Consider the following 70,408-nt stretch of genomic DNA (forward strand, 5'->3'; position numbering starts at 1 on the left):
TGAGCATTCATACTAGCTAGACAGTTTGTTTGAATCTCTGAAGATGGTGAAAGCAAGAAAAAAAGTATGTCATGAATCCTCATGTAGTTTCTGCTTCATGCCTTCATGTGAGCAGAGATCATCTCAGCTTTCTCTCCATTCTCCCCTATAGGTTTCCTGGGAACCCCCTATGTAAATGGGTACCAAAGCAAAGGTCTGAAGGGCCAAAGCTGATGGAGATGTGCTCTGTGAATTGTTCCTTGTAGACAGCTTCCCCCTTTGTTTCTCTTTATGAATGAGCTCAGTTTTTACAACACAGCCTCTTGGTTGCAATTACACGGAAATGTCAGCCTTTTTTATTTTTATTAGGACTGGATAACTGACCTTCAGAAATATTTTTTCAGGTGTCATTTTTACTTGTGGGTTCGCCAGTGGGGAAGGATGGGATGGAAACAGTGGGGGCTTGAATCAGACTGGGAGTAGGAGGCAGGGAAGTGTTCCAGAAATGGCAGAATCACTGGTTTGAGAAGCCTCATCCCAAGCCTGTATTGAGATCCAGAAGAACAACTGGAAATGGTCTGGGTCTGGCCTGTCCCCACCCAGATAGCATGTAAGGACTGGAGTGATGGAGTTTTTACCATAGTTCTGTCTTTGTGTGGCTTCTTCTATCAAAGCTGCATTAGAAAAAAAACCCCTACCTAATAAATATCTTACCTTCTCTTTACCAGAAAAAAAAAAAAAAAAAAAAAAAAAAAAAAAAAAAAAAAAAAAAAAAAAAAATCCCCAAATCTTGGACATCTTCCTGGTACTGCTAGGAGAGATTTGATTAATGCAAGTGTAGCTCTTAAACTGATGAAGTCTGTGGCCTGGGGGCAGCATGAGGTTAGATGAGATGTTCTAGCTGGCCCTCTATGGCCTTAAGGGGCTGTGATCCTCAGCTAAAACAATGTTATCCTGAATAGAATTCAAAGTCTATGAATTGAGAATTCAAGCCTGAGCCTAGTTCGGGGGAAAGGAACAAATTCCTGGTATTTGATGACAGTGCAAGAAGTTTTTAGGAAGTTTCACTGTGTATGCATAGCAAAAGCCAAATAACTGACTGTGTTCATGTCCAAAATATTTATTTTCTTTATGGAGTGATAACAGAACCTGAAGAGTGCAAAATAGCTTCTAAATCTGCCTTCATCTCAGTGCTAGTGCAGGAGGACTGGTAATTTTAAAAGCTTGCTGGAAACCTGAGCTTTGATTGGTGCTGTCAAGGTAGCTGCTGCCTTTCCCATGGTTTCGTAAGGGATATGTCCCCTAAATTTGTGTCTGGGCCTAAGCCTGCACTTAGAACCACTGGTCCACTTGGCTTTCCTCACCATGATGTGGTTCCAGTGACTGTGTGACCATGTGTGTGCTGACCTGCAGGTGCTCTGTCCAAAGAAGCATGTCCAAAGAAGGACAATGAAGCTGGTGAAGAGTCTAGAAAAAAAATCCTGTGAGGAGCAGTTGAGAGAACTGGGGTTGTTTTGTCTGGAGAAAAGGAGGCTCGGGGGGACCTCACTGTTTGCTACAACTACCTGAAAGAAGGCTGCATTCTGCACTCTACCATGTCTCGAGTGAAAGGATGAAAGGAAATGGCCTTATGTTGTGCCAGGAAAGGTTCAGATTAGATATTAGAAAAAAATTCACTGAAAGAGCAGTTAAGCATTGAAATAGGTTGCCTGGGGAGGTGGTGTAGTCAGCATCCCTGGAAGTGTCTGGATGTTGTGCTTGGGGATATGGTTTAGGGGTGATAATGGCAGTGCTGGGTTGATGGCTGGACCAGATGATCTTGAGGGTATCCTCCAGCCTTAATGATTCTGTGATTTGGTGATCCTGTGATATAGGTGGGGATGGCTGTATAAAGTATGACTTGGGGAGCTTGCTGGGGTTCAGACCACTTCCTGGCAGGTTCTCCCTTGAGCTGTGCGGGTGCAGAAAGAATTCATCCAGGTGACCACAAACAAGTGCTTTAGGCGATGGATGTGAGAAACAGTAAATCCTCAATGGCTGCTCACACAATGAAGCCTCTCAGCAGAGAGCTGATCGCACTGGTCTTACACTTTTTGTAGGCTAATAGCACAGTCAATGATTGCCAGGAGCTTCATAGATTTTTAGTAGAATTTGTTGTTTTATAATGATGGAAGAACAAAATACATGAAGATAGCAAGGCATATTGTGATCTTTTTACAAGCACTGAAGTTGTCCTTTATACTGCATTTTCAAATTTCAGGGCCAAAGGATGAGTTATTTTTTTTCTTGCTTGCAAGATGACAAAAAAGCCACTGTGACTTTTTAGAAAATTACTTCTGCATAGTAATGTCTCATTTTTCTTTTGAAGTCTCAGGCAATACCAAGGTGACAGCAGTAGTTCTGCTGACTGGCACAGGCAACATCAAGATCACTTTGCTGAACTGTTTAGAGCTGTTCAGCGACAGATCCATTTCTACCTTGAAGCTGAACCCTTTGTTAGCATTCTAAGATGGGAGTGAGGTTTTGCAAAGGACTCTTTAGTTCTTTAGAAAGTTGTTTAGGTTCTTTCCTGCTGCTCTGAAAGCATATTTTTGTTTTCACCCATGCTTTGTGAAATTCTGCATGCTTTTGCTGCCTAAGTAGAAGGTTATAATTGTGAGTGGTTAGATTTGATTCAAATCTTCTCTATGCTCAGGTGTAATTAACATGCCAACCTGAAGAAGCTGGCAAAGGGCCAGCATGCTCCACAGCACTGCTAACATCTGTCACCCTGGCTTGTCAGGAATCAGAGATGCTTCTGCCTCTGGAAGCAAAAGGGCTTTACTGATGTCAAGACTCTGCATGGTCCAGGAGGCAGAAAAGAATCACCAAGACTGGTCATTACACTCAAAAACATCATTTAGTGGTGTCTGCTTGACTTACTTCCTACTCAGTCTCTGCTGTTCTTCTGCTGTCCTAGTGGGGCAAAGCAGAAAGGGCAGAAATGTTTCTCTTGTGTCTGAACTCGCAGAACATTTAAAATTTGGGTGAGTGCCTTGATGGGATGGGCTCAGGATGATCGCATTCTGCATTACGATTCCAGGCAGGGCAGGGTATGTGCTCACACTGCGTGCTGGAATATGTGCAGTCACTGCTCGGAGGGCTGTAATAATGCAGTACAAATGATTGCCTGGTCCACTCGTGTCTTTTCTCATTTGGTCCCCATCACCACAGTATCTGAGCAACTTATCTGGTGAAGCAGAGGAGTCGGTAACAAAGGCACCCCTGGTTATTAGAGTGGTGCTGACAGGTGCATGCATTAGCATCCTTTTATCCTCACCTGGGGCCCAGACATGCCTGTCTTGAAACTCCAGAGGGAAATATATCCTTTGTCAGGCTTTGCATGTTCCCTACATTGACTGATCCCTGCTTGGGTTCCTTCAGAAAGCAATGATGAATGAGAGGGATGTGCAGGCCCTGGTGCCGCCAAGGCTCCTCCAAGGTACGTAGGACTGCTTCCTAGTTTCACAGAAGACACCTCTGGGACCACAGGCAAGTGTCCTGCTCCTCAGGAAGCTGAATATTGCTCTCTAGTACCCTCTAGGGTTCAGAAGACACAGAACCTGGGAACTAATGGATGTGAGATGGAGTCCATGGGAACAGAACCACAGGTCGGGCAAGAGTGCGAAGGAGACACACTGGTCACCTCACAAGTACTCTAATCCAAAGGGCTCTGTAGCACAGTTTTCCGCAGGGGTGTAACTTGCCATTGTGCTGCAGGCCAGCCCGAGGCCCTCACATCACCTCTGTCCCACCTGCAGGGCTGACCCAAGCAGCAGATGGAAGGGAGTGACTCACCACCCCACAGCCAAGTCACTGAATCAGAGCCTTTAGAGGCCGAGGCGTGGTAAGGATACTTGGGTTAAATCCCGACACTAAAACAATGAGCCTGAGGGGTCTTTATTGTCCGGGACAGTGTAGACAATAATATTTTTGTTACCAGAGCAATTGCTAGTGGGATGTGGAGACAGCAAGCCCTCTACATACCACAAAGCACAAGAAAATATTGCTCAAAAGTTGTGTCATGTTTTGGATTGCTACTCTTGATTTATTGCTTCTCCCTGCCTCTGGGGATGTGGAGCTGAGGCAATCCAGGAGTAAGGATGCTGAGTTTTTGGAGCACAGTCAGGGCTGGACCGTCAGCATTATTTGTAAACACAGCTTAGGTCTCCTCACCAGGAATAAAAGCCACTTATCCTACAAACAAAGCTTGTTCAACTGCAGGCCCCTTACACTGCTGCTTTGCTTTTCCCCTATTTCCTAAGAAAAATATAAGCTTAATCATTTTCATATTTTAATGATAAGGTAGCTATCTTTTTAGTCTCTTTTTCACTTTTCTTGTGTTTGGACTTGAAGCCATGAGCCCAACTCTAGGCTTCTCTACATTAATTTCTTCCTAGAAAAGCAGGCTGGAGGTGTTTCCAGGAAAATTCCGCCCCAGCTCAGGGCAATACAACAGATCTCTTTGAGCTGTCTCCTTTCCTTTACAGAGTCTCCAGGGGAAATATATGCCTCTGGTCTTGGGGGAGGATCTTCTGGGAAAGGGGGTTGAGGGGGGGAAGAATGAGGGAATGGTGAGGAGGAAAGTGGCAGGAGGTTTTGCTGCAGGCCAGTAGGGAGGGAGAGCACTGCGTGGGCTGAGCTCAGCCCCTGCCAGAAGGACACCCTACATGCCACCAGCAGGACCTACTTGGATGCAGCCTTTAAGGGAGTTAGAAAAAATGTCCTTGAAAAAATGGGGTTGCTGGGGCATCCTTTCAGTGAGGCTAAGAGAGGGACATGGCAGGACTTAATAAGCCTGTCCTGGGGAAAGAAAGACAGAGGAGGGTTATAGCTTATCTTAGGGGTATCCCCATGGTTCAGAGTGGCCAAGGGAGACATCCGGCTAGATTTCAGTTGTGTGAGGGTCAGCTTGAAGGAGGTAGTTGCAGTGGGACACGGCAACCTGAAAACTCAGTGAAAGTTGAGGTGCAGTACCTGGTAGAGCCTGCCCTGACATGAGCAGGAGCAGACCGCCGGCTTCCCTGCCATGTCCCTCAGTGAGCAACTTGCCAAGGTGTGAAAGACCCTGCCTTGCCGCAGGAGGCAGAGCTGGGCCTGAGCATCGAAACTGGAGAAATTATCTGTGTAACAGGAGGGAAGCAACATCGAGAAAGAAAGAGCTTGAAACCATGGAAACGGGTCTCCCCCCTCCTTCACTTCACTCCCGTCTGTATTTCCCAGAATAGACACTGAACTCTGGTTTCTTTTGATGAGACAGACTTGGGTCAGTGAAGTTGAGAGTGAAATGGCCATTGCCAGGCTAGGTGAAGCAAAAAACCGAAATGCTCTCTTCCTCACTTCTCCTCCTGAAGTGGCCTCTTCATCTAGAGGCAAATTAACAGTCCCTCTGTCAGGTCACAAAGTCAGAGGCTAGGATTAGTATGAAGGGCTTCTAGGCAAACAGCCTAACTTTCCTCATCTCCTCCTTATCTTGTTTGGTGCCAGTGATTCATTCTCTCAACTGCAGATCTCTTGGCCTTTTGAGCAAAATCCTGACATTTTAGCTTGGCTCTGGAATTTCCCTCAAGATTTTGTTTTTAAGTGCATACAGACCACACTGCCCATATTACAGATCCAGTAGGATTTCAGCAGCCACTCCACCCACTGCTGTTCGCACGCACGAGGAAAAATCTGTGCCCTAAACTTTTAAGTCTGGTAGGGCTGGGGAATGTAAGGATGAATGGTATGAGATGGCTGGAGAGTCTTCCAGAGTAAATTGAGATATGGAGAGTAACTGATGAGGGAAAGGGCAGCTGAAACCAAGGATGAGGGACAGAGTGAAATGGAAGATGAGGAAAGCTGATTATGCATATGTGGAGACAGATTATGCAGCTGGAGATTACTGAGGCTCTTTTTGATTCAGTGTTCAGAACTTGTGTGTTCATCCATAACTACTGCAAAGGATCAGTTACGCTCATGTAATGTTTGAAGAAGAGGGCGGCACTGATGGGCATGTTGCTTGAAACTGTACAAGGGAACGTGGGACTCCTGGGAAGGGCCACCTGGAGAGGTTATGACGACTATGCAGTGACAATACATCGTCCTTTATCTCTGCTTGGCTTACACTAGCCAACAACCCAGCAAAAAATTGTTCCACCACAGCTTCTCTCCCTCACTAAAAAAAATAAACCATCTGTTCAGAACAGCCTCTTTGTCCTGATGCACCAAGATAGGTATGCTACTAACAAGACAGACACATAATCCATAAGAAAAGCTTTGTACTCGTTCACCTCCATCTTCAAATATGAGATGTAGAGAATAGGAATCTCCTTCTGAGATGGTGAAAGGATAAAATCAAAGACCAATGAAACAACCTGAAGATGAAACTGGGAATATAGTGAGAGATGTCTCCACAAGCAAAAAGAGAATATTCCTTCTGGAGATCATTGGATAGACATAGGGGTATATACTCTGGGATGTACCAGGTTGCAGACAAATACCTAGAGGGCATAATTTCTAGCTAAAAGTGGTTCCAAACTGGGTCAAGCAGTTTTCACTGTGAGCGAGGGAGGAGAAGGGACTCTTGCTTGCCTCAAGGACTCTGGCACTCAAGAGAGGTAATGAGAACAAGGAGAGCTCCTGCATACGAAGACAAGCCATACTTCTTAAAACAGCGCTGAACACACTCTGTTCTTGGCAGTGCTTGAGTTTCAGCTGTGTTGAGATCAGGCTCAGCTGCACCCCTTTGCAGTAATTGCTAGCACAGATATGCAGCATACGCAGCGCTGGGACTCCATGAGGAACACGGCCGCTTAGATGGATGCTCAGATTGCAGAACGCCACACTGAGCCCTCCCGTCGCCTCCAGGAAGTTTAGTGTACAAAGCGCTTTCAAAAGCTTTCATCATGATAGACACTACAGGGGGCTGAGGAAGAAGCCTGCGGTCACACTAACCTGTGCAAGCTGGGGATCTGTGGAAAATATTATTTCTGGTGTATGAAAGGAAGCCTTCCTTTTTGCAGTGGTATTTCTGGCATGGCTACAACCCCAGAAGCAGTGGAGAGCTCCTGGCTGGAATGTTGTGGGCATCTTGATACTGAAGAGAGCAATAAAACTGGCTAAAAAGCTGTGTTTTATGTAAGAGCAAGCGCATGCTACAGGTGCCCTGCCAAGTGAAAATAAAACTGGGTTTATGGCCTTGTTTGTTTGTTGACATTGTGTAATCAGGAAAAGAAAGAAAAATGGGAAGAGGGAAAGGTTTGCTGTTTCTCAGAAAGAAACAACAAAGCTTTTGCATTGGCATTTTCCTTGATTTTAATGTATGTTTCAGAATCTACAGATGTCTCCTGTCTAAATTTACAGAGTGGTTGTTAACAAAGATACTATTCTTTTCCTCTTTTTATTAGGTGTCAATATTAAGAAAAAGAAATTAGTCCTTTGACTTAAAAGTCAACATGATTTTCTCTTTCTTAAGATGTAAGAAGTGCCAACAGTTCTCACATCATGTCTTGATTTTCAGGTTATAGGAGTCTGAGTATGAAAACGAAAAGAAATCACTCCTTTTAAAATTCTATATTGTTAAATATCTACCTCTTAAAGTCTATAAATTCAATCAGGTTTTCTTTGGAGGCCAAGTTGAAAACATTCTTAAAATAAGATGCTGTAATTCAGAAATTTAGCAGAAGAATCACATTTAGAGGCAATCAGAGACTTTGAGCAATTGCTTTTCCTTGGTTTTGATTCCCATTATCCTTTTCTTTTTACTTCATATCCTTTCTGCTTTGGTTTTTAATTCCTAGTGGAGGTCAGACATTTGAGGCATCCAATTCTGATTGCTGTGGAAATAGCGATGAGGCAAAAATGACAGCAGTGACATCATGGGAGAAACAGATGGTGAGAGCTGATGAACTTCTAAGAAACAAAGACACTTCTGCCAATAAGTGTTCCTAGAGAACAAGAAAAACAAAACTGAGAAAAACAATCCTCGTTCATAACACAAAGAGAGAGTGAAGGGAAATTACTCCTTAGCAGTAGACTGTGTGAAAGGAAGAAGAGCTAGGACTGTGGATAGATTTTTGAACTCCATTAGGCCTTTGACACAAATTAAATTAAAACAGTGTTGAATACTTGTAGAGCAGAAGATCATTCAGGGTGCAAAATCCCCCTGACACTTCCATATTATTAGGACAGTCATTTGGAGCATGGAGCTCACAAAAACCTTCCTCTTTGCTCAGGCATTTTTGGAAAATGTCCTTTTGGGCAACAAGACTCCCCACAACAAACCAGGCATTGCAGTTATGAAATTACATTGGTGTCTTTAATAGTCTTGTTGAGATGCTGACATTGTGTGAATGTAGGTAAATTTGGAATGGAATATGGATAAAATGACAGTCAGCCCTGCTAATAAAGAAAGGAAAAAACAGGAATATGCACCAGTGCTTGTCTGTTTTCTTGTGTGAAAAACATGAAGAAATGGTTGGTTTGGAGAGGAGGGTGTCAAGGCTTTTGAGCTTCATTCTACCACCTATCATAATATTGGCATTACAATTACTCTGGTCTCTAAATGAGAGTATTTTGTGATGACAAGCTTGATTAAAAGCCTGCTATCTGGGGTTTCTGGTCTGCATCATCAGTGCAGGTAGTAATTGCAATGTCTACTCTTGGGGGAGTCTGAGTGTGGCCTCCTCTCATGAGATGGAAAAAATGAGATCTCACTGGTGACAAGGTGTACACTGTGCTAATGAAGGCAACTGAGTTGATACACCTTTTTGATACAAATTTAGAGACAATGAAGTATTTTGCATCACGCTACTCTGGGGACTTACGAGCTGGCATTATGGAAGACTGCATGTGCTCAGTGATGCCAGACAAGCAGCTCTTCTCTTGAATGAAGTTTGCTGTAAAGTCATTCTTACTCTTGCTGAGACAAGGCAATTTGGTTCCACTGATGGCAGCAGAAATACTTCAACTGAAGTTGCTGGGTTTGAGGCTGAGGCTTAAGGCTGGCTGTCTTCAGGCATGTGAGCAGATACCTCAAAAAAGGACTAAAGGGTCGTGATTCCTTCATAGAAAATACTCTTCCTTCTTTGCTGTTGCTATTTGATCACATCATGGAAAACACATAGATATTACTTCATGCACTACAAAGACCCAAAGCTCAGTGACTATTGAAGTGCCTTTCTATTAGGCACTTTGAGGATCATACACTTTCATCTCCCTTAACTTTTGATGTTTATGTTTGAGCTTCTGCTCCAGGCAATCTTTATAGCCAATGGAGAGAGATAGGCACTTCCAGGACTTGGTTCATCTGAGCGCTTTTCAACATCTACCTTAAAATGAGATTACCCATGTCCCAGAATGCCTGTTTCTCTCTGCTGACTGTTAAAGTATGTCTAGACGTCTAGCGCTGATGTAAATGCCAACATCTGGACAGGTTTATCCCACCAGCAAAATGTCCCTGGTAAAATCCAGAGCAATTACTTTGTTTTCTTGAAAGGACAAACACCCAAATGAGGGGTGAATGCAGAGAAGAGTGAAGTTGAAGAGAAATACAGGGAGAAAATGATAAAGTGATCAAATTTCCATACCACTTCAAGGCCAGTAAGGATCAGAATCGATGCAGAGGCCTGGCTCATCCCCTTATCTATGGATTTGGTGGGAAGAATTTATAGATTTCAGAGGGAGGAGACAGGAGGATCTGAACGTTTTGATACGGTTTGCAGGAATAAGCTAACAAGTACTGGCCCTGTATGTAAATGAAATTATCCTATTAGCCTAAACTCTATGATAGTGCTCGGGCTTTAAAACATGAGCCATTATATGCAAATGATCTAAACATTTTGGGGAAAAAACAAAGAGGAAAAAACCCCCAAAAAATTATAATGGAAAAAAATTTAAAAAAATAAAATGCTTTGGTGTTCAAGAGGGACACAGAGCCACTACGGCTTAGGTCATCCAGTGACAAATGTTCTGGTTTTCCACAACAGGAGCAAAAAAGCAATCCTAGGTGGTGTGTCACCAAAGAAGACTGCTTTTTTTTGTCAGATCCTCCAGAACAAAGGAGCCTGCAAATATCTGTTTTCTCACATACTTGAGAATACTTGAGGATTTTTAAATTTCTTTCTTTTCTACCCCTACTCTTCCATCAAACCAATAGACACTGAATTCTATCTCTTTAAATTTGGTCCCTCAGATACTGCAGCTTTAGAGTTGCTGAACTTGACCAAGACAGCACAACACATTGTTTGGTATTCACTCATATGCATAGATGCATTTTTCTTGTTCTTTTCTTAAAATTTCCTTCTTGAACATTAAACATGCATCTGTTCCTAAATTTTCAGTGTCCTGTTGCTGCTTGTAAAGGCAATTACTATTTTGTATGAACAACGCCCTCTGTGTGACCACAGCATATATTTAGTACTGAGTTTTCTGCTGTAATAGAGTCAGTTAAAATTCATTTATTGCAAGGAGTAAAATACCAGCGTGACTGGTGGAAAATAAACCAGCAACAAATGTCCTACATAGGTGTATTCATATATGACTTGTTATAAAATAGAGCATAAAATATGAGAGGAAGAATGTTGCTATAATTAAAAACAAAGGACTGGAAGCAAGAATATCTGGTTTCTGCTTTTGGCTGTATCACAGACGCTCTGTGTGGCTATGGAAGAATCACTTCTTTCTCCTGTGGGTTTCCCCATCTGGAAAATTGTCTAATGATACCTTCCAGAAAGGTGCTTGAGTAGCATGACTCATTAATATTTGTAAATATCCAGGGATCAAAGGGCCTGTAGATATACAATGTAACATATTATTATGCCGCTGTTCTCTGCCAATTTCCCTTCTCTGTAAGGATGAGCTCTTTGAATTTATTGCTTTCTACCCAGGAAAATGGCCCCACGGGACTCTGTGTTTTTATTGACTCCAGATGAAGTTTTCTCATGTTTACAAATAAAGCGATAACTTACTGACCTCCAATGCCCACCGTGCAAGCCCTCCCTTGGATCTGGTTCCCAATTCTCCCTGGTGCATGGCAATAAGCAAAATGCCACATTTCTGGTGAGCAGAACCAGTTTTGTCTCTCATAGCTGGATGACTCCTGTGGGGATAGCACAGAGGGGAATGCCCTGGGTGGGAGTTTTGAGAGTAAGAAGCACAAGGCAGACACAGGCAGCTCGGCCCTGACATAAGGAGAGGTCATGGGTACAGATATTTTGCAGACCATGATACAATGCTGTTCTAGTAATGATTGGTCCTGTTTTCCCTGTTCTGGGATGCAGAGAGTTTACAGGTCTTCTTAGGAGGAAAATCACTTCTGCAGCTGCTCTGCTGAACCAGAAGAGCCAGAAAGCAGCTCTTGCAAATTATTTTCTCTAACTGAAGAGTGTAGATCACCAAACCAAAAGGGTCTTGGAAATGCTTAAAAATAACACCAGAGTTATAAACTTCCAGCTATTGGAGTGTGAGAAAGAGTTTGATTGTGCTGGAGTCCACTGGTAGATAACATTTCCAGAGAGTGATTCTGCATATTTGCAGTCAAAATGTTTCATCAGCCCTTAAACCACAGAATTTACTTCAAAATTCAGTTATCGTTATTTTGTTCTTCAGGGACATCTAAAAAAGTTTTCACTCTGGTAGAATGAATGGGTAGTTTTTACTTACTGGAATACTTATATCTTTTGGAGGCAGATGGAAAGTGTATTTTGCTTAAAATAAAGTGTGTGAGCATTTCAGATATAACTACATTTCTCCAAATGCACTGTATGACCCACTGGAGAAGAAAAAAGTGTGATGGCCTAAGGCCAACATCGGCTAAATTAGGGACAGAAGTTTTACCCAGGGGAAAACTGCTTTAGTTTTGGACAATTTTTTAAAAAAAAATATTATTCAAAAATGTTAGCTTCATGGGAACAAGAGGTTGCAGGAGAGGCCAGGGCTGGCCACTTTGAGCAGGAAATTATTAACGATTCTTATCTTCTGGAATTTGAGTAGATTTGGTTGGTGATCTTTATAGAACAATATTTATCTTTCCCTGGTGGACTTTCTCTTTGTCTCCACCAGCTATCACAATTATAACCTGGCGTTCTGCATGAGTGGTCTTGCAACTGTGGGCCAAGGAACCTGGGAGCAAAGACAACAGAATTACAGTTATGGTTGGCAAATTGTGAATACTTTTTGTTTAAAGGTTGGATGGCAATTACAGGAGATTGGGGTTTGTGATTACTAATGGACCTTCAGTCCCCTCTCCCATGTGAGTCTTTGCCTGTACAGAGTTGCAAGTAATTGCATGGAGTGAGGCTTTTTTTTTATATGCCGTAACGTGAGTTAAGATTCCAGCATATTTTTTCCCCTCCCCCTATTCTGTGTTTATGAAGAGAGGAGAAATACTTATATTCTTTGGAGATCATCTAATGTTCAAAACCTTCTCATTCAAATTCATGTCTTCCTCAATCTCTCAACTGCCTTGGGGAAAATTTTTCATTTTCTTTTCTTCCTACACCACCTTATCTGTCCTTCCTCACTCATAAACACCCTAGAATCTATATGTTTGTATTACTATTTTTTCTTACACTATCTTGAGCTATTACTGCTGCATATGCAATAGTAAACAATAACACAAACTGATAGCGTCTTTTACTCTTTGTATATAAATGTGCCTAGTCCCAGTTGTTTGGAAAAGTTGTTCTTCACTTCCCTGCGTGAAAACTGGTAGTGTTTTGTGGGTTAACACTGTGAGAAATGTCCTACCAGAGAGGAGTGCTGGATTCCTTACCAGATAGGCCAGAGATACACTGAAAATTTAACCTATTGCTGGTGAGGCTATTCTGTCCCTTTTACAGCATGGTCTGTGCTCCCTTACTGCTTTATTCAGAGTGGTTTGTGGTGATGTGCAGTCCACAGACTATGTCACACACTGGCCTGTTGTGTTGGTAGGTATATCAGGGTCTTTTTGTGCAAAAACCGGAGATGCATTTTTCCTCATGAACCAAATTCTGAAAGGGAGAGCAGGTTGGTGTAAAGGAGGAACTTCAGCAAGAGTAACAGGCTTATTTTGGCAAAAAGATATTGCCAGAGAGATGGAGGTATCCCATGGGTTTCTTGAGCCTCAGCTTTCTTGAACTGGAGTTTAATCCTGTTTTTCATCTTTGGAGTTTAGCAGCCTTGCAACAAAGTCCTCTACACACAAAGAAAATGCTCAGAGTAGCTTCAGTGTGCTCAGGGTCAGGCCTTCTAACAGCCTGATTGGATCTGGGGAGCACAAGAAATATGAGGTGCAAGGCCAGTTGCATTTCATTCTGGAATTTTTCTGTCTTCTTGCAGCTAGAATACATTCCCTGGAAAGCCCAACTAGTATGCCCCTCCATTAGTGCATGTTAATTATTACCAGCTATCTCAGAAACGGAAATCTTCACTCATTTTTCTCCTTAATCCCTATCTTCAGCAGAAAAGTCCTGTCTTCAGAGACTGGCTGTCAGGAGGGGACAGGCCATTCCTTTGAGTCCTCTATCTGGCTTCTTAGGTATGACAACAACAACAATACTAATAAGTTAATTTTTAGTGATCTCTTTCTGCTGGGGTTATGACCATCCTGTCAGAGAGCACAAGTAATGGGATTGCACTTCCAGCTATGAGTCATGCAAGGCATTAATGATATTCCTGTTCACACACCTGCCCAATGGCCTCCTTTGGTGCTGTTGAGTCTTTCCCACGGTGGCATTTGCAGGCAGAGATTTCCTTGGCTCAGGTGCCTGTGTTTTCAGGGGCATTTTTAATTTTTAGCATCAGCTGAAAAGAGGCACTCCTCATTGTTCCCCTCATCCAGGCTGAAACTCATGCCCTGTCGAAACACGTGGGTGAAGGATATTTAATCCCACATACCTCCAAGGCATCGGAGCAGATGCCATTGTGATCCTTTGCAGCATTTTACCCTCAGAATTTGGAGTAGGCAGCGGATGGAGTCAGAGATGGGGCAGGCTGCTGCGAGCGCCCAGCCCGCTGCGACCAGCAGGGGGGAGTGTGGGCAGCACGAAAAGCCAGGCGCTCCGCTCCTCGAGGAAAACCTGGCTAGCCCACCAGAAATGCTGCACGGGTGTGAATGCCGGTGCATGAGACGGGAGTCTGCCCTGGGTCCCTTCCCCGCCCTCCCATAAACCTGGGGTATGACGTGGGCAAGCTGATCGTCACGGAAGTCGCTTTACCTGCTCAAAAGTTGCCTTTAGCCACCCCCAAAATGCCCATGACTCAAGTCTGAAGCAGTTACACAGCTGCTAGCTGTAGCTGAACAGAGAGACACGGACATCTTCTCAGGCGTCTGTGGGGTCTTCTTCCAGGGACATCTCTTGGGATTGAACAGTAGGAGTAAGGTTGGAGGAATGTGGAGACGTGGGGACACCAGGACAGGAATGGAGCGGTGGGGAGCCAGGAGTGGCCTATGAGAGTTTGAACCTTGTGGAAAGCAAGAGGGAAGGCGATGAAGCAGACTGCTGCTTCTGGCTACAGCAATGAAGAAGGAAAAGAAGCTGTCAGGAAGGGAATCGTTACCCGATGCAGAGAAACAGCACTGACTGACCAGCAGGTAGGTGTGAATCCCTATTGCAATCAGAGCAAGCAACAAATACAGCCACAGAATACAACTTCTATAATGGATTCAGAAGTACAGGTCAGAAAGGACCGTGGTGACCATCTCATCTGATTTGTATAACACCTGACAAAGAAACTTCCTGAGTTTGCCCCTGTTTCGATTAAAGAGAAACATGTTCTCTTCTAGAAAGCTTTCCAGTTTTCAAAAAATCCACTGGGGCTTCTTGTAATTTTCCTCAGTTGTATTTTTGCCTCATTTCTAATCTCCAAGATTGCCTTGCATCTTCTCCTCCCATTGGCTCTTTCAATATTTGTAACTGCTAAACCAAGGAGAACCTTGTTGTTGCATTCCTATCTCCAGTGTGAGACTCTTGCACGCCGTTACCGAATCACCCATGACCTTCTCTTTCATCCAAGACCAGGCTACATCATGGCAACCCTTCTCCACAGCATCTTTTTCAGTGCTGCAGTCATCCTCTGGCTCTTCTCAGCACCCTCCCAACTCCTCCCTGCCCATGCAGTGATACCAGCAGCAGTCTTCTTGGTGCTAAAGGCTGGCATAATGCAACCTCTCTTTTCCTGTTTAATAGCTCCTGGTTTGCAGCCCAGGATCTTGTTACCCTTGACACTGTATTTCACTCTGGCAGATAAGTCCATGACCTCCAAGTCCCATCCAGATTTCTGGCTTGCTTGGGTAGAAATCCCCTCCTGGTAGGAGGACTGCTTTCTGCTATACCTGAGTCATATATTTCTGCATTAAAATACATTGTGCTTGCATGAGCCCATGCAATTTGTATTGTTCTGCACCAAAAACATCCTCTTCATCACTTAATAGTTCCATCTTTACACCATCTTCAGACTTCAACTGGAATAATTTTGTACACCTTTCTGAGTTGGATTTGAATGAGCTGAGCCAAAAGCACCACCTATCAGTGACTCTTCACTCTCGGTATCACTTCCCAAGACCTCCTAGTTATCCAGCTTTTAATCCTTTTAATAAGATCCATGCATTTTTTTTTATCATTCTATGGCATGAACTAAAATGGCCTGAAGAAGTAAAATAAATTACATCAAACCTTTTACCTCTGTTAAGCAAACTTGTAATCTCACTGATAAAAGCTGTTATTATACCAAATTGATCCATTTTCTTTGTATTTAGACTCACTGATGCAAATTACACTATCCCCTTGAATTAGTTCTTCCTAATTGAAAAGCTCAGGAATGGAGACTTCACCAGCTCTCTGGGTATCTTGCTGCAGTGCTACCCAACATTCCTGTTTTACTCATGGTAATATTGGTACAGTGCCACCTTATTTCTAGGCGTATGGAACCTGTTCTCTCAAACTTATCAAAGCCCCTCAGAATCTTTTCCTAACAGCTCTTTTTAGCGCTTTACAGGTTGGAGTTTTTGCGTGTGTTCAATCTAAATCACTGCCTTCAGGTTTCTTAGGCTTCTGTTACATTTGTAAAAAACTCCATAGTCCCTTTTGGGAAGAAAATATGTGTCATCACTGTCCAAACTCTACAACAATCCCATTTGTTGGCTACAGCTGTTCCCGGTATCGTTGTAAGATACTTATTTCACCAGTAGTACCAAAAAGTAATTGTCTAGAACTAGTTTTTGATATCCTTTGGTTTTACTCTGCTTAAAAAAGCTGTCTTACTACTCTTAAGTCTCCTGCTCACTGATATTTTTGTGTGCTTTTGCTTCCCGTATCAATTTTATACAGTTGCAATCAATTAAATTACATTAATTATTGCTACTAGTTTCTCTCTTCCCCCCATAACTACTTATACCCAAATCCATACAGAGACCAACATCTACATATTTAAATATTGCTTTATTTTCCCTCCAAGCCACCATTCTTTCTCAATTATGATACTTCAGCACCAATAAAAATACCCAGTTTCCTAACTATTCCATTTTTTCTGTTTGTGTTTCTCTCCCATCTCGTTTAGCTCAAAGCTGAACTGTTTTCTACTTTGAAAGCTGGCCTTTTTAAACCTTCAGGTTTGTATATGAGCAGTTTGGACTTTATTCTGTTTGCCTGTAACAAATCACATTGAGTCATGCTCGTTTCCCTCTTAACTAATCAATAACTAATTTTCAGTTCTGTAGTTACTAGTCTTGCTCCAGTGCAGAATACCAATAGGGAATGAATTTCCTCCAGAGGAAAGTGTTTTGGAAGGTCCATCCTGACCCTTTCTACCCCTCTCTGCCTCCATTCTGCCCACAGAGGTGTGTGCATCTCTTGTGAGGTCACCTTCCATGTTAGCCTAGGCATGACCAGTGCTAGTCAGAGTGAAATATGTACCAGTCTTCTGCGGTGCAGCTGACTGATCTGGTCTTAATCCTGCAGTGCTTTGGAGTTTGACATGCTTTGGTGCCTTCAGGACAGGAGCAGCAGGACAGCAGCAATAAACCACCCTGGATAGTTTTTTCCCATTTGCCAGCAGGTGACTGCCCCTAAAGTGTCTACAGTGGCAGAGCACAGTCCATCTTCTGAAAGAAGGCACAGAGATGCTGTGCTGGCTGGCTCCACCTGTGTGCTTGGGTGCCTCCATCTAACTGTTGTCTGTCAGTGTGCAGGGACATCCATGTGGCCCACATCCTGATTCTTGTCTGGTTTCTGCTACCTGGCCATGTCTGGTGAGGAGATGACTCCAGCACTGGGAGCCTGTCTTTGGGATGACCCCATCAGAAGTCTTTGTCCTCCCAAATGTCCAGATACAGAGGTGGTATGCCAGGACAGCAGTACCAGCATGATTGTCTCAGTCCTCCCCTTGCCAGAATGAGCCCTGGACCTGGGAGAACAGGTAGGTGACTGAGTGGTTGCTCTCTGCAGTACATATGCACATTGTTGGAGAAAAACGCAGCCAGCTCAGGCAACCTCAGCAGCTGCTTAATGAATTTTGACTCGTACTAATTTGCCAGACTTTTGACTGGATGAAATTGGTGCTGGCTGACGCAGTTCTTTCACTTACACTTCTCAGTCTGGAACAAAATGAAAGGCAAGTGCTTTTGATTGAAACCTGGCATGAGCCCCCAGCCACCAGCCTCAGCTCTCTGTCACACAGGATGCTGTCCAGCAGCAAGGCCAGTCTGCACATGGTCTGCACCTGGGTCAAGAATGCATGTTACTAAAGAAGGCAACTCCCTTCATTCTTCAAGGTGGTAGCCCTTGGGCTTCTCAATGTCTCTTATTGCATCAAAGGTGCTGTTACATAGTGAACTGAAAGGTTGTCCTCTTCCCATGGAATCGTCCAGGCACCATCCTTTGGGTGAAGAGCTACAGACCTTCTACCAGCACCTCCTCTACCAAGGTCTGCATCAGCTCATCATGCACTCTGCCCAGCCCAGTCTTGTGTGCTCAGACCTCTCTTCAGCCCCAGAAAGGGCAGGAACAAGGGTACATGCACAGCGGTATGTTCAACAGTGAAAGAAATGAAGTACAGAACAAGTAAGTTATTTCTTTTCTAGAATTCACCTCTTCCCTTCAAGGACTTTAAAGGCACCTTCCTTTCAAACAGAAAAGGCCAGCTAAATCACAGGCACAAATGGTGCTTCAGCAGAGCTTTGCAGCTGGAGCCATTCACCATTGCAGGGTCCCTCTGCTGAGTACCTCAGAAGATCGAAGCAAACTCCCCAAGTGAAATGCAGTGAAATGTGTCAGTGTGCAAAGAGGAGAGTGAGCAGATGTGTCAGAGACAGGACTGCTGGTCTCCAGAGCCAGGCTAGCTAGCTAGGCATGGCGCTTTCTGGAACACACTTATTCTTGCATTGAGTTTCCTGCCTGGCTTCGTTTGCTTAATTATTTGTTTTCACAGATAGCACTGGTTTGTGCAATCATTTTCTTTGAAAATGGAATTCAGCTCGTGTTATTTCACCTAACTGGGCTGATGTTGAGTAAAGCAAAAGTTGTTTTGCTGACAGCCCTGGGCCCCAGCCAGTGACATGTACCTGGGATGTTGCCTCAGAGAACAGTTGTCCCAGTGTCAGGCGTGTCCTGGGGCCCCAGCACAGCACTGTGCATGGCACTGGGAGATGTAAAAATGAAATTCCCCAAAACTAATGGCACACAACTCTAGCTGTAGCATAGAGATATTTTGGATGGGCAGGAGAGGCTTTTTGCCATCCAAGCTTCAGGGTCATGAGCATTAACAGGTAAAGTGACTTAAACATTTATTTAGTTCAGGGTAGAGAGGGCGTTTTGGGGCTTCTGCAACTTTTGAGTGTGTAAATGAGAAAGGAAGATGGAAAGAAATGGCACACTGCTGTTTTTAAAGGGTGAGGGAAACTTTATTCTAGCTGGCCCACTTCTCTTGTATGTATATGCAAGCTGGTTGGCTCTGGACATGGGCTATCCACATATAAATGCATTTCTGTAAGAGCTGTTTTATGAGTCACTTTCAGGGAAAATAAACTGTTAGGTACCTTGTAGCAAGTGGTTTTGGAGCAAGGGCTATGGATTTTCCTTTGCTAGGAAAGTGGCTTGCTCTTTCACGACTGCTGCTACCTCACATTGTAATGACAAGAGAGCACTGCCCTGTGCAGGTTTGGGGCACTGGCCTGATGGTCTTGTGCTGTCCTACAACACAAGTACAGATGGATGCTTGTTGACCCACAACTTAACTCTTGTAAAATGTCCAGGAAGGGGATGGGTAAACCTGCACTGTGTTTTCAGCTACCAGGATAGAGACAATATGTTAGATTCACCGCTGATTTACAAACTCACATCTCTTCCTCTGTCCATTGGCCTTTGAAAGAGTTAATACTGTGTCTTTGGAAATACAGAAAATACTGAAAAGCAACGTCTCTATCAAACTATAGATGTCAAAAGGTAAGCTCTTTGACCTATAGGTTAGTTGCAGAAAAGCACTTCTCTTCAGATGAGCAGAAAATAAGCTGGAAATGATGAAACTGATCATATGTTTGAACTTAATTTTGTTGATGGATGGCATTTGTAAAAGTAGCTGCCTCTATGGTTTTTGTTTCAAATCATCTGGGCTTTTAATATTGACCTTTCTGTGAATTGGTGACATCAGAAAACCTATTACCCAATTCAGAGTTTGCCAATCTTCTTCAAAAGTAGTTCTATTTATGAATATCGTATTTGTAAGAAAGGAGGCCTTTCTGACATCTCAGGCATTCTAAGCCTTGGCTACATTTTGTCCTTCTGGTGTGAGGTTTTCCCAGAAGTGACACTAGTGAACTGTTGTCTCAAGTGGAAGCTGTTTTGGACCAAAGTTCCTTCCTCCAAGATTTAGCCTCAGAACTCAGTTTTAAAATGCTAAGAGGAAAAAAAGAATTTGGGAAATTATAATTAGCAAGGAGGAGGCTGATGAGTTTGGCGAGGAGGCTGATGAGTTTGGCCAAGGATGAGGAAGGTTCTCTCTCAGCTTCTCTTCTCAAGAAATGCAGAACACCCTGCATTTCACTTCCAGAGCTGAGAAGTGCTCCCCCAGGAGACTGAGAGCTGGAGAATTTAGGAACCTTCTAACAGACTATTTGCCCTTATTTTGATCTTTAATTAGTTGGGGTATTACTGAACCTTTTTTGGGGTGCGAGGGTGCGGTTCTGGGCAGACAGCCACCAAGGTGTGTGGGCATCTGTGGAGAAGGAATTTAAGAAAACTCCCCTGCTTTGACCAACCCAATGTGCTTTCATGAAATTTCTCACTGAACTGTATTCAATATGCTGTACTTAAGATCCTCACAAAACTGAAATACAATCTTGTGTAAACTGCAATTGAAAAGAGTTATAAAATTTCCATTTATCCAAAACAATTTGTAGGGTTTGTTATTTTAAAAAAATTGCATGTTTTTGTAATGTAGAGCCAGACACTAATATACCTCTGAGATGGAAGCCTTGCAATTGTATATATGGTTTGTGGTTTGCACATCAGATAATAATCTAGCCTAAGTATGAAAATATTTAACTGGCATCCAGCTGCAGATTTGATTGGAGCATCCTTTGGTTGGGGTTTATAGCCCGCACAATTGAGTGGGCAGGATTTCCTGAACAGATCAGGTCCCAAGCCATTCGTGGAGGTGAAACTGGGCTGATCACAAGTTACTTGTGGGAAAGGGAGTGGGAGGAGGAAATGGTGCAGGGAGGTCTACAGTCACCTGTGGGGAAGTGGTGTTTGGGGACGGGGACATTCCCTTCCTCAGACCCTAATTACTGGGGAAGAGGCTCAGGTATTGCTTTGGTACATATACATTTCACATCCCTCTGGTACCCTGGGATGGGGAACCACAAATGGCAGCCAGTAGCTGCTCCCTGGCTTTTCACCCTAGGGAAGTTATACCTCCCACACCCTCCCCCCCACTCCACCCCACCCCCCATCTTTCATTGTAGAGGGGCTTTTTGGGTCTCACCAAGCAGATGAGAGGAGGTTGGGTCAGCACTTGTTGGCACCAAGCCTGTGTGGCAGGCCTTCTGTGGCACACTTCCTGGAGGGAGGCAGGAGGGGTGTCTCCTCCCTTTAAAGGAGGAGGCTTCTGGGTTTCTGCTGCAGCTTCTTCCTTCTAGGGGAGCACTGGTGAGTGAGTGGCCAGAGGAAAGACACGATCTGTGGCAAGGTGTGCTCGTGATCCTGTCCCCGTGCCCCCAGCATTTAGCCTGACTGTCAGATCCATGGGCTGGAGGGAGTTTTTCCTGGATCAGATAGACACCACTGGTTGGGGTTTGCTACCTTTCTCTTTGGTGCTAGTTGTGGCGCTAATTGTGTGGGGCACTGCTGCAAACCACAGCCTGCCACTGCCAGGACTTTGGAGAGAGTCTCGCCCTCTTCTCTTTCTGTGGTGAGTTATGTTTGTGGTATTTGGCCTTTGCTACAGCTCTGAAGTGTGGTGAGAGGTGCTGGTGGGACTTTGAGGCCCATGGATGCTTTGTGGGTTCCTCTGGACTGAAGTCCTGTTTGCTTGTCTTTGCAGAGGACTGCATATGCAGAGGACTGTCCAGCTTCTGTGTCTCTGTTATTGTACTCATTTGGTGCCTCACTGAGGTCATTCTGATTTGACTGTTGAATAGATTTATTTATTGTTCAAGTCAATATTGCTAAATGCCCCTTGATTTGCAGAGGAGGGATAAGCATACTTCAGTTTAATTTTATTTTTGTTTGGTAGTTACCAAAATGTCGAAATCTGAGATCAAGCCATATCTCCTTCAGCAAGCAACATGTGTCCAGCACCTGGGACAAACATCAAGTGATCAACCTCAGACAATAGAACAGTTTTCCTGAAATTAGCCTTTGGTTCTTAGACCCATAGCCATGAATAACACCCACTCCTTATGCTCAGAAAGTAAAATACAAGCTCCAGGACAAATGATAACAAATGAGCCCAAATGAATTCTCCCCTCTAGGAAATGATTTAATAAGCAAGGCTGCCCCATCAGATACTTCTCCAGGGAATGTGATGTAAGTGTAAGGTGAAGTACTATCACAATAACCGTGTGTGTATATTCCTACCAGATCTATTAGCCAGGGAAACAAAAGTCAGGGTCAAGATGACTGTACCCTTAGGCTGACATTACATATAGTTTTGGCAGGAAGAGCTGTTTTGAGTTTCTTGATCTCTCTGTAGATGTTAAAACAATCCTGCTGACGGTTGAGGACCTGTCCCGTTACCTCCACTCACTTATCACTGCCTCTGCTGCTTGCTGCAAAAGGATGATACAAAGATCCAGTCAGTGACAGGAAAACAGACAAATAGTAAGGAAACAGAAGCAACTCCTCATAATATTATGTGATTATTGACTATGGGAAAGTGTCTGGGGTACAAAATCAATCCAGAAGGACAGAATGAGTGACTGTGCTGCACATTAATGAGCATTTTTCTCTCTTTCCAGAAGGCAAAGATCTTTGGGAAACTCCTGAGTGACAGAGGTAAGTGAAACTGCCAGTGGGTGGTGCATGGGCATCTCTAATGCTTGCAGATCCGAGCAGAGCGCTGCCCTTACCGTCACATGTATTCTATTTACATCACAGCAGAGGGAGCGTCGGCAAGGCATCTCAGAGGAGCAACCTTTTGTTATACCTACAGCTGCTCCCTTCCCTGTTAGTGCAACCGACACAAAAATAATCACAATAATAAGACTCATGCAGTTAATTGATTCACTATTTTGCGACCACTGCAGCCAACTCGGCCATAGCTTGGTTACTGCATCCTGTGTCCTGGTGATTTCTTACAGGGAAAGAAACTCCTGAAGTATCTCAGGATGTTTAGGATCGGTTCACCTGGCTGCTTCTCTCAACAGTTCACTCCATTCTGGTCTTTTGTCCGTATCTGCTAGAAGGCTGTAGCAAGATGTTGATTTTTCTCGTGCTGCCCTCCATGCTCAGCACTGAGGGACTATATTTGAAATCAGCGAGTGAGCTGTGTGTTAAGAAATAGCTCTGGCACTAAAATGCTTAAAATTACTCTTTGTTTCTCTGACTTCTCTCCTAATTTGGATTATCTCCCCAGACTTGCCCACAAGATGGAATACTAAGAAAATATTGTTTTGTTTAATTTGTTTTTTGATGTCCACATTTCTCACATTTCCTGTTAAAATTTCAAAGTGGGTCTGAGTTCCTCCACTAACATTGCTCCGGCTGTTATTTTGGGGATCTGAGAGAGGGGATTAAAAATAAACGAAGTGCGGGTAATGCGTTTCTTGCCACAGGTTCTCTTAGGCAAGTTGGTAAAAAGTTACCGATATTCATCTCTTTTCAGGTTAAATAAAGGGATTAGATGAATGGTATTACTAACACAGGTCAAGGTATTAAAATATGGATGCCTAAATTTAGGCTCCTAATTTTGTATTTTGAGCCCCTAAATAAGGCTTGATCTTATGCCCTTTGAAGTCAATGCCAAAGCTTCCACTGAGTTCAATCTGAAAGATGAAGTCCTAAATTATGCTCAGGTTCTTAAAAGTTCTCAGCGTCTCACAGCTCCAAATAAGTCATCACCCTGCTTCTTTGTAAATCACGCGTCTTCCCTTGAGTTCCTAAACATGGGGCTCGTGCTTTTAGATACTCCATATTTAAAATCCTGCCTGTTGATGCTGTTTTTCTTCCTGTCTCAGGGGCCATGGATATGGGAACGATAACAAGGCCAATAAGGAAGCATAGCTGGGACACAGATTAATTTGCTTTTTTGGTGAGCAGTGCTTAGCACGAACACTGCAGATTCTCTAGCAATGTCAGTATTTATTATAGTGTAAAGTTAACATGGAAGGCACATGAATGTCCTTGCTGGTGCCAGAATTCAGCAAGTACATGACCATTTGCACAAACTTCACATACACTGCTCTCCTGGTAACAGGATGTTGGCAGGTGGGAAGATCACAGGATCCAGATGAAACATAAAACGAGATGAGCAATCCCGTAGTGGTAATTTTAGAAGCTGGGTTCTGTACATTATTTACAGTACATTGTAGCTTTATGGGGATAAGGCTGCCCCTTGCCACTCGTGGATTTAATTTTTTCTGTGAGGTTTCTGTGGGGGACTTTCTTCAGAGCAGCAGCTGCAGAGATTTTGTCCATCCAGAGGAGAGTTAGAATTGGAAGTTATTTGCAGTAGAGCTATCTTCATTCATAGAATGCTCATCTAGCAGGAGGAGAAAAGGCACCTAAGACCTTCCACCAAATAAAAGGATCGAGTGAGTTAATCTGCTTGCTGCTGGTCTGAAGTGCAGAGGCCTGGCATAAAGACAGAGCTGTTCACAGTGAACTGGGACAGAGTCAGAAGCAGTACCTGCCTCCAGGAACTTTAAATTGGCTTTCCCTTCAGTTAATGAAATATCCCCTGTTTTTCCTGGGGGAGCTTGAATTCTCCCTGTCTCTTGGAAGGCATTTTTGGCAACTGCATCCTGAGTATGAGGAACTCCAGTTATTTTGGATGGGTATTTGTTTCTTCAGAAACCCTCTGCAACAATTTGTTTAAAAAATTATAGAAAAAGCGAAGGAAAAGTGATTATTTTGCAATGTTTGCAAAACACCCACCACTCTGCTGTAGAAACATGATCCTTGAGGAGAAAGGCTTTATGTTCTCCTTTAGGCTTTGGTCCGGCCCGAATTCCTGCCCTTGCCCAGACGGAAGGCTGTGGGTACAAGGGGTGTGGGGTGTGACCTGCAGCTGGGGCAGCGGAGGGGCTATATGGGAGCTGCTTCTTGCTCAGGGAGACCTGTCACTCATCTCCCAGCCTTCCTCAGGATCAGTGTGACCTGGGCAACACCCCCACATAGTGCACCAAGGGATGACACAAAATCTTTAAAAATTAAACAAAGGGAAGAACAGGTCTAAAATCTACCGAAAGCAAAGATTTTTTTTTGGAGGGGAGGTGGGGTTGTTTCATGTGTTTCTCTCAGCCAGCAGGTGCCTCTATAGAGCCAATGCTTTGCCTGTATCACTATGAGTCTGTGGCACAGCATTGGAATAATTGCTTTTATATTATTATATAGCCTTTTCTTTCTTCAGTGTCTTTTCCCCCTACCCCTTCCTCCAGCCCACGGTGAGCCCTGGGATTTTCCAGTCTGGATTTCTACTCCATCTGCCACATAAGGTCCTTGGAGGATGGTAGCAGGAGAAAGATTTATGTATGTTGACACACGCATATTGTTACTATGTATGCCGTATGAAGAAATTTTCTGTGTGACAGGAACCAAGTAGCTCAGTTGGGGAATGCTCGCGCGAAACTCAGTGAGACAAAGCTGCCCTCTTTGCCCTTCAAATACCTTCTCAGCAGGGTGGGGTTTTTCTGGCAAAACCTTCACCCCTTCAGTATGACACCCTTCTGAACACCAGGGCACCACTCAGCCAGCACAGGCTCCCTGAGCCATGGGAGAATAGCACTAGGTTAAGAGAAATAAAACCCACCTGAGGATAACGCTCCTTCAGCCCTTTAACACATACGTGCTAAGAAATCACTGTATCTGAAAAGCCAAGTCCTGGGGGGTGGTCAGATGATGGCTGCGATTACAATTTGTCCCCCGCCGCCCCTCTCCCCAAATGGCTCTGCTGGACTTTGGAACAATTCCCACGGGCAAAGTGAATTTTGACCCGAACATGTATCCATCGGCATCGCAGAAAGCGCGACAGGAAGGCAGGGCAGGGAGCTGGATTCGAAATGCACGAGCCGCGGAGCTACTCCGCGACGGGATTGGAGAGCAGGGAGGAAGGCCGGGCCATCACTGAGGAGGTGGGACTTCGCGGAGCGTCTCTCCCCGTGGCCGCTGCGATCAGTTGCAGAGTGCTGACGAGCGGCGGGCGGTGGGGCGGGCGCTGCGCGGAGAGCGGGCGCTGCGCGGAGCCGCCGCTGGAGTGCGCGGAGCGGGGCTGCTGCCGCGCCGGGGGCGAGGAGCGCACGCCGCGCCGGCGGGGGACAGCGCGCCGCGAGAGCAGCCCTCCCCGGGCACCGGGACCTGCTGTTAGCTTGCCGGCTTGCTTTATCCTCTCGTTTAATTTATTTTTTCCCCACCTATACTTTGATCCGCTGGGATTTTTTTTTCCTCCCTTTCCTACAGAGCCTTCCCACGCCCCAGTTCCCTCCCTCTCTATCCAGCTTGGATTTTTTTCTTTTCTTTTTTTTTTTTTTTATTCATATATTACTATTCTGATTTTTTTTTTAAGCGGTGGACAGAGAGAGGGAGAGACAGTAACACAGAGGGCAGGAGGAAAACGCTCTGTTCGTCCTTTCCGCCACCACCACCCCGACTTGCGGAGAGGGGTCGGGCCGAGCGGCGGCGGAATCAGCCCCTTTTCCCGAGGGAGGCGACCCCGGCTCGGGGAGCCGCCGGAGGCAGCCGCCGCGAAGAGGGGGCGCAGGAAAAGAGATGCATTGAAAGTTTCCGCGCAAACTTTGCCGTGAGTGCGCGAAACCGAGCGAGCGCGGCGCGGGTGCCTGCCTGCCCCGACGCGGGGAGAGCGCCGCGGACGGGCGCCGCTGTGGAGCACGGACTGCCCGGCGGCGGGGGCCGGGCGGCGGCAGGGCGGCCGCGGAGCCTACGCTCGGCCCGGCGGAGCGCCCACGGAAAGCAGCAGCGGGGGCCGGCGGAGAGCCGGGTTTATGGAGGGGTGAAACCGGAGACCCCGAAGAGGAACCCCCCTTACCCCGGAACCCTTCGCAGCGCCCGGCCGGCGGCACCCCAGGAGGCGGCGGCGGGCACGGAGGAGGCGCGGGCGAGAGCGCGGCGGGGCGGCGGCGGCGGGGCGGCGGCAGCGAGGCGGAGCACGGCGGGCCCCGCTTCGCGGCGTGCGCCGGCAACCATGAACTTTCTGCTCACTTGGATCCACTGGGGGCTGGCGGCGCTGCTCTATCTGCAGAGCGCGGAGGTAAGCGGCGGGACGGGGGCTTTTGTGCCCCGCGTAGCGGAGGGGGAGGGAAGGCAGACGGCCGAAAATACTTTTCCCCCCCTTTTTTGCTTTTTCGCCTCCCTCTCTTTGCCTCCCACCTGCTCGGTGCGGTGCGGCCGCGCCACTGGCGCCGGGTGCGGGTGGGTGCCCGCAGCACAGACACGTGTGCGGGCGTGCGTGTGGTGCTGCAGCGGGGGACAGCGCTGCCCGGAGCTCCGCGGGGTCCCGGGACAGCGGCAGCGCCGTGCGGAGTGCCCGCGTACATGAGCGCGCCTCGGCGCGGGGCTCCCGGCGCGGCGCGACCGTGGGGTCCCGCCGGGGCCGGGGCGCTGCGGTCGGCGGGGCACGAGTAGGGAGGCAGCGCGCTGCCTTCTTGCATCAGCCTCGGGTCTCCTGACATTGCAAAAGGCTGTTTCGGCGATATTTGCCTTGGGTCCCAGCTCGGGTTCGTGCCGCCGAGTGGAGTTCAAAATGCCTAGCTGGAAAAACAAATAGAGATCAAAGAGGACAAAATGGATCCAGAATTTCTTCTAGATTGGAAAAAAAATTAACCAAAATGCAGATCTCCTGCACCGAGATTACAAAACCAAGGATTTTTCTCTTCCTCTTCAGTCACTTTTACCTCATTGTCATTCTTGAGGAATTACAGATCAACTCTTCCTCCTTTCCTCTTTTTAAAGAAAAAAAGAAGAAAGAAAGGCAGCTTTCTTTGCAAACCTGTCCTATAAATCTGTTTTCTAAAGAGTCAAGAGGGTTGTGTTGCCAAGAGATATTAAGGGGTTTAGACAGAGTGCCCACGTGAAAGTGGCTGTTCGGGAGGCAGGCATGGATTACGTTTTAAAGGTTATAACAGGTTAGTTCTCTCCTGCCATTTCTGCTCGGCACCTCGAAAGAGTGCGGGCCAGATCATCTCCCACAATCGTGAAAATAAACGTCGCTTGCAAACTAATCAGTTATTCACATTGTTTGTTCAGCACCGATGCTGGAAGGCAACTCCCCAATTAGGAGCCATTTCAGCTGTAACTGAAGTCATGCAAGCACTGCACGCTTTGTTTCTAGCCTGTTATATCTCTACTTTATCCAGTGACAGCCGCACATTAGGCTGTGCTTGGCTGTGCTCGATGGGAACTGAGGCGCACTCTCACTTGAGTGTGGCACAGAGCAGCTCCCTGCTGCCTTCCTGCCAGATTTGGCTGGTGGCACAATTCTTTCTGCTCTCCAGGAGTTTTTCCACCATCACCCAAAACAGGGGTTTCTTTGCCTCCCAGCTTCTCACTAAACTTGTACAGTAGCATCTGTTCCCCACCTCTAGGTGAGACAACTCTTTATTGGTGTCCAGTGATAACACCCTTTAACCCTCCCCTTGTTCCTACTCCCCTCCCCTTCCTCTTCCCCAGAAGAGGAAACAGCAGATCAGGTAGAGTCGAGATCTGTCTGTCCTCAGGAGCTGCATAAAAAGCCTCATGCTGCCTTTTCTCCTAGGCTGGAGGATGGTGCAAATGAGAAAATAGTACAACAATGGAAAAAATGGTAGGGAAGAATTACAGGAGTTTGAGGGGAAAGGTTGCAGGGACAGACACGAGAGATGGCTAGAGATTCAGGTACCTGGGTGATGTGGGCCATATAAGTGCTCAGGCAGATCGACAGTGAGATCTGCCCTTCGGTTCTGTCCTTATTTGTCCGTTGGTTGTCCGGGCACTACGGTGATGGGAACGTTAGAAATACCAGCAGATCTCACGTAGGCAGCTTGATGATGACTCTGAGCATGGCAGAAGGCATGACTCTTCACACGGGACTAGGGTTTGTGCTTTGATGATAATATTTATCTGGCTGTCAGGCTGATCTATCTAGCAAGCCAGGCACATTAGAGAGCATTAAATAAAAGCCCTGACAGAGTCTCAGTTGGGGAAGCAGAGTCCAGCATGTGTCAGGCAGCTTCCTGGAAGTGAAGGAGAAGGGATGAAGGAATCACGGTGCTCCTCTGGTGAAGGTTCAGGGGGATGACTCCTTACTGAACTAGCTGTTACGGTTGCTCCTACAGCAAGACTGGGATGGTGGGAAATTGCTTCATGGTTGGGTCTGGGCAGCACTGATGCCACAGGTGTCTGCCTCCACTGGTGGCGATAGCCTTTCCATGCAGGCAAGGGAGAGAAAGGTGCTTTTGCAGTGCCACCCTCCCCAGCTGATTGATTGTGCTGGGCGGTGTGCACAGTCCTCACACACCATGGGATTAGAGAGGTTGCACTGTTGTCCCCTTCCAGTCCTACCTTTCTTAGAGAATGGGGGACAGGTGGTTATTCCCCATCCTCCTTCATCTGCGGGTCTTGCTGGCACACTGGTGACAGGTCACCCCTGATGACGGTCTGGGAGCTCTTCCTTTCCTGCCCTGAACAGCAGCAGGACCTGGATATACCAGCTGTATTGCCATAGGGAACAGGCAGTGATCAGACACTGAGGGAGGGAGAACAAGCCTGTGACTAGACTGTTAATGATCGCACACCCGCCAGGCTGCCTGCCTTTGGTGTGCCTCTGCACCACACCACGATGGGGAGCCACCAGAACCTGCTTCCACAGCCCATAGGCAGCTGGGATGCAGCAGGTCACCTTCCCCAGTTCCTGTGCTCTGAGGACAGGCTGGAAAGAGGAGCACTCCTTTGGGAGCAGGGGAGAGGGATGTCTGAGGGGCTCACTGATTCCTGAGCAACCCCAAATCCATTCTCCCATCTGTTCTGTCAGAGGTGCCTTGGCTGTGCTGGCAGCTTGCAGGATTACTGACCTCTGTCTGCATGTACAATGGAGAAGGAGTGCAATGAGTCCCATTCCCCCCCTCTCCTAAGTAGAAAACGCTGAGAATTTCTAGTGCCTAAGACGAAAAGTGCCTTAACTCCTGTCCCAGAGTCCCTCTCAAAGTGGATGGATTGTTTGTTCCAGTCCTAAACAGTTACAAAGCTCTTTTAATGAGGCTGCACAGATTAGGGGGAGGGGAAGAGAGAGAAAGAGTGCTGGTGGTGGTGGTGAGGGGGGTGATGGTTAGAGAGGAGTGACTTGATTAACCTTTTCTCTCCCTTCAGAGAAAAGCTTGCTTTGGACAGGGACTGGGGGAGAACGGAGACAGGGAAGGTGCAGACACATGGATGGTGTGAAGTGGGTTTATTTGTTTGGGAAGGTTTTACCCCACAGAGGGAGGGATGTGCATTTGCTACAACCTGCAAAGAGCACAGAAAGGAGCTTCCTCTGTCAGCCCTATTCTGGGCTCATTTATCCTACTCTCAAGGCCAAGCCAGGGGTTGCTTCCACGCTACTGTGAAATGTTGAAAATCTGTTGGAAGGAAATTGTGTTATACAGAACTCTTGGGTAATGCCAAAAGCCAGCAGAGGAGAGCATGACCTTCAGGCTCCTACCGAAGGGCACGGTTGGCCTGCTTGTCCTGAGGAATGTTTTTGGTTCCCCATGTCTGATATGTAGCAGACTGTTTTGAAGTGAGGCACAAGCCCCTGCCTCACCTGCTGTTCTAGTGGACGTGCTTTGAGGCCACTAGGCACAGGTGAAAGGCACTGCTGAAAGGGCAGAAAAGTTTCTTGGAATAGTGAGCAGAGAGCGTGTTACTGATAGTTCTGGGAAACCTTTCTAGTTTCTGCTGAGAGCTCCCCTGGGAAAGCTCAGAAGCTCTTTGCCCACTTTGCACCGATCTCATTTCCCATCTTTGGGGTCGGATCACATCCCAGGTCCAGGTGAGCACTGCGAGAGTGTTCTGGCTCCTGCTCCACTACATCAGGGGCAGGGTGAGGTGCTGGCTAGGCGTAGGTGAGTAGCGAAAGCCTGTGGCTTGCTTCTGCTTCTCATCACTTGTGCAGCCTGTGTGCTTGCATGTGAAGAGGCAGTGGGCTTGGCAGCTGGCAGGGCAGTTTTGCATAGAGAATGGGTAAAAATGATCCTCAAGGTGTCTCCAAGCTAATTTTGCTCAGTCTGTCGTGGTCATTTTGTGTGTGAACCAGAAATCCCTCCGTGAAAAGTCTTCGGGGCATTGTGACTTGAATAAACTGACTTGGCTCGTGATCCTCTTCCTGTGCCATAGCAGATTGAGGCTTTTCTGCCCTTGATGCAGTTTTCTTTTTACCCATAGATTGTCAGGCACTGAGTGGCTTTGGAAGGCCACTGCAGCCTCCGCTGCCTCCATTTTGTTTCTGCTGTTGCAGTGACCTTCACACTTCATGAATGAAACTGTTTCTAGGAACCTGCTTTTTCAAGTGTTGTCACAGCACTGAGACTGGGCACACAGCCGCCTCCTCCCCAGAGAAGAAATAGATCCACACATGGGGCAGCTCAGGTCTGGGCTGGTAAGTTATGCCCAAATACAGAAAGACTTTGGTTGAAATGAGAAAGAAGTTCGGTTAGGGGGACCTTAGACAAAGGGAACTATGCACAGACACAAAGGAATGTCTGGGAGAGGGGCTTCTAGCTGGCTCTCTTGCCCCCTCCTTTTAAAAGCTGACACTTTTGGCTGCTTGGATGGTGGTGCTTCCCCAGGGCTGCCTAGAAGACCATAGGTGGCAGATTCCTATTGTGAGCTTGGGGTGGACATGGCCTTAATTCTGTTCTGTCTTCAGCTACAAGATCAGAGGGCCTTTTTCTAAGCCTAAACACAGCATATTGCTGACAAAGCAGTATTTTGTATGGATCACCATGCTCCTTATGGGCCTCTGCTGAAAGGCAGCAGGTTCTGGGGTGGATCACACAGGTGGCAACATACCTCAGAGAAGTGAAGAAAGCTGGGCCTTTTCCATTTTGGTTCAGAACAGAACGGCAGGGGGAAGCCTGACTTGGCTGGAAAGTTACGTCAGAGCTAAAGCCCTCACGAAGAGCAGGAAGAGTGGCGTTCTTGTTTCACCTGGAATTAAAAAGGCTTCCTTAATAAAGTGGTGTAATATTTCTCCATACCATTTTAGGGGTGGGTTACCTGTCACCAGTCCTGCCTGCATCAGTGCTTTGGGAATGTCCCTAGTCCCAAAAGGCAGCAGGAGTGACTGCAGAGCTTGCAGCCTTTTCGTTCTCGGCCCAGGGGAAGCTGTGGAGCGCAGGAATGGGATTCATGCAGGGGCTGCGGACTGGGGACCGTTAGGTGAGGGCGCGCGTTGCCCTCCCTTCCGTCAGGGAGGAAGAGAACCTGGGCGGTTTGGCGGCGTCCGTCGGCAAAGTGGTGCTATCACAGTTAATCGCCCTGACACCCGGCCAGATGCCGACACCTCCGTGGCCACCACTGCTGGGTGACAGGCATCTGTGACATTGAGAGGGCAGCAATGCCCTTCCGTGCCTGGCGGCCCTTCTCCCCCCTCTGCCCTCCCGGGCCAGATTCACCTTTACGGAGAGAAGCGGTGCCCAGGTCCATCGGTCGTGTCGGCAGCAGCAGGCCACCCCGTTAGTGTTCTCCGCCGGGCTCGGATTTGCTCCCGGTGTTTGCCCGCGGTCACTGACAGCAGATCCCCGGGGACGCGTTTCTCCCTTTGGGGCCTCTCTCGGGCCCGCCACACGGCCCTGCCAGCCCCGTCCCCCCCCGCCCGGGGCCGTCCCGCCCGTGCCCCTCTCGGCTCCCCCGGGGGCCGGGGGAACAAAAGGTCCCTCTGTGCCCGCCGGGGCGGCCTGCGGAGCGGCCGGCGACCGGACCGGGACCCCCGGGACCGCGTCATGGTTCCGTGTTGTGACTGATTTTCTGTTGTCTTTGCAGTTGTCGAAGGCTGCGCCTGCCCTGGGGGATGGGGAGCGGAAACCCAATGAAGGTAAGCGCTAGGCGGCTTCCCGGCGGGCGGGGACGGCCGGGTGCTGGGGTGAAGGAGCCCCCGGAGCCGCGGGCGGCCAACACCGCCACCTCCCGGGCAGCGGGGCCGGGGGCTGCCGGCGGGAGGTGCCGCCGCCATCAGCCCCTTCGTGGCGGCCGCAGCGCCCCCGCCCCACGCCGCGGGCCCGGGCCGAGCCGTGAGGCCGGGGGTGGCCGTGGGGCCGGGCTCCGGGGCGGCCGCGGTGCCAGGGCGGGCAGCAGGGCTGGCCCAGCCCGCCCCTGGCTTACCGCAGCTCAGAGGGAAACTGCGTGCGTGCGCCAGTGCACATACGCACGCTCATTTATATATATAAATATATATATATCTCTACACAGGCACGGGCGCACACAAAGAGCTGAATAGCGGCGAGCAGTTTGCTGGGGATTCGCCACAGTGTTGTAGGAAGGGATTTGTCAAATTTTGCTGCTCGCCTCTTTCCCGGCGGTGCTGGTGATGCCCGGCTGGGTGGCCAGGTCTGATCCCTGAACAAAGGCCAGAGAGGCCCCCAGACGGCAGGTCTCTGGGGGAGAGAAGGAGAAAAGGGCAGTCCAGGATTATTTTCTGGGCTTATGCCTCCCAGCAGTCCCAGGTACCCCCCCCCGTCAGGAGATTGCTAAGCACTGTACAGAGTCAGGCTTGAAAAATACACCTTTTTATTCTGGTTTGGGCTAACAGACTTTGCAGATTCAGGGAACAGCACTATGATCTGGTAGGTTCTACTTAATTTGTTCCTGATGGTCCAGTATGGACTGGACCATTGCCTGGTGAGGAAACAAGGTGGTGCCTCTGCAGCTGCTGTGATTTTGTGTCTTTCTGGTTGCCCAAAGGCCAGGCTGTGGCAGTATCCTCTGCCTCGTTGGTTCATGCAAGTAAGTGTAGACCAGAAGGGCATTCAGCCTCTGGGTTAGTCAGAGACGCCTCCTGTGAGCGCCCTGTCTGGTGAAGCCCTGTGCATGTCAGGCGGTTGGCTTCTGTCCGCAGTCCTCAGTTCAGCAGTGGGATAAAAGGGCTGTGGACTTTGGAACCTTCAGGCTGAGGTGATCATCACCTGCTTTAAGACCATCCTGACCGTGGTTTTCCCTTACGTGCGTAGCAGAGCAGATCACTTGTTGCATGGCAGGGTCTGGCTGGCAGACGTCTTGCAGGGTCCCCACGGGCTGTGACCTTCAGCGTTATTCCAGCCGGAGGTCAGCAGAGGGCTCCAGCAGTGTGGGCCCAGATTGTTTTTTTTGTTTGGTTTTTTTTTTATTTCTCTCTTTTCTTTTTTTTTTTTTTTTTTGGTAGCAGTCAGTTTCAATTTCTGTAACTTTATTGGTGTGACAGACTCCATGGGTGTCAGAGGTTTGTAGCAGGCTGTGCTTGGGATAGGTGTCCATTTTGCATGGGCAAAATTTCTGATTTGCTGGCGGGCTGCCGCCTGTTGTGCTTGACCCTTGCTCCTGCTGAAGTCAACAGAAGAAGGTTCAGTGACTCCAGAGGGATCAAGATGGAGCCTGCTGTGAGGCTTATTTTGGTAACCAGTTCTCTGCTGTTGGTAGAAAAGAGCTAGTGTCCTCATCTGTGCCATTTGTTGTGTCCAACAAATCCTTCCTGGGGAGGGAAAGAATCAAACAGAATTAACTTCTGTCACAAGAAGGCTGATGGGATTGCAGGAGAAGCTGGTCTGGCAATATAAGTGGTGAGACTTTGGTGTTACTGTCCTGGTGCTATTTCAGGTTCTGCAATGTAGATATATATGTGAACTAGAAGTCAGGACTCCTGGCATTACCTTCCTGGCTCTACTTTTGTCCCGTGGTTTGACCTTAGAGGTCCTCTCTCTATACCTCAATTTTTCCTGTGTGAAGAGGAGATGATGACAGGCCTCTGTTACCCAAGGGCAGTCCTGTAGTTCCTTCCACTGAAGCTCTTGGGGGCTTGGGGTGAAAGGTGGGTTTGTGTCTTTGGCCATTTTATGCTTTCTGTGAGATGTCAAGCTGTGATGGGTTTTTATTTGGGATGGACTTACTCTGATTGGAGACTGTAATTTTAGCATCAGCCCCTACCCTTTTGTGCTCAAGAGAGGCTTCCACATGTTTTGTGGGACAGGAAGTTGTAGAGGAGTCAGACAAACACTCTTTGTTCCACGGGAAAAGATTTTCTGGTATAAATAAAGGAAACCACCAGCACTTGTGGCTGCACTTTTATTTTTAAAATAACAGTGTGTCTGTATTGCTGCTAAGCCATTGATGGGGAGGGAGACAAAATGATCATAGACTTTCTCCTTTTGTAGTCCAGCATGTTCTCACTTGACTGCTCCAAACTTGAACTTAAACTCTGCCTTGAAGAGTTAATGTGGGTCCTGTCTGCGTTTTAACCTTTCTTCCCCCTCCGTTTACAATTAAGAAGCTCTGACTCAAATCTGGAGGTGTGTTGCAGGGTAGGAGTGTGAGTTAATTGTGGGATTAACTTCTAATTTGGGCTGAAGTCCAAATTGCAGGAAGGGAGCAGACCTGGTGGTGTTAGTCCTTTGGTGACCTTCCTGTGCTTCCCCTGAAAGAGACCTTCTTCCATTCGTGACAGAACCAACGGAAAGGAAGCATAGACAGAATCAGCGCAGCAAAGCGTGGAATCTAACTCCCAGTACATAGGAGTAAGCATAGGTATGATAGAAGGGGCAGGATTTTGCTGTGAGGATGACTGTACCTCAGTCATGCACTCCAGTTTGGTTTAGGTGGTAACTGTGCAAATGAAATGCAGAACGTTGCACAGTCTCCATGTGAATGCTCTGTGTCCAGCAAAATACGGCAATGTGCCTTTTGTGGCAGGATTTTCTGACTGGCAAGTCAGAAGATTCCCTGGTTCCTTTTCAGAGGCTGATTCAGACTTTGGAAAACCATCATGTGTTAAATTAAAGGTAGAAACTCCCAGATTCTTCGTGGGAAGGATTTAGTCCTGTCACATCTCCCAGATCTCAAGTATAGTTGTCAGGGTGCAGCTGTGAAAGTAAAGACCCTGCAAAAGAAGTTGAGTGTGCTGTTCTGGGACCAATCTGTAATTTGGATTCTCTGGTGTAATCCAAATGCTTGGGTACTGCAAACATTTAGGAAAGCATGGCAGATGTCAGTCAGTTTCACTTCACATTTCTACTCTGTTTCGGTTTCTGCCTCGTTTATGCCCCAGACTGGTGTGGTGAGCAGCATTTCATCTGCACAGGTAACTGCTGCTTTCCCTCCCTCTTACCTTCCATCCCTCCCCTTGACGTAGGTCTGTAAGCATTTTTATCCTGAACTATGCCTTTACTGCCAGAGTTCTCAGATCCTGTGTCTGGCACAGTGTGAATAATCAACAGTGCAGTTCAGCGATTATCACTGTGCCTGCAGAATTTCCCACATATTAAATTGTTCAACTTGCTGGAATATAGGCGGCGACTAAGGTCACTCCAAAGGGGAACAGGAAGAAGGAGGTAGTCACAGACAAGATAGGAGAACAGACAGGAGACATACGGCAGTTAGGGGAGGAGGGAAGAGGAAGGGAAGGAACAAGGAACAGAAACATACTGTCTTCTAGACAAGGAATACCAACAAGCAGTCCATGCCTGCCAGGCTGCATTTCCCTTTCACAAGCCGCTTTCTCTTTTAATAGCTGCTCACGCTCTCTGACACTTCAAACTCCTTGGATGGAAGCTCCTCCCCTCTTGTACCCAATCTCAGCACTTCAGTACTATGGCACTGTCAGCCCTGCATGACCTAGAATTAACTTTCAACAATTAACTGCGGGCTGTGAGCTCCAAGCCCTGCAGCTTTTGCATTTTTGTGGCAAAGTAACCTTTATGCCAGTTTGTCACAAGTTCAGGGCACTATAGAAACGCTTACAGGAGACCATTATTTTCCATGATGCAAGCAGTTTGCTCTTATCACTCTGAGTTATCAACCTTGCTGCTGGAGGACTCTGCATACTGTACAGGTGGATCATTATAGTGCATAACAGCATGGGGCAGGTACTATCTCCTTGTGCATACTCCTATCCTCTGCTCCATGTGAGACATCCTCCGTTGCCGGTGTGGTGCTAGTGTGAGGAGGCCTGGAGGGCTCCAGGTACTCACTGTCTGCAGTACTCTACTAGTGCCTGAGGTTTGTGTGTGTGTACTTATCTATACTATCTCTCATCTCTTTAAATCTCTCCAACCCTTGACCAAGCAGCAAAATGAATCTTTGGCAAGAGACTGGGAAACATTGAGAAATGCTTGTGAAATCAGTGCAGATCGCAAGCAGTTAGTGTTTGCTCCATTCGTAGGGAAGGCATGGGATAATGGCAGATCCACCCTGTTCCCCCTCCCACACTGTCTCATTGTGGTTCAGTAGCCAAATATATAGTCTGGTTAATCCGGAGGGTGCTGTGAGCTTACTTTGAATCTTTCAGTGGGTGGCTTGGTTCCTTGGTCTGGGAAAGTGGTCAGTGTGGAGACACCGAGGCTGTGACTTGTAGTGGATGCTGTCATGGTTCTGTGGTGACCTGCTGAGGTGGATGTTCTGCATGGCCAGAAGAGGTAGATGACAGGAAGGGTGAAGATAGCATAGCTCCATGGTTCAGAGCCTCTGCTTGCTCTTAGAAGTGTCTGAGGTCTGTACAAAGGATGCTTCTAGCTTTAAAACTCACTAGCTGTTTTGAAAGGGGGTAAAGGGCAAACCAGTGAAGGGCCTTAATCCAGAGTGCAGATTACCTGCTACAGCTTCAGGGTTTTTTTTGGCTGAGCTGATACTCTTGGTGGCAGCATACCAGGAGTCTGGGGAATAGCAGAGAAGGGATTTGGGGAAGAGTCAGCTGTGGCATGCATCATGGTACCAGGGAGGCAAATAATGAGGCTCTCTTGTCCATCTTGCCTTTGCCCTGAAACAGCCGGAGGAAGAGATGGTGTTTTTCCCTTCCTACTTTGATGTGTGTGTATGTAGAGCACAGACAAAGGACTTAGGCCTGCAAGACTGTTAGTGAAGAGCATAGGGTAGTTGTGTTGCAACTATCTGGCTCACTTTAAGGGGCGAAGCACTAGACATTCTCGAGCTAAGTTTGCATTAACTTATTCCCTCCATTCCTCTTCTAGTTATCAAATTCCTGGAAGTCTACGAGCGCAGCTTCTGCAGGACTATTGAGACCCTGGTGGACATTTTCCAGGAGTACCCTGATGAGGTGGAGTACATATTCAAGCCATCCTGTGTGCCCCTGATGAGATGTGCGGGTTGCTGCGGCGATGAGGGCCTAGAATGTGTCCCTGTGGATGTGTACAACGTCACGATGGAGGTGAGGGTCCAGCTTGCAATCTGCCATCCTTGGTTGGAAGGAAGCAAGTCAGCCATCACAGCCACCCCAAGTCCCAGCTCCCAGCTAATTCAGAGGAAGGGCAACCTACCCCAGGGAACCTCTTTTCTGACTCTGGTGCTCAGTGTTCCACCATGCAGGGTTAAAAGATGAGTTGCCTATGTCTATTTAAGGCTAAGAGGAGAGTCTGTTTTTTGGCTCTTGCCCAAATACAGTAGGTAGGAGCATGCAAAGAAGCGTTTCTGCAAAGGAGCACTTTGTGCTTAGAGAATACAAAGGAGCATTTCTGATGGTATTATGTCCAAGTTCCCAGAGAAGATACTCCTTGGGCCCTTGCTCCACCTTAGCTCTACACACAGCTGTTGTTCTGAAGGTAGCTGAGTAGGGCGAAAGGGGAGAATCTGTCAATACTCTCTCCTGTGAGGTCGGCCTGTACCAACAGAGCAGGGAATTTGGGTCATAGCTACCCTGGCACAGCAGGGGTGAAAGGGGCTCTAAGAAACAAACTGCTTCTGTGTCAGCTGGAAAAGCCTTTCTGCCTCTGGGCATCTTCCTCCTTTGTTTGGAGGCTGCTGAATTCATTTCTTGGAAGAGACACAGGTGGCCATGATAGCAAAGGCTGGGCCTATGGGGAAGATGCAAATTGCTTTAGAGAGCTTTGTTACTGCCCTCATCTGTCAGGCTGGATCCCAGCTTGTGTCCAAAATCATGCTGGTGCCCATTACCCGTACCCATAACTTCCTCACCTACTTCTGTCCCTCAGCCTCTTGCATGGCCACTGTAAATATTGCTGTCACCTTTTAATATCGATGAGAGATGTGCAGTGCTAAGTGATTAAGCAGCAGGTCCTTTTACCTGTTATGTGTTTGAGCTCTGGGCTGTGTTTGAACTCTGTTGGAGAGCCTGCCTGTGCCCTTTCATGGTTCCCCATACTGCTTTTCTTCTTTCAGGCTCCAGCCTGGGTACCAGAAAATACTAGCTTGGTGTAGCTAGGGGTGGTTTTCTTCCTACCATTCCTTGCTGAACTACAGTTCTTGGCGGGTATGCCTGCATGCCTGTAAGGGTTCAGAGGCACTTAAGCAGATCACTAGAGCTAGTGGTCCAGTCATGTTCTGGGTTAAGAGAATGTGACAATATTCCATAGCTTCTAAATAACTTCTCTCGAGGTACCCGAGTTTGGGGCCTGAGTGATGCAGGTGAGCTTTGCAGAGCTCTTATGAACACAGATCTCCAGATTTATTTTGTGTGTCGAGTCACTGAGAAAGTGAGATGTCAGCTGGGAAGGAATGGTGGCTTAAGGAAAAGGAGTTGGATATGGAATTTTTGATTTGGATCTTTGTGTGAGACTGTAGCATTGCTTCTGCACGAGCAGGCTGGATGTTCAGCTACTGTCAGTCCAGCATCAGCCAGGGAGGGCTCATTGAGAACCTTGCTATGGTGGTATGCCCTCTCCCATGCCTGTCTCCAAGGCAATTCACCAGTGCTGGCACCGGGCATACAGGAGCAAACAGAGCTTTGGCATGAGTCTGGTGTTGCTGCTTGCTTGTGATCAAAGGCCTTCCCTGACTGGGAGAATGGGGCCTCAGAGCTAGCTCGAACTCTGCCCTGCTCTTCCCAGGAGCAGCTGGGGTGCGAGCGCTTTGGTGCACAGCGGCCTGATTTGGAGCTGTGAATATGAAGAGTGAACAGGCAGTGACCCTCTCTGTTTCTTTCATTCCAGATCATGAGAATTAAACCCCATCAGAGTCAGCACATAGCACACATGAGCTTCTTACAGCACAGTAAATGTGACTGCAGGTGAGAATGGAGCAGCACTGGTTCCTCTTGCAATCAGCTTTGAGCCTTTCCTTTTTTCTGTCATTGGGTTGGGACTCTTGTTCAGATGCTTATGCAGTCTCCTCGGTTGGTTTGCAGTGGGATGGCTGAGCCTGGGAAAAGAAGCCTTCTGCTGTCAGGGCTCTTCCATCTCTAGCTATCACAGGTGGACAGTGCTAGCCTGCAACTTGGGATCTTATGGCACTGGCTACCAGCAAGGTGCAACAGGAGAGCAAAACCACTTTGGGATGGACCACATGACCTGTGCCATGGGCATCCTGCAATGCTGTCTGTACAGGTCCTTCCCTGGACTTGGTGGGAGCTGGGGATAATACTAGAAGTATAAGCTCTCTTCTAATGAGGCCTTTGTTCTGTCTTTCCCCACAGACCAAAGAAAGATGTCAAAAACAAACAAGAAAAGTAAGTGACAAGCCTTTCCTCCTTTCTCTTTTGGTGGTTGGTTGGCATTTCCTCTCCCCACTGCCCCTTGCCCTTTTCTTTGGTTGGATACACTCACTTCAAGAAGGTGTTTTTGGAAATGGCATATGGTAGTAGTGCATGGGGCGACACTCTGAATCCATTCCAGGTGGGCACAGAAACCCAGATCTGATGGTCCTTCCTTCATACCCCAGACATGGACCTTGCATGACCCATGGCCATGGCAGTCAATCCTAATGCTTTTTCCCGAGTCAGGGAAGTCCCGTCGTGTCTGTCCTGCCGGAATGGATTCAAGGTGCAGCCCCCATTCTCCCCTTCCCTCTTCCTGGGGTGTTTCTGGTTACTGCAAATTGCTGCCCTTCTTTATTATTAATTTTTTTCTTGCTGCTTGAGTGAGTATTTGCTGGCTTCTTTCACAGCAGCTTGGGTAGGAACTCTGCTGGCTACAGGGAGAGGTGGAAATAGAGGCCTGGTGGAGGCAGGACTGATGCCGTGCAGGATGTGACACTGGTTTTGGTTGGGTGGGGATCTGGGAGGGTGTAAAGGGAGGTGGATGTCCTAGCTGGATCTCAGTGAAGGCTTTCATGAGGGGTTTTTTTAATCTGATGGATTTGCTTCGGTGGCCTGAGGGAGGTTAAGTCACAACCTTCCCTTTACTTCCTTCCCAAAGTAAAAAGGTTGTGGAAAGTAGAAAAATAAGCTCTAATCCTGCAGTAGTTGCAGGGACAAGCATAAAATGTGAAACAATGTTGAGTGATCTCTCTGAGCGAGGGGATCAGTTGGACTGTGCATGACTGGGAAAGCAAGTCTGCCATTTAGAGGTGTGGAGTTGGAGAGGAAGGAGTGAATATTTGGAGATGAGGCTGAATCTGGGACAGAGGGAGCAAACAGGAGAGTGAGAGAGCTTCGTTCACCCCTCTCCTGGTGATTGTATATTTCTAGCTGCCTTCCAGCCTCTCCTCCTTGCCCTGGAAATCTGCTCCTGGCTGCATCGGACTGCGTGCAGCCAATGGTGCTCTCTGCACAGGGCCATGTCGGGGATGGTTGGTCTGTGTGGCTCTGTAGTTTGAAGGTGTGTGAGAGTTTGGTCTGTGTGAGCTCTGGTGAGGATGGGGTGTGGGTGTAGCAGCCAGCTCGGACTGTGTTGCATTCACTTTCCTCTTCTAACAGCACCTTGCCTGCTCTTTGCTGGTTCTGCACTCCCCAGGGAAGGAAGGGAAGGGATGGGAGAGACTGGTGTGCTTTGATTTGTGCTTGATTGAAAGTCTTGTTATATTGGTACCCCTCTCCTCCCTTCAGGTTGATTTTCTTCCCCTCACCGTCTCCCTGTGACTCCTGCCTGACATGTAGGGCAGAACCGGGATTGAGCTGATGCTCTGACACTCGTTCCAGTGAGACAACTTGAACAGGGCCTAGGAGACACCTATGGTGCTTTCTCTTTTGTCCCCTCAGTTCCCTTTGATAGCTCTCTCCTGAGGTGGGCTGCACCAGGGAACGAGGGAGCCTTTGCTGAACTGCCTCAGAGCTGGGACTCATTTGCCTGACAAGCCCTGGTGCTTTGCCTAGGGCCTTCTCCTTGCATGTCTCTCCCTTGCTCCTGTGCTAATGTGGCTCAAGGAGCAGTACAGGCTCCAGCCTCCCTCCTCCCTGTGCTCTCAGTGGCCCATAGGGATCCATGGTTAATGTCCAGGACTGCATATCCTAGCCTCTGCCTGCCTCAGCTCCTGCCCAAGAATCAGAGGCAACTGGTGAATTTTTCAGAATGGAGTCAGTGCCTTGGCTCCATCTGCTAGTCTGTCTGGCAGATCCACGTGGAAGGTGACAGGAGGGAAAGGAGGGAAGATCTGAAAGCTGCTTGCTGGTTATCTCCTGGGTAAAATAACTAGGTCAGGCCTTCCTCTTCTCCCTCTTTACTCTTCAGTACTCAGGATGGAGGCTGCCAGAGGAGTTACAGACATTCAAGTAAGGTTTCCTGGAATCCTCTGAACCACAGGCAGGAGGTGAGGTGGATGACCAAAGCCTTCAGGTTGGATAGCCCTCTCCCACACAACAGTGCTGTGTAGATCAGATCTCTTCCTTTGTCTGTGGAGTGCTCCCATCCCAAGGCAGGATTGCCACCAGCCCTGCAGCAGAGCTCTTGGAGCTCAGCTGCCCCCTCCTAGGCCCAGTGCTGGGCAGTGCATCAGGTCAGAGTGATTTCCCCTTCCCTGCAGAGAGCCCTGTCACTCAGGTTGCCTCTTGTCAGTCATTGTGCACCTGTGCTTGTCGCCTGGAATGGTTGTCTGCACTCACTGCGGTGGCGTAATGCTTTCACAAAGCTTTCTGTTCCTTCTCCCTCTCACCCCCCGTCCCTTTCCCACTGCCCCTTTGTGGAGGGGGCAGGTGCCCCTCTGAGGCTCCAGCAGATCCACCTCTGCTCGCAGCAACCTTGCAGGAGGTGGTCTCTGCTGAGTTCCCTGGTGTTGGCTTGGCTGTGGGGAGGCTGGTTGCAGAGCTGACAGGAGCACCGGAGCCGGTGAATGCGTGTGTGAGGTGGAGATCTGTGCTTCGGCCCTGGGATTTATCCTCCAGTCCTGCCTCATGTGCTTCTCCCCTCCCAGCAAGGCACATGGCTGTATTTTTTTTCTCTTCTTCCTTGCATTTTCTTCCGTTTTCTCTCTACCTCTCCCTTTCTTTCCCCCTCTCTCTCTTTCTCTTTTTTTTTTTTTTTGTTTTTCTTCCAGAAAATCAAAGCGAGGAAAGGGGAAGGGTCAAAAGAGAAAGCGCAAGAAAGGCCGGTACAAACCACTCAGCTTGTACGTTTGTGTCCTCTGCTTGTAGACTCTCTTCCCTCCCTTTCCCCAAACCAATCTGCCTGCTTGCTGCTCGCTCAAATCTCACCCTCCCCTCCCAGTCACTGGTGGGCTGCAGATCCTGCGGGGGCAGCACTGGTGGTGGCACTGCTCTGGCACTAAGGCTATCTCAGGGAAGGTGGCTTTAGCTTGCTTGGCTCTCTAACCATCAGTGGCAACCATTTTCCCAAGGCACAAGAGTGTGGCGGGTGGACGAGTACCCTGCACCTCTTCACACCTTCTGGTTGTAACTCTGTCATCTGCTTTCCCCCACTTGTCTCGTGCCCTCACTGCTATGATGACTGGTGACAGGCAGGCTGGCATCTGCCATGCATGTGTGTGTGTGTGTGTGCGTGTGCACATGTGCGTGTGTGTCTGGTGGAGTCACAGGTGGAGAGGAGAGGTGGGACTGTGGGAAGCCAGAGAGGGGGCGCTGGGGAGCCGGGGGGGGCTCTCTGTCTGTTTTTTCTTCTCTCTTTCTGCTGGATTTGGTGGCTTGTCTCTCCCTGTCTCTTTTGCTCTGGCTCTCTCATGGTGGTTCACAAAATTCTGCATTGTAAATTCATGGCCCCTCCATAGGAGACTCCTAGGCAGCAAGATTGGGATGGGGCTTACAGAAAAGAGGGCAGTGCTGGCTGCAGGGGTAAGCATGTGATGCTGGAGCCCAGCTGCTTTCCAGGGGAGGAGAGACCCTGTGTATTTAACTCGTTTAGCTGCTGGCCTCTTTCTACTCCAATAGTCCACTTCAGAGGACTCCTTTCATTGATGTGCCAATAGCTGGCTGGGACCTCTCACCTTCCCATCCTTGCTTTCCCCTTCTTCATCCCCCTGGCCTGAGCCAATGGATCCAATGCAGCATTTGTGAATACTGTGCAGAAGGCCTGTTTTCTTTCTCTACGCTAATGCAAGGGGTTGCTGTCCTGGGGCTGTCAGGGTGCTGCTGGAAAATCCATCAGCCTGTGACACTCCAGTGGGCAGCTTGGGGGCTGCGGGAGGGGGCAAGGGGATTGCTTTGATGTTTAGGGTGTTGCATGTGTATTTTCTTTCTGCTGAAGCGCTGTAGCTTAGACATCTTTCCTTTTGCCTTTTTGCAGTCACTGTGAGCCTTGCTCAGAGAGGAGAAAGCACTTGTTTGTACAAGATCCCCAGACCTGTAAATGTTCCTGCAAATTCACAGACTCACGTTGCAAGTCGAGGCAGCTTGAGTTAAACGAGCGCACTTGCAGGTTTGTGTCCTGAAGGATGAAACACACAAAGAGAAAGAGAGAGAAAGAGAAAGGGGGGGAGTTTGCTTCCTGCTGACTTCTGGCACCAGTGCTATTTGATTACTTCTTTTCTCTGTCCTATGTGGGCCAGAGGGCAGAGGGGCTAACTGGGGTGAGGACAGAGTTTCCCTGTGTCAGAAGGCAGCTGTGCATTTCAGGTGTGCTCTCAGGACTTGGATGGGGATGGCTCCCAGAGACAGGGCGTTTGTGTCTCAGGTATTCTTTATCATAGAATAGGATTATGGAGTTCATGTTGCTGAGGTAGGCAGGGGAGGGTCTGTATCTCTCTGTACATTATCTGTGTGCAACTCTGAGCATACTGTTGGACAAAGACAAATCCTTAACTGACTAGGATTTGACCACCCCTGTCTTCCAAGCCCTTTTTCTGTGGCTTATAGATGCTCTGCTGTGTGCAGAATGAGGAAAGCCATTAGGAGCACCGCTCAAGGCTGAGCCTACATTCTCCTTTGCCTTTTTGTTCTTCTAAAAGCCAGGGAGAGCACCCTGTCCTCTTAATACTCTGCTCACAATTCCCCGTCCATGTCCTGTCCAGAGTTGTGATTTGAGGAGCTGCACTCAGGACTGTGAATGGAATACAACATATTTAAGTCTGACCCTGGGTTAAGGCAGAGGTGCATATTTGAGGTGTGAGGTGGGAGACACAAAGGCACTGTGGGGTTAGTGATAGTTCAGAGATCCATGCTGTTAGTTCAGAGATCCATGTGTCATCTGAATGCTGTCACACACCATCCGTGGCACAGACATGTAAAGAAACTGATTCCTCAGTTTCTCACCTGAGCACTTTGGTGAACTCAGTGGGGTATCTTGACTCACACAAGCTATGTGTGCACCTCTGGTGTGGGATCATCCTACCTGTCTAAAGGGAGACAGAAATGGGATTGCTAATGAGTACTTGGCTGTGACTCTGAACTCAGACCCCTTTCCCAGAGATCTAGGAGATTGTTCCTGTTAAGAGAGTATTGCAGTGGCAGTGGCTCAGGGGGAGAAAATGAGGGAGATCCAGGGTCCTCTGTGGCTACATCTTGAAAAGAGGAGACATCCATTGGCTAGGTGGCTAAGGCTGATACAAGTAACAAGTGCTTCCTTTGGGTGTGAAAATTCTTTGTGTCCAAGCCAGAGAGGCATTGGCACTGCCAGCGGGTGGAAACTGCTCTGTATACAGAGAATTTTTCTGGGGTGCTGTAATTTCAGTGGGAAAGTAATTAATGGAGGGGCCAGAAGAGAGCCACTTCTAGAGTTAAACTTCTCCTAGTGAGCAAAACCCCTGAAGTCTGAGACCAGACTTAATGTTGGCCTTTTCCTCTCTGTTCCTGTTCCCAAAGTCCAGAGTAACTGATAATTACCCCACAAAGTTTGAAGGGTGAGAAATGGTAACAAATACAATGAAAAACCAAACAATACCCCAAAGAAGTCACGATGGCAGAAGGGGTTTACTAGTTTCTCTTACTAGTCCCTCTCTGTGGTGGGATAATTAGCGCTAAGGGAGGTTTCCAGAGGTGGTGTGTTGGCCAGAAAAATGGGAAGGAGTCATAGGAGTGGTTAGCTTATCAGTTTCCAGATAAAAAGCTGGTTAAGCTGCAGTTCCTCATGCTCTTTCTTGTAGAATTAGAATTGGGACCTACAGGGGAGGGTAAATTCTCATTTCTCCTGCTGCTTCTTCAGGCCACTGCTGTTCTCAGGTGCTAACCCCCACTCACAGCAGCTACTCTCTTGCCTGCATGAGGCCTTGTTGTCTGCACTGCTTCCAACCCAAACAAGAGGCTAGGTGGAGAGCCGAGGGTGTGTGTCTTTCTGCATGCATTGCTTAGCCTTGTTTTTCTGTGTTTGTGTTTGTGTGTATGGTGTGCAAAGGTGCAAACAAGACACTCAGCTTATCTGTGAGGAAGCCACTGATTCTGCTTCTAAATTTACTCCTGTTCGAGTATCCCCCCTGCTCTGTCTCAGTGAGCCAGGGGGAATAGAATTCATCGACTCGTTTGTGGGGTCAAGATTCTCAGCTGATTTGCCCCATCTGCACAGCACTTCACCCCACCAGTGACGTCATGCCATGCCTTAACACCGTGTGCTCTTAAACACATTAGCCACCACCCTTCCTTCCCTTCCCTGCCCTACTTGCACCCGCATCACAAACATTAACCCCTGTTCTCTTTTTTTTCCTTCCTTCTCCTCTTTGACAGATGTGAAAAGCCGAGACGGTGAGCAGCGGAAAAGAAGGGGGAACAGCCCTGTTTCTGGAGCCTGATTTCTCGCCTGGACAGAATAAAACAAAACAAAACACTAATCCAAATGAACCCTAAAAATGAAGGATCGGTAGAGCACAGCACTTTCAGTACGGACGATGGACTCCGGAAGGAACATTCCCCAAGGCACCCGCCGCACAGAATTCACCTATGGGTTTTGAACTGTTTTATTTTATTTTTCTTTTTATGCTGCTAAATAACAGAGCCAGGAAGACTTATAGGGGTGTATTTGATGGGTTTTCCCATGCATACATATATATGTGTGTATACATGCATATACATATATATATATGTATATATATTTTAACCACATCTATATATACATATATGTATATCTTAACCACACACACACACACACACACACACATATATATAATATATATATATATATACTGATTATTTTTTTTAACATTGCTAATGTTATTGGTGTCTTCACTGGATAATACTCGACTGCTGTGGACACAAGCGGGCTACTTGGGGCATAAGAAACAAGCTAAGACTGGACTTGAGTAGAAGCGCTGGGTGTAAACTTCTTAACTCTAACTGACTTGTGCGGCCTCCGCTGTTTCTCTGTAGAGTGTGCTGTACCACAAACCACCTTCTCCTTGCCTGGGACAGGGAGGAGAGGTGATGGAGAGGATGGGCAGGGAGTTCCAAAGAGCGGCATCCTAGGGTGCGATGGGTCAAAGGCCAAGGAAATGGCCATCTCCGTGATCAAGGATTCCTCCTCCCCTCTCTTCCCCCAACCTTCGCCCTTACTCGTCTCATAACCTGCCTGCCTTGCTGGGACATGGGATGTCAGTGTACATTTTGCGTTGACTTTATTTGCTGTAGAACCTTTGCCAGAGAAACCTGCTGGCTTCTCTTAAGGATGGTGGGCAGCTGATGCGCACTAACTTTCCGTTCAAGGAAGTATCACAGGAGTCTAGATTTCCCGCCCTTGGTGGCTGCAGAAGGACACAAGGTCTACAGTGTGCTGAAGCAGGAATGGGGACCGGTGCATAGCCACACAGTTGTTCAGCACTGTCTGCTTTCTTCATGCACAGAGCTGCCACTCAAGAGCATCCAAGATGCTTATGGAACATTTCTGGAAAGGGATATTAATCAAAAGTATATACACAGTAGTGGGGGTGTGTGTGTGTATGTATGTGAATGTATGCATTTGTGTGTATGTATGTATGTATGTAAGTGTTTTTTTCTCTTTTTTATATATATATATTTATTTTTATACATATATATATATAAAAAAATAATATATATGTATGCCAAGATTGAAGGGGGGAAAAAAGAAAGCAACTTTTGCTGCCTTCAGTTTGCGTGCCCAGTGTGAATGACCCTTAAGAATGTCAAGATTTTTTTTTGAAAATGACATACTGTAAATATCAGGCCCGTTTTCCATGTCTTGGGCTGGGGAATCAAATGTGAAGGCAGCTGGAGTCCCTTAGCAGTGTCGTGAGGTTCTTGGCTATGTGTGTATCTGCAGTGTAGGCTGTGGTGTATGTGAAACCCACCTTACACACGCGCGCACACACACACCCCCCTGAAAGTGTGTTTGTACATCTATGTGGATATATATAATCTAGTTCTGTGATTAAAATTATTATTAATAATAATAATAATCAAAAAGGTACTCGGTCTGTGTCAGAATGCTGCCAAACATCATCTGCAATTGAATTTTCAACGCCTGATAATGTACAACACGGAAAGCTTCCAAAAAGACAAGACAGTCTAAAAACAGACTCACAACAAGTGACTACTAACCACTAGGATCTCCCCATCCGACTGATGGCTTTCAGAAGGAGAGAAAACACACGGGTGGGTGCTTGCATCTGCAATGTAGAATATTCATGCTGCATCGTGTGCAAGACAGAGGCTTCCGATTGGGGGAGGGAAGAGAAAGTGTTTTATATACTTATTTAATATCCCTTTTTAAATTAGAAATTAAACAGATAATTTAATTAAAGAGTAGGGATTTTTCAGTATTCTTTGTTAATATTTAATTTCAACTATTTATAAGCCGTACCTCCTTTTTTTTTCTTTTTTTTATATTTTTTTTTTTTTTTTTTTTTGTACTTGTTGTGTATAAATTTAACCTTCCTGTTGTCCCATCCCATCTCTCCCCAATTGTTGGCAGAGTCAGTAGCATGTTATGGGCAGTTATTTAATTAATTTCTCTAACACCTACCCCTACACATTCCTATTGAGACAACGGTTAGATATACATCTACATACTATATATATATTTGGCTATGTGTTTGTATATATATATATGTTTATGTATATGTGTGATTCGGATTAAATAGACACTACGATTTTTTTTATATATGTAAAAAGAAGAAACAGGAAAAAATAGAAAATTCTACATCTTGAATCTCTCTCCTTTTTAATTTTAATATTTGTTATCATTTTATTTATTGGTGCTACTGTTTATCTGTAATAATTGCGGGGAAAAAAGATATTAACACTACATATTGTGTCTAGTGAATTTTTTCAAGATATTCCTTAGTACATATTTATTTTTAAACAAAGAAATTACAGATATATCTTAAAAAACAACGACGACGACGACAAACAAACTTTTTTTGTATTAAAGAATTTAATTCTGACCTTGATTTCCTTTGCCTTCTCCTTCTGCTTTACATCCTGGTTTTCTTCCATTGTGTAACAGTTTGTCCAGCATTGCCTCTGGAGGCTACAGAGCATCAGCAACCTACCAGCTGGACTCTCGGATTTGGGCCCAGCGCCTCCAAAAGCACCTAGGTACCTAAAACCCGTTGAAATGAGTGGGAGGTAGGCACCAGAATCTTTGTGTGGAGCTCAGCCTGAGTTCCCTGCCTGGTGAGAAGAGGGGGGTGAGATGGGCAGGACCGAGGGGGCAGGACTCCTGGGTTCTTCCCAGCCTGATGCCAAGCAGTGTGGTGATGGTCCCAACCCTGCCTCTCTCCTATCAGGAGCCAAGTCCCTTGAGCTGGGTACTGTACAGGCATGAGTAGATGCGATCCTGGTGGAGTTTACAATCCAAGGTGAAAGTAATGCTCTGAGCCTGCCCTTTCTGGTAATGGACTTGGTGTTTGCAGTTGGACCTGTGTGCATGTAACTCGCTGTCAGTGGTGGCTCAGCCAGACCTTGCCATCCTGGACGACATGGAACAAAACTGTTCAGCTCTGACATGAGGGATCTGACATGCTCATCACTTCATGAGGGATCTTGATATCATTGCATTTTTTGTGATGTGCTTTGGGGTCTTTAGGAGGAAAAACTTTGGCAGTGGTGTAATTTCCTCGTCATCCATGGAGAGGAATGTGTCATGTGTCAGTCATCTGGCCACACTGGAAAGGAGCATGCAGGATGTTTCCTGGATGTCTGGGAGGTGACTCACTTAGGGTAATACAGACCACTGAATTCATGGCTGCATCATTCCTGCTCTTGCAGAGGTAAAGATTCTGGCTTCTATTTAGGATGGACTCGGGTAGCTCAACAGGTGGACCTGCAGTTGCTGCCTCAGCAGAGGGTGGAGTGGAGGAAAGAGGATGAGTACCTGAGGACGCTTTGGTTCCTTGTGTTCAGCAACGTCTTGTGGACTGCAGCAGTGAGGTGAGAAGGTGAGCCATCTGGATGTTTCTGCATGAGGAACCCAAGGAGTTGCTTCCCTTGTGTATTCACCACTGGCTTTTGTTCTGTGTGGATCTATGGGCTCTTTTGGCTGTGGCTGTGCAAGGTGATGAAGACAGCAAGCCTATCCTCAGGAGACCTGCTCTACCTCTTTGAGACCTGGGAAATGTTTACAAGTCATTAAATTGGAAAAATGGAAGCCGGCAGGTAAGTGCTTCTCCCCTGAGCTGAGCTGGATGTGAAATCTCAGCGTAAGGGGATCCAGGTCTCCTGGATGGATGAGTCAGCATGTTCCTGCTGTCAGTCACAACACATCAAACCCTGTCCCACCAATGGCAAGCTGGGCTGGCTGCTCCTGGTGCCCTTCTCCTTTCCTACCTCTAAGGGCTCAGGAGAAGTAGGATATCTGCAGAGCCAGGTGACCTGGTAGCCACCTATTTCATGAGACAGTGGCTGGATGGCATATTTCAGATGGGACAACTGATAGAATTTGTTTGCGTGGATGCAGCAGAGCCAAGGTAGCTGCCTCAACTGCAGCAAGACCCTGCCCTGCCCAAGCCAGCTCTGACAGGGGTACTTGTGGGTCTGGAAGCAGTCCAACCCTTCTTTATTCTCCAGGGTGGGTGTGACTGGGCTGTCATCTCTTGTGAGGAAAGTCATCATAGCTTGGTGTTGGAAGCAAGCTCAGGCTGGTTGGAGAGGCTGTACATGATTGAGAACCCTGCCTTTGGAGAGACTGGGACACAGGAGCACAGTTGCCCCTCACCCTGCCCAGAGCTCACACCTGGCTCGCCTGTGCCCTGGCCCAAGGTGAGGCGAGGACACGTGGAGGGAGGCCAGGTTTTCAGGCTGGCACTCTGATCTTGTCATACAGCCTTTCACCCTGTGCACAAGAATTTTCCCTGAAAGGCTTCTGGTCACGTCCACGTTTTGGTTGCTGGCTAATTAAAATGCTATCTTCAGGCAGCCAGCTGATGCTTTCCTCGTGCCTGCTGCATTTATTCTGTGGGATTCAGAGAGCAGAGGCACCATGAAAAGCAGAAAAGGGTGCCCTGGGCAGACACAACAGAAAACCCCACTGGCAATGGAATAAAGGGTGCTTTTGGTTGGAAACCCTGTCTGTCTCTCCCTTTTGGCACCTGCTAGCTGGTTTAACCCCTTGTCAGTGATGTCTTGTGCCGCTCTTCAGGTCTGTAAGTCAGACAGGCTGTGCTTGGGCCCCACCACCACCTACAGTGTCTGTGTTAGAAATGCCTATAAAGTGCCTGTCCTTCAGCATGGTTCCACAAAGGACCTTGGGAGCCCAAAGGAAATTAATTTCACAGGCCATGCCCTCCACTGTCTGCCCGTGGGACCTTTGGTAGTGAGAGATGGGTATTTTTATAGTAGTCCATGTGGTGAGTGTGCAGGCAGTCTTTCTGTGTTTGGGATGGCTGAAATTCAAGGCTAATCCCCATCATCCAGCACAAGGTCTGCAGTCCTGCTCTGTGATGCACCATGCTTGCTCCCAGCTCCCCATTTGGGGCCAGGCCAGTGTGGCCCTGGTGGCACTGTGCCACTCCACAAGCAGCTGCTGGCCCCTGCTGTGCCCCACAGCGCCTGACACCCTGCATGATGGGGTGGCTGAGCTGTTGGCCATCCCAGAGCAACCAGGCACTCATGCCTGGAGCTCCAGCCAAGTACCCCATATCTCGTAAGAGGTGGTGAGCTGTGGATAAGAGCAGGGAGGCGATATCCCCTGCACAGCAGTGAAGGAGGATGCAAAAGGAGTGCAAAGAGTGCCTGGCCACAGCTTTGGGGAAGGCTTGCCCTTTGGTGTGGGGAGGTGGGAGGACCCCGGGGGCTTTACATCATGAAGGGGAGAAGGGTCAGGTTCCCCTTCAAATGTCAGAGGTTTGCTGGCTGCCTACATCAGGACAGTATGTCCCGAGGTGCAACTCGCTGTCTGTGTGAGGTCATTACAGACATATAAAGGGAAGTGGGCTTGTTGGGCAAGTGCCACCTTGTTCACTTGCCCCAGACTGGCTTCCCGAGGCCAAAAAAGCCTTTCCATAAGGATTTCTTTAAATTTGCTGCCTGAGCTGCCTCCATACATCCAGGTGAGCGATGCTGCCCATCCACAACTGAGAGACATATCGGAAATATCTGCAGTTCTGGGCTATATCTGTACCATGTGACACGGGGCTAATCTTTCTGGTTCCTGCTCTGTATTTTTACCTTTTTCAGATGCCCCAAACACTTCTTTGGGAATGAAAAAAAAAACCCCATCCCTCCCTACCCTGTGTGTGCCCAAGCATCTCTTTAGGCATTAGGGCTGCGCACTGCAGCCAGCTGCCGTGGGGTTCTCTGTGTGTTTAGCACCCAGGCACCTCTGCTGCCCACCCCACCACACTGCCCATCTCCTGGCCAAGCCTGGTGCATGCAGCAGGGGGAAGGCATCCTGCAAGCCTGATGCCAGCACGGCAGGGCTTTACTTTGGGGCTTGCTTTGGCACCTCCTTTGACAGCTATTCTGAGAGCTGTTGGTGTGCTCCGTGCTTGGAGCGTGTTGTGTGGTGGGACCTAGGCTAGGGAGGGCGTCTGGCTCTGCTTAACCCCCTGCCAGGACTGGTGATGAGTGTCGGTTCCTGCTGAACATTCCCCACGGGGACTCACGTGATCCCAAAACAATCTGGGATGCAGGTCAGGATGCCTTGCTCCCAGCCTGTGTGGTAAGTTGGAGGTGAAAAGCTTTGGCCCCAGATGGCATTACCTCTATGGAGAATGAAGGGTGTGATTGATGCAAGCCCTTGAGCCCCTGCAACCCTGTTCAGTGGGAGCATTATCTAAAGGGAGATAAAAAGGGGAGAGACCTCACCCCTGAGATGCAAGCCTTACTGACAGCTCAAGAGAGGCAGCACAAGATGAGTAAAATGATCAACTTATGCAAGTAATTCAGTTCCATCACCTCTTCTAAGATCTTAAGGCCAGAGCCCATCACCTTCGTTTGCCCATAACTTCTACCTGAGCCATGGTGTACACTTTGGAAAAGTGTCCAAGCTGCCACAAACATATGGATACCAGGGAGTAGATGTTTGTGTCATTGGCCTCTTCTCCAGAAGCAAGGCTCCCATCAGCATCCCTCCCTGCCTGTCCTCTGCTCAGCTCTGATGCCATGAGTGCAGAAGCAAAAGCCCCAACAGAGATTTATGATGAACTCATTCCTTTCAAAGAAACCCCTCACTTTGTTGCTCAGAGGCCTGTGCAGATACTAACTTCTGGAAATGCAACTTCCTGTTGATCATCTCTACTTTTTTTCTTCCCAGCTCCAATTTGCCCATTCCCCCTCCAAGTCCCTTTCCTTACATTGGGCAGTTTGCTGGAAGGTTCAAGTCTCACATTTGGGAGAAGCAGCCTGGAGACTTCTGAGCAGATCGTGTTTGTTTGAAGGTGTTGTTGCTCCTGGGGATAAGAAGCTAACTCCTACTTACTTTGATTTATCTCACTACTGGAAGTGTGGTGAATGGGGGTCAACAGCACAGTGTATGATTGTTTCCAGTCTTCATAGGCATAATAAATTATGAGTCATAGGATCATCCTGAGTTATTTAGTGACTAATCTGAGTCTGGTCTTGAGGCCGAGGGCAAATTTCTTGTTGCAAGATTGGCTTCCCAGAGCTCTGTGTTGTGGATGTGCAGTGTAGACTTAGTTGATACACAGCACCTGGGAGAACTGGCTGAGCTGCCGGAGGAGGTGCTGATGAGTCAGGGAGTGGCACTGCCCTCTGCACCAGTACCCCACTGAGGTGGCTGAATGTACAGTGCAAGTGGCTGTGACTTTTGTGAGTCACTTTGTGGGACTGAGTGTGATCCACACCCTTGCTGAATTGTTGGAACCAGTCATGGACTCAGAGACATCCCAAGAGGAACAATTTGTGCGTTTAGGTCATCTTGTTAACCATGGGCTGCTGTCCTGAACAGCCTAACCTGTTGCACTGCCTGGACTCTATCCTTATCTTTACCCTCTGTTTTCTCTGACTTGATTCCACCCTTAAGTTGGCAAATGTGTCAGTAGGTGTGTTCCCTTTCTCTCTGATGTAGACCCCTCATATGCTTGTGGAGTCTGATTATGTCTCCTCTGGAGTAATTTCTTGGCCAGTGACATAAAATGGATCTTCAAAGCCCATGGTGTCAGCTCATCGAGCTCTGCCCTCAATCATTCCTCTTTCTTATATCCCAACACCTTTCATATATGAAAATAATACTCCTTTCCCCTCAAAAGTTGTTTACTGCTGAACACGCTCAAAGGTGGATCACCCCAAAATCAGAGAAGAGGCAGCTGGCTCTGAATATATCCCCTTATGTCTCTCTCTAGATGCATCTCTCCGTGGCTGCTCTTTCTCAACCTCTTCTGGCAGTTCTGCTTTCCAGGGTGTCCCCTCCCACTGCAAAGCAGCTTTGCCCCAGATACATTAGCTTATCTTTTCTCAAGTTAAATCTCATTTTGTTTCCTGCTCATTTCTAATCTCTCTAAATCCTTTTGGAGGATTTCTCAGTTTGCTCTGGAATTTGCAATCACTTCTGCGGAACTGCACTGAGGTGCCAGCTCAGGGAGTTCATGGGAGAACCTTCTCCTTGGTGCTGCTGAGTCAGGAGGGTGCTGTGGCTGCCAGTGGTGGTGGTGCCCACGGAGTGGATGCAGTGCGGTCCTGCACGTAGCTATGCTCAATCATCTGGTGAGCTGTGTTTCTGCCTCACCATCAGATAGGGATTGCCTAGCACAGCTGAAGGAACCGTGGGAGTCAGCGAGTCCTGGTCTGTAGAACAGAGCAGAGGTGTGGGAAGAGAGGGAGCTGGGTTCAGCTCCCAGCTGGATCACTGATACTTCGTTTTCCCTCCCTTGCCTTGATTTCTCCATGCATAAGACAAACCCCATCCTCCTTTTTGGGACCCTTGACAGGCACCAAGTGCCATTTACTACTTCTTATTTTATTTCCAGTTAGCAGAAGGCTTTCATCTTGCTGAAATTGTTAGGGTTCTCGGTATACCTTGCCCAAAGCAGGTAAGTCATTGGCCCCTCACCACACAGTCCCAGTGGCAGTCACGTCTCCCTGCTCCTCTCCATCATTTGAGAGAGAACCTCAACAGGTATTTGGGTACCAACAGCATCTCCTTCCACCTGCTCTTTAGAAGGAGACAGGAGCAAACAGGGTAGGAGGGTGGAGTGGAGGGGGAACAACAAAGCACAGCTCAGGAGGGGCTTTGTTGGCTGGGAGAGGTAGGACATAGTGCAAGGCCAGTGAGGATGGAAGGTAAGGGATGCCCTGTGAGGTGAGGTGGGAAGATGAGGAGGAGTAGGCTGGCTGTGTCTCAGGAGTGGGGTGGGGCAGGTCTGAGATTATCTGGCAGCCCCAGGTGCAGGGAACCCTCCCAGTTATGAAACATCCTGCACTCCCATGGACACATTTCTCACTGGTGTGAATTGCTTTGAGTGCTGGAAAACTCATGGTTAGGGTTTGCAGAAGGGCCTGAGCTTCTATCCTCTCCAGCACCTAATGAACCTTTCCCTGGCCAAGCCCTGCCACAGAGAGCCCTGCTCCAGACAGGGGGTCGTGAGATCCAGTGGCTCTTGACTATGCAGGTGAAGAGGCACCTGCTAGAGCCCAGGATGGCCAATGCTGAGAATCTTGTGCTGCTTACACCAGCACGAGACCAGTGTGGTGTGAAAGACTACTTGCTTTTAGCCAAACCAAAAACATTTTGGTCCTTCATGCTCCTGAAAAGATGAAATCCAACATGACCCAAGTATACTAAAAAGCTCAGAAGGCAAATGTGCCCAGATAGCATTAGTTTTCAAACTGCTGTGAAGTTCAGCTGGGCAGGTGGTTTGCCAGCAATGACTTTTCTTCCCAGCCTTAAATCCTGCCAGTGAGTCCCCTCGGGCATGCTTCAGACTCTGCTCTTCAGGCTCTTGCCATATCCCTTTACATCCAGGTTCCACCCTATTTTTAATCCACTCTCCATCTTCTGGTGTTGTCAATCTCAGACCTTTCCTAAGCCTGGAAGGGAGCTGTGTATACGTCCTTGTCTCGCTGTGGATATCTTACAGTTTCTCACCCAGTTTTAAGTCACTTGAGCTCTATTTGCCTCTTGGGCTGTAGATAGACACAAACCCCAGACATCCAATCAGGGGTATCCACAGCAATTTCTAAATATTTTTTTCCAGAGGGGACCTTCAAGAAACGTTGGTGAAGAGGTGAAGTTTCGGCTGTTCTGAGCCAGGGTACATCACCTGCTGCCTATCCGGGGGCCATTTCAGAGGGCCGTTACACTGCTTCACGCCAAAGTATCTTTACATCCCCTTCAGGCACCCCAGACATCCCAGCACCATGAGCCAAACCCATTAGCTCCTCATCCCCAGTGTCCTGGGATCACTCAGAACCGACCAGAGCGCTGGCACCCTGCAGCTTCCTCATTGGAGGCTCTGCTCTGAGCAGCGAGTTTTCACTTTTTCTTTAATCACATCACCAAGTTTTAATGCCCAGCAAGAACTTTGACCCTTATCCAGGGATTAGTTGTTATCCTTAAGAGCTTTCTGCGGCAAGCCTTATAAAAGAACTCCAGCTTTGGAGAATGTGGGCAAATCATGTCCACTGGGTTAATTTTCTTTATTAGCTGACTACCTCGTTTTTCCATCCACAGCTCTCAGATATTGTCTCTTTGCTCCAGGGGAAGGGCTGTTCCCATCAGTTCACAGGAAGTTCACTGCTGGCATTCTTGCTAACACCAAGCCACCCTCAGCAAGGAGGGGAAATCTTGGCTTTGGTGAAATTAAGGGAAAAATGTTATGTTCTCTCATCAGGCTGTTTCGCATCCCACCCCAGCACAATTAGGCAGTGATGGAGGGCTGCCAGACAGATCCTGTAAAGAGGCAAAGTATTTTAAATAGGGGCTGTAGAGGCAGCTGAGGTTAAGCAGAAGTAGAAAAATCCATTTGGCTGATTAGCAAGTTTCTTCATGAAAAGACATGTGGGCATCTGTGTGTCTTTCCTTGTGTTCTCCCATAGCCTATTTCAAGTATAAGCCTGTTTATTGAGCAGGATTTCAGTAAGGCATAAAGGGGAAATTCTGTTCTGGTTATTGGCTGTTATTTTTCATGTGTATGTAAGGTACACAGATGCGGGAAAACCGGGAGCACAGTGTGTTTTGCTCTAAATAATTAGAGGCAGGATTCACAGGTATATTCTGGCTGCTTTCAGCCTTTCCCGTGACAGAAAGCAGCTGCACACCCAGCATTAGCCAATCTGCTAATAGGCTGTGTCACAAGACACAGCATCACCATGTCTCACAAAGCAACTGCATTGTCCTCCCTAAGCTTATTGTGTGAAATATCACGGGAACACCACCAAATCGTGTTCCACAGACCGTACCAGACTAAACATCCACGGCCCAGCTCCCTGACCCAGATTGAGGTTCCTTGAGGGAGGAGAGAAGACACCTTGCTTTTGCTGTGCCGAGAGCCCAAGAGGTCTGTGCGCTTGGTCAGCATCTCCACACAGACCTGCCTATGTGAACAGATGCCAATGCATCCAGAGACTCCTCATTTTCTCATTCAGACAATAAGTGTGTGAACATGCTAGTGACAAAAATCTTGTCTGTGGATACCTCTGAACTAGATCCTTGGCTCTTTCAGTCCAGGCAGCCTGGAAGACTGGAGAAAACAGTGGATCCTTTGAGTCCGGGAGGATGACTGGTCTCTAACTCACTGAGGGTGAGAGGGTGTGACTAAAGATGGAAGGCAGAGTAAGGACAGGAAACCTGCTTGGAGGCTACTACAGAGAATGAAAGGAGTTTTGGATAGGATCTTGCAGCCAAGACAAACCAAAGCTGTAGCATCTATGGAAGATTCATTTTGCCAAACCCTTTGTTTTATCTTGGTGTAAAAGAAATGCACTATAGGTTATAGCATTGTGCATTACAGGTGATTCTGTACCTCAATACTCTGCCAGAGCTGCGAGTCCTGGGTTGTCTTCCCAGCTCTGTCCCTTGTTTCCTAATTAGTGCAGGGTCAATCACTACTCTGGTCTGTGCCTCAGTTTCCTCAGCTGTTAGTGGTGATAACAGTACAGTAATGATAACAGTACTGAGCTGCCCTGGGGCATGATCTGTAAGTGAATTAATGGTGAGGAGTTAAAGAAGAATTAATTGGTGGCCTCTGTTGAGTGCTCAGAGATTCCTCGATAGCAGGCAGTGAGTGGCAAGCAGAAGTTTTGTGTGCTGTGCCCTGCATGGCTTTCACAGCCTGTCCCTGGGCCTTTGCTCCTTGCTGCCTGGCTCCAAAGGAAAGTCACCCTTTGGTTAGGACGAGTGCTCATCAGTCACATAATGTTATTTCCAGGTGTGCAGCAGGCTGTGCAGGCAGGGTGAAGCAGCTTCCCAGCTGCAACTTTCTTCCCTCGAAGCAATATGTAATGACAGAATCCAGGACTAAAGTTCTCTAGGAGACCCCTGAGTGTTGCATGTGATGGCAAAGAGAAAGGAAAAAATTAGGAGAAACAGAGCAAAGTGGGATGTTGCTTGTAGCACACTTGTGCTGTAGTGTTTTAACCATAAACTGGTAGAAACTAGGAAGCACAGCTCTTCAGGAGAGAAATGTGGAGAGTGAGAAGCATCACATAAAGTCTGCTGGGGGGATAACATCAAGAACTGGAAAGAAATGTCTGCTGAAAGGTGAATTTGGCCTCCAACTCCAGAATATGAACTGTGAGTCTGGGGAATGACAGCTGCTTATTAGGTTACAAGTTTTTTCAGTCTCTGAACCCCTGTCCTTCTTTCAAGGCTGTTTCAGAGCTTTTCAGAGAAGTTGGGTATGTATATCTTTGCAGCACACCCAGCAAAGTGTCCTACTTCATCAGTTCTTCTGGATCACTAAGATGTAGTCATGAAATCTGTGTAGATCTCTGGAACACAGGCAGTAGATCACCCTTAGTGGAACATTTCTCCTCTCTACACTTCAATTTCCTTTCCTGTGAAACAAGGATATTAAAACCAATATCCTCCTAAACAGCAACTTGGTGCCTAGAGCCCGGCAGGGACTATGGGGCAGGAGCACGAGGCAGGGACAGAGCAGAGGGGCCAAATGTAGGTCTGAGAGAGGCCCCAGGAGACCAAGACTCTTCACGGATAGGGAATGGTGCCTGGAGCACGGCTGAACACAAGCGCTGGGAAGAAGGCGGGTGCTCAGCGCTGGTGTCAGCTCTGCAGCCATTTGCACAAACTGCACTGGGTGTTACACTGGTCACCCCGGGGCGCTGGGGTCCCCCGTCCATGGGGGCTGTCCTGTGCCTCAGGCCAGGATGCTAGGCCTGTAACCCGCTCCTCTGCGCACACAGCAGGTCCTCCAGGCAGCCAGACCCCCTCTCCCCATGGGTTCTGCCTCCAGAGATGGAGCCTCTCTCCCCTGAGACCAGAGCAATGTGGCAATGCTCTCAGACCTTGGCTTGTGACAGCAGTAACCTCCGAGCTGCTGACTGTTGCTCAGCAATAAACACCACTCGTGCTATTAATAAACACTATCTGTCAGCCTTGGTATTTCTAATGCCGGGACACTGTGCCCTGGCATGCGGAGCCACTCAGAGACTGAAGGCCAGATTCAGAGACGAGTCTAAACTGCTGTGAGGTGCTGCATCATGCAGCCCTGCAGCCCAGGCCTGTTGCAGGGTGGAAGGTCTCTGTTCTCCTTTGCGTGTTAGACAGGATCCAAGTTCTGCCCCACAAGGGATTTCCCCTCCTGTCCTCTGCAATCCCACAGCACTGACAATCACTCACAGGCTCTACCCACTGTCACAGACTGCGATAGATCTAGCAGGATCTCTGGACCCATGTGAGTCAGTGAAAATACTTCAGCTTTTTCCCCATGATGATGTGCCAGGACATTCAGCTGAATCAGCAAGGGAATGCTGTCCGCTCACACTGTGTCTTTGGACTCACAGTCCTGCTATAGGAAGTTTCACGCAGCAGACCTTGAGAAGTGCTCGCCTGTGCACAGAGGTTGTCAAGAGAGTCCTGATGGGATTGGTACCTCTGAATGATGCGCATGAACACATGACACTTCTCCACCAGTAACCTGGAAGAAAAATAGGAAGGAAAAGGAAAATGAAGCGTTTGTGGGGGCTGCTTCCAGCTGGCTGCAGTGTGAGCCATCCCTGCATCAAGCTGGTGTGTTCTCTGCTGGGGTCCTCCCAGGCTGGGCTGAAGGGCACTGGTGTGAAGTTGCAGGGGAGTCTGCGTGGCCGACGGTCCGATGCAGCAGGAAAGAACGGGTTTCACCTTCAGCCGCGGTGTTTGGCCCTGGCAGCGGAGCTGGGGTGGTGGGTGTGTGACTCCTCCTGAGCTCAGGGGCAGGGAGTGGGGCTGTGGGCGCTGGCGAGCCAGGGAGGGGTGCGGGTGACACCAGAGGGGAGCAGTGCGGCCCCGGCGCTGCTGCTGCTGCTGCGGTGCGCGCCGGGCGCTGGGGCTGGCTGGGGCTGCACCCCAGGGCTGCTTCGCCCTTTGCCACCGCAAGAGCAGCTGTGGAGGGTTCTGGAGGGGCGGTGGGAGAGGAATAGCCAAGCAAACAGTGAGCTGGCCAAGCAAACAGCGGCCAATGTGAAACAATCGGGTCCCGTTCTGCTAAAGCTCAGCAAATACTGCGTAAAACCTGCTGCTGGCAGTGGGTGCTTGCCCTAGTCATCAGGTAGAGCACTATCAGAGGGCAGATACAGAACAACCTGGGGAGGCGGGGAGAAGTTGTGCAAGAGAAAGCTCTGGCCAGCATGACTCAACGCTCATTAGCAGCGGCACACCTACGAGAAACCCTTTAAAACTGAAAGGAAGAAGCTCAAGTACCTTATTTCTTCCCTTTGTTGTAAATAATCTCTTTTATCACCTCACATCTCAGTGACTGCAGAGACGGCAGCAGAGAGAGGAGCACTGTGTATCGTAATCCCCTCCCAGCTCTGCTGTGCCCGTCCCTCCTGCCCCATGGCCCCCATCAGCCCAACTCCAGGCCTCGCAGAGCTCCCCCGGACTGATGGGCTTGTCAGTGCTGTGATCCAAAGCCCATTTCTCACTCACTGCCGTGGACTCTGCCTTCTTCAGAGCCATCCACCCTGATGTCTGCAACCTCTTACAAAGGCCGAAGTAGCCGAAGGAGGCACTGCCCTTGTGCTGTGAAGCGTCCTGCACTGGGCTGACAGGGCCCACGGCACAGGTGTAGATCTGCACCTGGGAGATGCCCTCAGCTTTTAGGTTCAAGCTGAGCTCTCTGAACACCATCCACCTGCCACCTTGCCCTTGCCTGCTAGCTGGTTTCTTGGACATGCAGTTGAAGAAAGCATCGAACTAGGGAGGGAGGAGACTTCTACATGTCTACGTATAAATACCCTGACCTGGGGGATGTGTGCAGAGTGGAGACACGAGCAGAAACTATGTCTGCAGTACACCTGACAGTGGTGTCCCTTGCTGGTGCATCACTGGGAAAATGGCTTTGTTTCTCTGCTCCTGTTAAAGGCAACAAAATACAGGTTTACACTGATGCTTGGTACACAGCTGTAGGACTAGCTGTGGAGTAAAACTCAAGTCACTTCTCCATTTTACAAGGAGATAGCTAAACCCAGTCATCCCTTGGTTATGTCTCCATTGCATTCCAGTGGGGGGATTGCATTTCAGTAAACACACCCTGGTGAGCTTGGGTTTTAATCTGAGTTCTAACCTAGTTTTCTGCCTCACGGCATGGGTACCAGTAGTGGCGTGTCACTGAGATGTCTGGACTGCACACCCCTCTTAGACCAAGCTTGGCTGTTTGCTGCTGCTGCCCGTACTCTCTCATTAGTCCCCATCTAGTTTAAAGATAAAGGGATGTCTTCCCAAGCCATTCCCATGATTTTGAATTGCTCTTTTGTCACTTTATGTCACTGTCAAACTCTCATTTCATCCTCTACTCCAAGGCCACCCCAAGTGTTCTTCTGCACTGCTGCTCCTAACATATCTGAGCTTTTGAGCTTGCTGGTCTGGACTAAGGTGGGCAGCCCTCTTGCAATTTTGAAGAAGGAACCTCACTGCATAGGCAGAGGCTCTGGAAGGTGTGCTGTGTGCTGCAGTGGGGATGGACAGTCCCAGCCCTCGGAGCCGAGAGTGGCTTTGCTGTTCTAGACTGTTACCTGCTGCAAAGGAGACAGGTCATCCTCCCCATCCTTCCTCCCCTGTGCCCCTTTCCCATCCTCACAGTGCCCACACCAAGTCTTATGGAGGGGACTTCTCTCTCAGAAATACCATCTTAGGCCCACTGTCTTTTATCTGATTCAGATTAAGCTTCTTTCTGCTGTTCTCTTTCTGCTGTTGACACACAGAAGAGTGATACCCCCACAGGGGAGGGTCCGGATGTGCTCCAAATGATGTCAGCTTTGATTTATTATTGTTTAATATCATGTTGCTTACTGTTGCCGTTTCATGGAGTTAGCTCAGTTTGGGAAAGACTGCTATTCTTTGGACAGGACAGATGGTCTGAAAATTAATTTTTTCCCTTGCCTAACTAAATATCCAAGGCAGGCTGTTCTGTCATCAGAGCTTTGCTTAGGCAAGATCCTTCCTTGGCAGAAGTGGTAGGGGAGAAAGGGGGGATGAGGGAGAGAGCAAGAGGGGGATGTGTGTGCTCTACCACAGTTGAAGTTTCTCAGTTTGTCTCCTTGTCTCCCCTCCACAGAACCTCCTTCCACTCTTGCCAGTTTCCCAGTGGTTTAATTCAGAGTTACATCTGGGATGGGGCCAGTGCCAGACACTGCAGGAAAAAGGGGCAGAAAATGCAGCTGCAGGTAATTACAAAACAACCTGCTCAGATAGGTTGTTTTGTCCCTGTCAGTCAGGGCTGGCTTGTATTTTGGAGGAAGAGGGCTTAGATCTCTTACATTTTTATTCTCTCTCATGTAGCTCTGGATGTTCTTTTTTATCCATTGAAACATCTGATCCTTTCGTGCTTCCTGCAAAGCTCTTGGCCTCCCCAGTGACAATGATTTCCATCTGTGCTCTCACTCAGATCATTTCCAGGCTCCTTTTGGTGAGCGTGTGGATTCACAGGGATCTGGGCTCCTGTTTTGTGAATGAGCTCAAGGGTTTGCTGGGAAGACTGCTTGAGCTCTTGCTGCCTCTCAAGCTCCACAAAGCTCAACACTCTGTCCTGCAGTGTGCCTGGTCAGTGTAGACGGATCCCCACCAGGATAGCTGGGTTCTGTTGCACTTCTTGCCAGGGTGATGAGGCAGACTGGTGAACTGTTCAGAGCAGAGTGAGGAAGACTTCAGGCAGAAGGAGAGGAAGGCTCCCAGAACTACATGCTCAAGCCAGCCCTAGTTTCCACCTTAGCCAGAACCCTACCTGACACACACTTTACTTCTCCAATGTCCACCAGGAAGGAGAAGAACACTGCATTAGTTGCCACTACCACTTTTAATACACAGCTCTCAAGCACATAGACCTTTATAATCTCAAAATGTTTGCTTATTTTGTTTGGCCTGAATCCTAGAGGACATAACTGTGGGTTTCCGAATATTTAGGGCCAATGTGTTATAAGCCATGTCGGAAACATCCTGAGCATGTGGATTTTAGTGAGGAGAGTCTGGGTTTGGTATGCCCACACAGCCCATTGCCATTCTGCAGTGCTGTCTGGGGTGATGCATTTGAGGTTAGCAGTGTCTGTAGTAGTGCTAGACTTACGACATTCTCTTCTCAATATTGTTGATCTACTGGCAAACAGCAATGAAATTATGAGGCAGGTAGTGAAGGACAGAGTGAGACCTTGCTTTTGAATCTCTCGCAGTGCCCCTGTTTAACCTCCCAGCAGCTGTCACAGCCCTGCTCCCTGCTCCCTGCTCTCTCACCCCAAGACAGGCCCTCAACAGAGTCCTCACCACTTTCATCTGAGGTGGTGACCACCATCCTTGGCATGACACCCCAGCCTGGAACTACATCCCCAGAGAGGAGCAGGAGGCAGAGAACTGAGCCTGCTCCTCTGTGTACTCCTCTCTCCACCCATCCCTCATGATGTTTAAACAGGGCTCGTCTCCATGCTGGCTGCCACAGCATCCATCTTCAGCAGCCTTTCCTCCAGGACACACAATCTCTGCAGCGCAACTGCCTGACAATTAGCTGAGAGCCAGAGCAGCTCCTGTGGCCCACGTTTTCCTTCTGTAGGAGCAATTAGGCTGCTTGAGACTGTCTTCAGTAGGCTGATGTTATCTCCACCGTGACGCAGGCGAGCAGCCCTAAGCCCTTGTGGTAACTATGCCAGGGTCACAGAATCACAGAATCACAGAATCACAGAACCACAGAATATCCTGAGTTGGAGGGGACCCACAAGGACCATCAAGTCCAACTCCCGGCCCTGCACAGGAGTATTAAATTTCTCCCCTCTGCCTGTGTTCCTCTACCTGCAAGATAGGCTGAGTTTCAGAACTCTTCCATCTATCTCCAGTCAGTGGGCAAAGATTTTCCTTTAGCAGCACCAAAGATCAAGAAAGCCTTTGTGCTCTGTGCTTGAGTCAATCCTGCAAAGATTTTTTGAGATGCATCCTGCACTTCCTGCAAAAGCCACACTTTTCCTGGCATGTTGAGAGTAGGGAGCCACTCTGGCTGGTTCTGTAGGGGAGACCCTTAGCTTTCCAACCAAGCCACAAAAGGTCTGACATTTTGCTGCCTGCTAGTTGAGACAAGATAAAAGTTTGCATCAGGGATGCCTGTTCCTGCTGACACTGTCATATCCAGAGGGTCTGCTCTGCTTGGGTGTTAATTGTGTCTAGGAGCGCTTCCAGGCACTCTGTGTCACTGCCCAGGGAGAGACGATCTCTACCCTGGAAAGCTTTTACGTAATTAGACAAGACAGATAGGGAGGGAGACAGAAAGAAGGAAGTGCCAAAAGCCTGCCCAGGGCTACGTGTCAGGTGAGTCGTGGCAGCAGGATGTGCAGCCAGGCCTCATGATATTTGCACTGTGGGTACCCATTACATCCACCACAGGGATCAGGCACAGCAGGGTACCAGAGCCATCCCAGGGTCCACTTTCCAGCCCACCCTTCCCCTGAACCCACGGTCTGCATGAGGGTACTTCCCTCTCCAAGCACAAACCCCAGCTTGTCAGGGAAAGCCTGGCTTTGCTGGAAGCATGGGTGGAAGGACAAGGAGGTAAGCCCTGGCCAGCCAGCAGCTCTCAAGAGCAGATGGAGGGTTTGGAGCATTGTCTGCAATGGATGGTGACATCTGGGCAGATGAAGGGTATGTGGCCCTGGAGCCTGGGGCTCGAAGGTGGTGTGGCTGATGCTGGTGATAAACACACAGCCTCAGGAGTGATGTGGTGAGCTATTCCCCTGTACTGGTGGTGGGTCCCCTTCCCAGGGCAATCACAGCACTGATCACTGGGCCCGGGGTCACCTCTCTGAGGCTGCGGTGACTGATACTGTGTCAGTCACCAGAGAGAGAAGACCAGGATCAGGCCCCACACATGGCACTGGTTTCATTGTACTCTGTCCCCAGCTAATGTGGAATTTGTCATGGGTCAAAGAGGCGGATTGACACCAAAACTGTTCCTTTGATACCTGCCTTGCCTTGAATGGCTCCAAAGTAAAATTAACCTTAGCTTCTCTGTATGCTGTGGGACACATTCTCGTAGGTCAGCGAGATGCCCCCAGCCCTGTCCTGATCTCACACTGGCCAAGGCTCTACTCCATATCATCCAGTTTTGCTGCAGAGTTGGAATGCTTGAGTGACAGAACATGGAAAGAGACCAGTCCAGGCTAGGGCCCTTCTTGATGAGATGTTTTATTCTTCTACCCATGATTATTTGGGGTACATCAAGATCTTTAGTTTAACATCCTGGAGGAACAATTTATATCTTATGGTGTTCTTTAAACAGCAAGCCAAGGTCTTGCTAAGGAGGGGAAGGGCAAGGATGAGAGAAAATGACCCTGAACTCTGAGACACTGAGTGGAAAAAAGATGCTAATTTCAACTGTTTCAGCAGAGTTTCTTCCAGATACCAACAACCATTTGGGAGCTGCTTGCTGCTGCCCAGAGCATGGGAGAGGAGATAAGTTAGGAATGATGTGTTAGGCTGGGAGGATCATGGCTACTGGGCTTCAGATTCAGTCTGATTTGAAAGCCATTTCAGTGCACACATGCTCACACACTATTGCCCACAGGACCCCTGGTATGACTTGTTTTGCCCTGTTCAGCTATTTCTGATGTTTGGGACCACCTGGCACTTGGCTCACAGGCTCTGTTCACTGAGGAAAGACAGCTGGGGCAAGAAACAAGGGATTTCACCTTTCTCCCTGATTAGATGAACCAGTCCAATGCAATTAAGCAGCTTAGCTTAAGGCAACAGAAGCCATTATTGCTGGCCTCCTCTGCTCTGCTTGAACTCTGTTATCCACACCAAAAATGTCAGAGGAAAAAAAATTTTCCTTCTGTGCTTGGCGCCTTGCTGGCGCTGGCTGAGCAGCAGGTGCATATCTGAGATACCTCTATGTGCATCTATCTGATCACCTTCTCTCCCCACTTCAGGCTGTCTCATGTGAGGTGGGGTGGGAGTCAGTCTCGTAAGAGAGCGAGAACACCTGGCCAGGTGTGACTCTCAGCCCTCTTTACGGAAAACCTCCTTGTTTTGGCACTCTTCCTCGCTGTCAGGGAGAGAGCTCATCTTGGCTGCTGAAGGCACCGTGCTGAACTCTCCACCTGCCCCTTAAGAAACAGCAAGGGTTGATAAAAATTCCTCCTCTGAGTTCTTTGTGCTGCTTCATCCTTCTTCTCCACTAGGCCAGCACCAGAGCAGACGGAATGCCTGGGGATGCCATGTAAAACACTCCACTTTTGGGATAATCCTGTGACTTTTTATCTGAGCCTGATCTTGACATGTACTGCAGGCTTGGGAGGAGGTTTGCAGACTGCCATAAATATTGCACAGACTATTCTCTTCTGCTTATGAATATCCATGCTGCAGTCTCACTCCCCCTTATTTAGGCAAAAAATGTGTAACATTCAAAGAAAAAGGGACACAAACACAAGCATTTGTGTATGTACATCCATACACACCTGTGCAATGAGCAGAACTAATCCCTATACCCATCCCCAAACCCAGCTGGAGCTTGAGGGCAGGGTGTACTCCCTCCTATCCAAAACCACAGACTGTCTCTTCCTTCACAGCTGGTCCCAGTTGATTTCCTATTTATCCAGATGTCACTAAGCATGGCTCTGCTACTCAGACAGGTTTCCCAGTAATAACTCACTGTGGATTTTTACATTCAGGTGCTGTTATCACCCATTCATATATTAATAAAGATAACTAAGGCCCTGTTTTTAGAAAGAAATCTCTTTCCAGTGAAAATGCCTCTAATCCATCTTGCTAGTTAGAAAGTCCTCAATGTCCATTTGGCACAGCAAGAGTTATGGTCCAGGAGTTGCTTCCAGCTAAATAGCCTCAGAAGGTGTCCCAAGCTCTCTGAAAGGGATTTGGGCACTCCCATAGCACTTCAAACACCACTTTTGCTACTGGCTGTGAAGAGTCCCTGCAGGAGATGTTGGCATATACCACAGCAGCTGCACTGTGATGCTTAGGAGAACACAACAGCAGAGCTTGAGAGCCAGGGCATAGAGGGCAGAGTCTGAGCCAGGAAAGGGTAGGGAGACCGGTGGAGGTAAATACCAGCACAGACTCCTGTGGAAGTAATAGAAACTGCAGTTATGGAGACACCTCTCCCTCTCCTCTAACAGATGCAAGACTCACACTGCACCCTGAGAGAAGACCAGAATGGACTGGTTTGGCTTCAAGGTGAGCCTCTGTAGAAGATTAGGTAGGAATATGAGCTCTTATTCTCATGAAAGACCTCTGACTAGAACTGAAGATCTCATCCCTTTCCTTGAAGAGATTGCATGAGTTTTAAGAGGAAAGCTGCAGCAATGAGCAACAGAATTTGCTGCCAAATGGGTGAAGGTCTCCTGGGCTGCCAGGAGAGCTGTCTGGTGGGCTAGATAACCGTCTGCAGGAGCAAAGGAGCATCACAAGCCTTCCCATCTTCTGTTTCATGCATGAGGGCACTTCAAAGCTGCTTTCTCTGCCTGTGATACCTGGTGAGCAAAATAAAACACTTGCATTACATTCATGCTTCTGCCTGTGGGAGAGGAGTGAGGAAAGGAGTCCTATAGGGCAGATGTTAGTCAGACTTCCTCAGGTGCTACCAGGAGGTCTTCAGATACCACCACCACGATGGTGTAGGGAAGGGAGCAACTCCATGTTTTCATTACTGTGGGCTGGGGGTCATGGCTGCTGGCGTGGAGTCTGACAGTCAAAGCCTCAGAAGTGGGAGGAATGTCTGATCCTATAAAAATGACACTTGGATGGGGTAGAAAAAGGAGGACCTCTTTTTGAGAAGTGGTGTCAGGAGAGGGCTTAGTTTTTAATTTTAGCAGGTAACACATTATCCTGGGACAGACAGTGATGGATTCATTTCTGAAGCTGCTTGTCCCTGTGTTCCTGCAGACACAAATATTCTCCCCAATGGTTTTGCAACACAGAGAGGAAAGTGACTTCATGGCATTCCTTTTCTGACTGTTTCTCTGACATGTGCTTTCTAAACATAGATCTAAAAATCAGAAAGCACCGGGAGAATTATGGGTTTCTACACCCTATTGTGCTTTATAATAATTATAATTATTGTAAATACGGCCCAGACACTGTAATTTTCTGCTCTCCATTGGGTCTTTCTTTTTCATTTTGTTCTTCTTTTTATGACTGTTTTCTAAGAAAGTTTTCATATGTCACCTTATAGATGGGAAATGGCAGAGTCAGCTCTTAAAATAAAAGGAGAGGAGTGGCTTGGGGGGGATGGAGAAAAAGATGAGAAGGGAGTGAGGAGAGACAAATGTCATATAGTCTGTGGTGAGGGCACCAGTGGTGACAATCAGGAGACCTAGTGCTGTACCTAACCTATTGCCAACTTGCTGTGTGATTATAGGATCCATCTTTGTACCTATTTTTGGTCATGGAGGCCTTCTCTTATCTCTTATCTCATTGCTTGGCTCAGCAATTATTTGATCATAAGTTTAGAGGGGCTGAGCACTTCTCACATGCAATGTCTGGTTTAAGCTATTGTAAGAAGGTCTGGTAAAGATACTTGAATAGGTGGAGTTTTTGCACCATTGTTCAAGTACAGTCAGGAAAACCTGGTTTACGCTAAAGATAGAGGGGTGCACTATGGTATAGGCTCTGGTCCTATGCCCTATGGGTCTCCAGAGCAGAGATGTGGCTTAGATGTGTCTTCTTGCACAGGCAACGTGATCCTATTCCTGTGGACATTAAGGCATGGGGTAGAAACATGGAGACTGAGAGTGAAGTATATCCAGTGTTTGTCCCACCAGGAAATCAGAAGGTGGCCAGGCTGTGGACTTAGATGGGTAAAGTGGAAAATGCTCCTACACCTCAGAGAACAGATACAGGTAATGCCACCTACAGTCAGGTGAGCTGTGAGGAAAGGAAAGATGCAGCAAACTGCATCAGGAGAAACAAAATATCCAGACACCCTGGAGCCGCGAAAGAGAGTTTGCACTGAATTCAGACTGAACCTGAAGAAAGAATTAGAAAGAAAGTGGGAAAAGTTACGATAAGATGGATAAAACCTGGGGGATATAGTGCAATGGACAGTAGGAAAACAGCAAAAGTATTTATGAGATGTAGAGGATAGGAAAGAGGAAGGCAGGCAAAGGAGAAATCACCTGGAATGAGAATCAGTGTTTTGAAATAATGAGCTGAGTTGAAACATCATCACCAAAAACACAGCAGAGATTCAGATTGAGCTGCAATGATTTATCCAACTTTTGCCCGAACAGGAGCAAAGTAGTTTTGAGTAGTCTCTCACGGAGAACTCAGACTTCTTCCTCTCCTCAAGAGTCTTTGCTGGAGACTTCCAAAGGAAACCAAAGAGCAGAAAGATGCACTCTGCCACACGACCAGGGGAACTTTGCTTTTACATAATTGTAAAGAAAATAAATGAGTCTTTCTGGATGACTTTCTACCAAGAGTGTAAGGTTTAGAGTGTGGACTAGGAATGTGAGAGATGTAGGTATTACTCTGCCAATGAAAAGGGAAGATTGCAGCCAGTGCAAT

The 70,408-nt window shown here is 47.8% G+C and overlaps 1 protein-coding gene and 1 long non-coding RNA gene across 12 annotated transcripts; one reads left to right on the forward strand and one right to left on the reverse strand.

The window, feature by feature from the left end:
- Positions 1–21,932: 21,932 nt before the first annotated feature.
- LOC116441111 lies at positions 21,933–32,638 on the reverse strand. 2 transcript variants are annotated; one of them, XR_004238888.1, is made up of 3 exons: positions 32,279–32,638; positions 31,674–31,811; positions 21,933–22,246 (listed from the first exon to the last, which is right to left on the reverse strand). It is a non-coding gene; the product is annotated as an uncharacterized LOC116441111 (long non-coding RNA). The 2 variants fall into 2 exon arrangements; XR_004238887.1 differs by lacking the exon at positions 21,933–22,246 and having other exon boundaries at positions 28,217–31,811.
- On the forward strand, positions 26,059–49,250 carry VEGFA (vascular endothelial growth factor A). Of its 10 annotated transcripts, XM_032102679.1 has the most exons (9): positions 26,059–26,901; positions 32,646–32,697; positions 37,814–38,010; positions 39,749–39,825; positions 40,231–40,263; positions 40,430–40,576; positions 43,005–43,076; positions 44,207–44,338; positions 46,576–46,782. In XM_032102679.1, the coding sequence occupies exons 1-9, from the start codon at positions 26,836–26,838 to the stop codon at positions 46,595–46,597; spliced, it is 798 nt and encodes a 265-aa protein (XP_031958570.1). In that variant the 5' UTR covers positions 26,059–26,835; the 3' UTR covers positions 46,598–46,782. The 10 variants fall into 10 exon arrangements, 9 of the variants coding, with proteins under 9 accessions (XP_031958570.1, XP_031958572.1, XP_031958573.1 ...); XR_004238886.1 differs by lacking the exons at positions 43,005–43,076; positions 44,207–44,338; positions 46,576–46,782 and adding exons at positions 41,581–41,709; positions 42,203–42,287; XM_032102681.1 differs by lacking the exon at positions 44,207–44,338.
- The last annotated feature ends 21,158 nt before the right edge of the window (positions 49,251–70,408 follow it).

Source organism: Corvus moneduloides, chromosome 3 (genome assembly GCF_009650955.1).
Source record: "Corvus moneduloides isolate bCorMon1 chromosome 3, bCorMon1.pri, whole genome shotgun sequence".
Lineage (NCBI taxonomy): Eukaryota > Metazoa > Chordata > Aves > Passeriformes > Corvidae > Corvus > Corvus moneduloides.

Excerpts from the sequence above, each read along its gene's own strand:
- VEGFA (XM_032102679.1), top strand. The coding sequence starts at position 26,836 with ATGAACTTTCTGCTCACTTGGATCCACTGGGGGCTGGCGGCGCTGCTC. Across the intron at positions 40,264-40,429 it reads GTCAAAAACAAACAAGAAAA|GTGGGCACAGAAACCCAGAT; the intron begins GTAAGTGACAAG and ends AATCCATTCCAG. Across the intron at positions 43,077-44,206 it reads CGGTACAAACCACTCAGCTT|TCACTGTGAGCCTTGCTCAG; the intron begins GTACGTTTGTGT and ends GCCTTTTTGCAG.